General features: G+C 31.5%; 1 protein-coding gene across 2 annotated transcripts; it reads right to left on the reverse strand.

Moving 5' to 3' along the window:
• Window positions 1-2,604: 2,604 nt before the first annotated feature.
• Zc2hc1a (zinc finger C2HC-type containing 1A) lies at window positions 2,605-44,503 on the reverse strand. 2 transcript variants are annotated; one of them, XM_040293921.2, is made up of 10 exons: window positions 44,380-44,503; window positions 34,360-34,436; window positions 32,050-32,166; window positions 28,159-28,300; window positions 26,052-26,200; window positions 18,382-18,481; window positions 17,703-17,802; window positions 11,775-11,891; window positions 8,813-8,920; window positions 2,605-5,181 (listed from the first exon to the last, which is right to left on the reverse strand). In XM_040293921.2, the coding sequence occupies exons 1-10, from the start codon at window positions 44,492-44,494 to the stop codon at window positions 5,016-5,018; spliced, it is 1,191 nt and encodes a 396-aa protein (XP_040149855.1). In that variant the 5' UTR covers window positions 44,495-44,503; the 3' UTR covers window positions 2,605-5,015. The 2 variants fall into 2 exon arrangements, with proteins under 2 accessions (XP_040149855.1, XP_005338098.3); XM_005338041.5 differs by lacking the exon at window positions 11,775-11,891.
• Between the last annotated feature and the right edge of the window lie 27,586 nt (window positions 44,504-72,089).

Here is a 72,089-nt window from a genome sequence, read left to right on the forward strand (position 1 = left end):
CTATTCAGCCTCTCATAATGTAAGTGAATTAATAAATCCCATGAATGAGGAGAGTATATGTATGTATATGTATATATAAAAGGATATACATAAATATATAGATATATAAGGATATATATGAGGATATTCATATCCATATCAATATCTATATAGATATAATTATATAATATATCCACATCTATATAAAGATATATTTTACATATAAAATTAGCTGAACTAAGTTCCTAGGATATCAATATATAAAGATATAGAAGTGGATATACTATATTTGTTCAGTTGTCTCCAAGTCACACAGCTACTCTATCATTACAAAAAAGGATGCAAAACTAAACCCTTGCAGTAAGATTCAATATAGAAAATTCATCAAACTAACGATTGTCACAAAATGCTAGTCACAAACATAATACTCATTAAATTTAGAAAACTGAAAAGTATAAATAAAATATAACTTATCAAATATTCTTTGCATAGAAACAAGCACAATATATTGAATAGATTCAAGTCTTTAATCTATGGTAGTTTTTATGTAATTTGTACATATGCACTATTTAAAAATATTAAGTATCACCTTGTTATAGTCTTAAAATTATTTGGAAGTGCTTTAAGATGACTAATTTACTAAATTTTCTTTAACTACTAACCACATTTTGCATAAATTTTTCTATTCTTCAGATTATTTCCCTAAGAAAATTAGAAGTAAAATTACTAGTTTATAACATAGAGTCTTTTAAATCTAGTCAACTTTTAAAAAAGTATTATCAATTTATAGTTATGCTATCAGTGGATAATACCCCATAGTAGTTTTTAGTTTTATAATTTAAGACTGCTCATTTGATGAGTGAAAAATCAGCATTCCATTGTTGACTATACTCAACAGTACTATGCACTCCTGGGTACTCTTACCCCAGCCATATTGCTGTGAATTCAAAATAGGCATAGAAATAATTGTTTGTACAAGGAGAAAGAAGGAAATGAGAGGACTAAGTTATGTGAGAAGAAAGCAATCTTTCAGAGAGAATTATCAGTAACTTTCACTCAATGCGGCTTTTCCTGCATTCTCAGAAGGAGTTCATATTTTTCAGATCGAAGGGTCCCTACCACACACATCATGTTCATAGTCACTTGCCTTTTCCTTACTCAAAGGTAATGCAATTTTGCCTCATGTTGTATCAGGTTTCCTCCTAAGCATTCAAATAAAAGAAGGAAATAGGAAATAGCCAGCTGTATTAGCTTGTGGTGGTAAGAAGCTCCTTCTTCTGTAATACTTTGTTGGAACCTTCATGATAAAAGTTCCATGTAAAATTTTTTTTTCTTTTTGTCCTAAATTGTAATTTATGGGTTTACACATCAGCCTCTCCAATAATTTAAAGGCAGGGACTTAATCATATCTTATTTATTCTCTTGATCTCTAGGACTTTATAGAAGGATGAATACATAAAGCCTTTTCTAAAAGTTGTAAGTATAAAGCTCTAGCTTTGTGCACCTTAAATCAGTTAGTATAACCACTTATATATTGATCAAATACATGCTACTCTCATGTTAGACAATGTTAAGTTAGCCTAGATTACTGGAGGTGGGACAGGAAGAGGTCTCTCTCTATATATATATCCCCTACTAATTTGGTAGACAACTATCATGAAACATCAAAGATATATTTCAAATATTTGGTAATTTTCCTGAGTGATAACTTTGAGATGCTTAATTGGGCTAATAAAATATTTGGAAGTATAAACATTTAACATTTCTATTAGTTATTATCATCTATGCCCAAAATGAGCTGAACTAAGTTTCTAGGATATCAATATATAAATTGCTAAAAAAACTTCTCTTATGAATCTCTGTCATTTTATGTTGTCAAAAAAATCATAACTATACTGCTGAAAGGTCTTTAAAGTAATTGGAGGTTAGTGATATTAAATTATCCCAAAGCACCCTCTAGTGGCAAAAAAAGCAATTCATATATAAGCTAAGCAAAATTGTATATTTTAGTAGGCATTCTGAATACTACTTAAATTTTTCTAAATAAAAATGAATGTGGTTATCACAAACTTTGTTTTAATAATTCTTCACTGCTATATGCAACAATATAGTCAATTGGAAAAAACCCAGCCTACTTTAGTACTAAAATTTTGCCCACCATATAAAATATCATATAAAATATTTGCATTTATATTCAATGCAAATAAATTTCCAAAAGGTCTTCTGATTGCATCTATGCATTTCTCATACTATATTTTTACTCTCTAAGCTTCTACTCCTAAAGTATTCGCTTCTAGTCAAAGAAAAACTGAATACTAAGTAAATCAATCAATTCTAATCACATTTTCACAAGAAATAACTTTATAAAATATGGCCTGAATCCTTATTCACCACAAATAGATTTTTGCCATTGATGTTTAGTATTTAAATAGGAGTATCATATTTCCTACTAACTTTGATAACATTGTTTTCAATTTCTAAATTTTACAGGATATAAAAAATTATTCTATCCCTTAAAAAGTTTATAACCAAAACATTTAAAATACTTGAAGCCATAAAAACCTTTAATTCTATAAAAAGTAATTTAAAAGAAACTGATGACATTTAAAAAAAATGAAGAGGCACTTCTTCATTTAAACAAATTATTTTTTATTCCAAATATTTTATTTATATATCAGTGTGTTTCTATCTATCTATCCATACATGCATCTATCTATCTATCTATCTATCTATCTATTGATCTATCTATCTATGTTTGGCTAAAAGATAAGACATCAATAAATAACAACCAGCATTTTTATGCTTTGTGTTTTTATTGAATTGGTTCAAAATGAAGATATTTATAATAAAAAACAATGAACAAGAGATAACAGTAGTCACAGTAATCTTACTTTTTGAAGCTAATAACTTTCAGAATAATATAGAAGCAATTTTTATATTTTAAATTTAAGTTTACAATCATTTATCATTCTACCACATTGGCAAACACTTGTGCAAATAAATAAAAATAAATGATGCATAGGAAGATTGCTTAAAAACTATTGTACAACAAATTAATGTGAGAGTAAAATATGCAAGTAATATAAAATGCACTTAAATACATTTTCACAACATTTCTTAAGTCATAAGTTTATTTTACCTACTTCCTGTTTATAATAATTTTAGTACTGCAAAATTCAGTGAGAAATATGTGCCAATTTATTTAAACTCATTTATTTACTCCTCTGTGAGCAGAAAAAAAAAGATTAGGTTGTCTCAAAAATATACTTGAAAGAAAATAGTGTTCATTCCTAGATAAATAAGAATTGAAAGTTCTTCATATGATTTATAACAATTAGGACAGAAGTCATTGAAATGGAAAACTAATATGTACACTAGTCTTCTAAATTGATTATAACTTACTTGAGCAAGATTTTTTTAAATCAACATGGCTGAATAAAATAACTGAAATAAAATATCAGGAAAAGAAACTATAATGTATGTAAAATGACAATTCTTGTTACCTCTAAGGTCATACCCCTGCCCCAACTAAAACAAAACAAAAACTAAATAAATTTCAGGGAAATAAAATTTTAAAATATTTCTACATTGATCTTTATAGTTGATATGAATAATAAAAGCTAGAAAATACATAAAATATAAAAGATTTGCTTGTACCATTACAATAAAAGAAAGTTCACTTGGGTTTTAACTGGAATTACTATAGAATTACTAAATATAATTGCACAAGCCATCAAAGAAAGCTATTGCTAAATATTGTGTAACAGTGAGAGTGACAGTGATCAAAAGTTCTATGCTAGTCAAGTTAAAGAGAAAATACAGATTTTGTGTATGTTTAATTACATAATAAATCAACTATGCATCAAAACAATACATTTGCAGTGGTTTTTTTCATTGTGATATGAATGGTATCTCAACATTAAACAGTAAAGAAGAAAATATGAATAGAAAAAATTGGAGATACTCAACCTACTCATAACTACCTCTAAGTGTACTATACGAAACTGAAATCCAAATACTTTTTATCTGCATGCTCAACACTAATGAATAATTACACAATTATTATTTATTAGATAAGGTGGTTTACTTTAAAATCCATTACTTTCTTAAGAATTCAGAAACACAGAAATAAAATGAGTAAACATGTAAGATTTCAGAAAGAATGTTGGGTATCTTACATTAAAGAGTTACACTTTCAAATACTGCAAAAATATAGCAGTAAATTAAAACTCTTCTTCAGACAAACTATGAAAAATAAAATAAGTGAAATTTGGAACACTATTGGAAGTAGAAAGAATATGTGTTGAACTAATTCAGAAGTACAAAAATAACATTCAGTTATAAATAGAATAAAATGCATTTGTATTTTTAGTTTTGTGTTTCTGAAAAGGAAATTGCATAATTACATTTTCACAGAATGTGTAATCATATTTAAATTATATAATTAATTAATAAGTCACAAGTTAAGAGTGAAAATAGATCTTAGGTTTTTTTCTTTCTCTTATTTTTTAGGATTATTAGTTGTTGGAGAATTCAATACCAAAATGACCCACATCAACTAATAATAATGAAAAGTTTCTTCAATTACAAAATTCCAGTGTCCATCCTACTATGATATTATCTGCAGATAGCACCAATAATGTTTATTCTGATTTTTTGCTTGAAGTTGTGATTATTCTAAAGTTTGAAGGGTCAACCACCAGAGAAGGAGCATTTGTGAAGGTACACTGAATGTGCATTAACAACAACCGAAGGGTGACACCTAAGTTAATGATTCCATTGAAGTAATTTTCTGAGAGGTTAATGAGTATTTCCTTGAATGGCACAGCTTGGGGTATCAGGTATTTATTATATACAGTATATATACAAATATATACAAACACACATTATACAGCAAAAGAATTATGCTCCAAAACTTACTGGAAAAGGTATTTTGAATAGTTTTTGCACAAAATAACTAGAGGATATACTCTAGCTGTTCAAGCAGCAATGATCATAAAACTGTCAACCTGGCTCTCTTTCTTTTGGGATTCTGTTCATAGAATCATTCTTCGAATGCCACATTCACAGCAGAACTTTGCCCATTCTACAGGATACTTTGTCCCACACTCATGACAGAATTTTGGTAAGTGTCCAGATGAATTTCCTTCAATGCCTTTAATGTTTCCACCATTAAATGAAGATGCATAGTCTATATCTGGCCTGAAGCAGTAGAGAAAGAAAAAATAAATAAAAATAAAGGTTTACATCATTCAATAGTTATAACTTAGAACCTTTGAAAAATAGATCTAACTAAAAGTTTGCTTAATTTCGTTTTTAATATTCTTATAAAGTAAAAAAAGGATCTCTGCTGGTATATGTTTTAATTCCAAATGTTTGCTTTAACATTACAATTGTCACTGTTAGGAGAACTGATCATGACCAAATGGAGCCATACTTTCCATCTGTTCAATATGTAGCCATTGACCACAAAATGGGAAAAGGAAGATTTACAATGTCCTTTCTGCAAAACCATTTTTATAAGGAGAAAAACAGCAACCCAGACCTGAGGATGATATTAGATTCTAGGTCTCTCTATTTGGTCACTTATATTTTATTATTTATTTTGATTCTATTATTCAATTACATTAGATTATTATGATGCAATAAATCTTTAACAAATTTGTATACATGTACTAGCAGGGTAGGCTTTATTAACAAGACATAGTAATGAAGGCAAAATAGGTCCTAGGTTCAATCTATAAACCATATAACACATAAACACATACACACACAAAAAAAACCAACAACAGCAACAACAAAACAGTCATAAATTCACTAAAGGCCTAAATATGGAAAGGAAAGTTATTAAAATTTTAGAACAAGACACAAGGAGGTCTCATTATCATCTAAGTTAGGAAAGGATTTCTTGAATAATTTAGCAGAACTATACCCCAACAAAAATTTAGAGCAAAGTGCCTGAATTTAAAGGGTTTCATCACCGAAAAAAAGAGAAGAAAAAATTCAGATTCTATTGATCAAATGTTAGTTAATTGGAAAAACATTTGTTTTCTATATGGGCATCTTTACTTTCCTTCCTGACAGGTGTTTTTCTAAGAAAGGGGATTCTTAAATCACTGATTATAAGAATGACACTATAGAAAAATAATTTTTTTATACAGAATTACTGAAGAACTGTAGCATACTCCCCCTAATTTGGGTACTTTCTTTCATACAAACAGGTTAGGTTGATTAAAAAAAAAAATTACTGTAGTTTCAAGAAAAGCCACTATGGATCTAAAAATCAAAGAGAGAAAAATGAACACAATGTGAGCATTCTATGTGGTTGAATAATTCTTAGTCTTTCTTGATTATAGCCCCACTGGAAAAGGGTTATAGAATTATAGTCTTCTACACTAAAAACATATTCTCTTAAGAGAGTAAATTAATAGCATCAGCATAATTCCCTTAAACTGCAAAGAAAATACTAATGAATTCAAAGATGAAACACCAAACAAAGGAAAGTACCAAGGCAAAATAAAGCAGCCTTATTTTCAGTGAAATATATAAGAAATACTTCAAAATATAAAAGATCTTTTAAATACTATGATACATACATTTGAGGAAATGTTCATATATTAATACATATTTAACACAATATCAAAACTTCACCTTAAGTAGATACTGCCAAATTTCTCTACATACTGATCAGAAAATGTAAACTCCCACTTGTAGCATGAGGTTTCTCACTTTATGAGGTTTTATTAACAGTTTGTACTCTTAAAAGATTTTCATTTTTGCTAACCTGACAAGAGTGAAATGGTAGCCTACTATTGATTTAATATACATTTTTCTGACCTCTTTTGAAATTGAACATCTTTTTATATATTTCTTTGGCATTTGTATTTTTTTTTTCACTGTGAATTTCCTAGGTTCCCTGTCCTATCTCCATCAAAACCAGGTGTATTATTTATATGGGTTCACTATTTTATTTGTAGAAATTCCTAATATGTCCTGGGTTATAATTTGTTTACTTATGTATATGCTAAGTATCCTCTTCCAATCCATCATGCTATTTCACTTTATCCAGGAAGTCTTACAGCACTTTTTTTTTCCATTTCAGTATGATCAAACGTATCATCTCTTGCTGTACAATTAGTATTTGCTAAATTATTCAAGAAATCCTTTCCTAACTCAAATGATAATGATACTTCCTTGAGTCTTATTCTAAAATCCAAATAGCTTTCCTTTCCGTATTTAGGACTTTAATGCATTTATAAATTATTTGTGTGTGTGTGTGTGTGTGCGCGCGCATGTGCGCTGTTAAGGATTGAATCCAGGACCCTGCACATATTAGGCAAGTGCTGTACAAACCCAGCTCTGCAACTAATTTTTTTAAATACCTGAGATGATTTAGGTGTAAAAATTTTTTCCACATATACATGTCTATTATTCCCAGGATGCCCACTTCTGAAATCTGCTTTGCTACCTCTAAAATATGAATGATTTCTAGTCATTTGTGGAAATGTTTTTTTTTCTAACCACTCCACCCAGATTTTTTTTCTATTTGTCTTTCATTGAATTGATATCAAACTAACTATCTTAGTTACTATATCACTCACACTCATGCCTTATTATTTTTAACTTGTCTTGGCCAATTTTAGGATTTTGTTCTTCATATATATTGTGAAAACAATTTGTCAAGACTCATGAATTTTGTTTGCAAATTGCACTGAAGGTGGGGGGGGAGTACAGACAGCTTTATATGACAGATTTATGATATTAAACTTTCTATTTTATGAAAAATACATATTTATTTAGATTTTTAAGTTGTCTTTGAAATTTCTAAGTTTTTTTCAACCAAAATTAAAGTTCTTGCTTGGCTTTTAAACTGATTCCTATATATGTTAAATTTGAGTGTGTTTTTGTAGGGATCTTTCTAAACTGCATTTTCTGTTGCTGAGAAACAGACTGAAATCTACACAGATTAAAACAACATATTGAAATCACATTTCAGACTCCCAAGAAACATGCTCATTTCTTTGATATTTAGTATACATCAAAAACTTTAGAGAGACAATAAGTACTTATTAAAGAATCTAGCTGGAAAGACAGCAGTTCATCAATTCCTCTATGATTTTCATCTCTTAATTATGCATAAGATTTACTTTTAAAGCTTTTAATATGGCAAATGAGGATGCCCACTCTCCAAACCAAAGATATCAAAATCTCTGGGAGAGTGCTGGACATATTCAGTTTTAGAAGATTTTTTTTTTTTTAATATTGGATCTCACCATGGATTTATGTGCTTTGCCTTAAAGCTTTCCAGAAGAAGTTGGACTATCTATCTACTTACCTACCTACCTACCTATATACAATTGAGATGAGTTAATTATATGGTTAAAAAACAGTAAATGCCAAAGTTAAGTACATATTATGAGAAATTAGAAAGAGCAGTACATGGATAATCACCTAAGAGGTCAGTTTTAAATATTAAAATGTGCTGAAAATGATAATAGCAGTGGTCCACAGGTCTATTATTCTACTTCATGAGGTTAAAAAAAAAAACCCATGTTGTAGTTAAAATTGAAATACAAAAACCCAAATAAATCCAATAGAACTGAAAAAATTATCTCTGAGCATTAAAACAATAATTGAATCTACAAAGTCTACAAAAATGATGTTATTCCCAACCATTTATTTTGTGTATAACTTGAAAACTATAGTAAATCTTATAACAAAGAAAAAATCAGATTATCTATAAATATCCAGTTATCTATTTTTTACATGTTACTTTGAAAATTACAAACACTCAATTTTTATTTTGGTTTTAGGATGGGAAAGCTAAACATACCTGGCTATGGAGCTATCAGTATATGTTTTTCTTTTGTTTGTAAGTATACCTGAGGCAGAATTTCTTGCCAAACTAGGTGGTGTGGTATTTCGAGATTTGATGTTAGCTCTAGAAGAGACAGAAATGATATGATGAAAAAGTACTGAATATAGACATTTATTTTAAAAATTATCTATCTACATCATTAGAAAGATAATTAGATGCTACAGAAAAGCTCAAAAGATAAAAGTTCACGTAATTATTTTAAATCTGAAAACAAGATATAGTTAATATTAAGGATAAACCAAAGCATTTTCATTCAATAACACTGACCAGATAATAAAAGTCAATTAAAATATTTACATGCTTTACATGAAATTTAAAATTTGAAAGGTTTCTGAAAGTATAAAGTTCATGCCTCAAAACATATATGTATTCCTGTTAAATAACTAGGCATACTGTTAAATAATGCATTAAACAAGCAATTTATTATCATCCTAAGCATGAGATATGACTTAAAAGTATAAGAACTATTAGCTAATCACTTTACAGGATAATACTCAACTTATAAAAGGTCTTCAAAGGAACAACTAAAATAAATAGGTTAACATAATTTTCCCTTTAGAAATTTAACCATAAGAACTACACAGCTTGGACTATCTACTACCAGGGAGACTTGGATGAATCATCACTGAATTCCCATTTTGAAACCTCAGAAATCAAAGAAAGACTATAAAGTTGAATGATGATATAACATTACAAGACTTTCAGATAAAACTAGATTCAAAACCTGCTACTGACCAGCTTTGAGATATGATCAACCTCTTTTGAGTTCATTCACTGATAAAATGATCATTTATAGGAAAGTTATAAGACCTAAATATATATAAACATTTAGCATTTGTGATGATGATAATACTATTACTACCATTACTAATACTAATGTTAATACTATTGTCACTGATACAAGCTAATACTTATATAATAATGCTTACTACATACCAAACACATTTTTGGTTGTTTTTGCATACATATGCTTATTTAATCCTAATAATCCTATGAAACATATAAGGATTAATTTTATAGATGAGTTAAATAAGACAAAAAACCCTTGAGTAACTTACCCAAGGTGAACAGTTAATATGCTATAAAGCCAGGATTCAATATTCAATAAAGCATTAGTTCCTTTACCTTCTTTAAAGATATAGTCAAATTTTTTCATTTCACATATAACCAATGTTACATTATAAGAACAAGCAGAATATTTTTTAAAATCCCTTTAGATTAGAAATTATTAAGCTTTGACTGAAATTGTCCCTATTCTACTTGCATAATAAAGTTGAGAGAATCTCCTAAAATTTTAAATTAATTTTTTCCAAAATTCACATAGGTAATAACTGACTTTTTTTTTTTCAAACACCCATACATTATGTGTAATTCTATCTTCTACAAAGTGGTTGCTTTGGGTAGTTACTTTTTCAGAGTAAGTAAATAAACACCGTGGTGTGTGAATGGGATGCTCTAAACTTCCTCAAAAAGTCTTTCCAAGTTCATCGATGAGGTTCATTCTACTCTATTTCTACAGTCTATCTAGGGATGTTGTAGAATGACTGTAGTGCCTTTTAAGGAATTTAATCTCTTAAATCATTGCCAAAGAATGGTATTTGACTGGGAAGAATACTTCCTCCCCTTTTTAAAGCTCTAGAACATCTTATTAGAAATCCTATCACCTCTTATAATATGCGTGTGCCAAGATATACCATTGACACAAATACACCCATGAAAGTACATACATTTAAATATACATACATTTAAAATGTTTACATTTAGAGGGAAATACAAGATTATCAACATTAATAGCTGTAACATTAAATAACCTAACATTTGTTTTTAATAATGTACTCTAAGAGGTAGGTTCTGAATATTAATGTTTTTCTTCTAGATCACAATCTGAAGACTATTACCCAAAATCTATTATCTAGAATTTGCTTGCTCAAACATAATAAAAGTAAGTTTCATTGTAGAATTATACTTTAATCCATCTTACTGATAGGCAGGTTTTTGTCTTTGTTTTTTAGATATGATTCAGAGGGTATAGATAGTAACAGTAGCACAAAGACAAATGGCTTAGGACAAAGTCTTCCTTCTAGGCTCTATGACTAACTACTTAAAAATAACCCATGACTGATACTAGTATGATAAAGATTCCTCCCATCTTTATTCAACTGTATATCTAGTTAAATTTATTATTATACATCATACATATATAATAAGCAGAATGTGTAATACATATTGGTTTAAAATAAACTATTTAGTAACATATTTTGTAATTTTAATAAGTAAATTAATGTACTGGGCTCTAACTTCATCATTTCCAATGAGACTTGGTACTGAAGTCTAAAAGTCTAAATTAGTAAACCCTGTAGAATCTTGCTGTAGAGTTTCAAAAATAACTGTTTTTGCCACACTCTCTCTTATGTCAGAACACAAAGGAGTGAATCTGGCAGTGTAATATCATTTCCCTGTTTTATATGTAATTTACAACCATCTAATAACAAAAACAGTAAGAATCCTTTGATTATTTTCTAAGACCTTCACCCTACCCCCGGCTAACATCATTCTGCGTCTGATTAACAGATAATTTAGTAATATTACATGACATAATTTTCTCCTTTATTTTTCTTTTCAAAAGTATTATTTACTGCTAATACACTCTATAAAAACAACTGTTGAAGGTGACTTCTACTAAACCCTTTAAAAATAAATATTTAATGGAGTAAAATACATGCCTTAAAAACAGTGTTAGTTAGAATAGAAATATTGAACAACAATGAAGTGTTTAAGTCCTAGAAGATTATTTAGCACTTTTTGGCTTAAAATGATTAAGATTTCTTTTTAAGAAGGTAAGCGTTACAGTAATCTACTATATAAAGCCTTTTAAAAATCTGGAAAATACTAACCAAACTGAGTTACAAATACTTACTTGTAAATGGGTAATAACTCATGTCTTTTGATGGCACTGTCTGATTTTGTATCACTGTCATACAACCTTTGCACATGTCTTCCAGTTCGAAGTGGAGGGCCTAACTTGTCCATCTTACTATTAAAATATATAAAGGTGTACCCATAAGGAGATTGCTACTGTTTTGTTTCTTTATATAAAGAATTTCTTTCTTTTTTTTTTTTTTTAGAAAAAGACATTCTGATTCATCAGAAATCCACTACCATCCCTTAATTATCTGACTTCTAGAGTATAACAACTAATGTTAAAAAGAATTCTCAAGAGAGTTCACACAATATCCATGATTAGATCCCCAAATTCTGACTATCCAGTTCACCCTGACAGTTTTGATGCACGTAAGAACAACTGCCACATTCACATGTAACAGGGAAATGGAATCAATCAGGAAAGACAACAAATATTTCAATGAAAATTTTTAAAACTAGAAGTGAACTACGCTATTATTCACAAATTATTTAACCTTTTCTCTTTTCTTCTCTATTATTTTATTCTATGATTTCCCTGCATTTTATGATTCTAAATATAAGAATTAAATAGTTTTGTATCTGACTTTCTGATAATGGAATGAGTTTATTTCTGAACTTTATGTAGGAAACAGTAAAGTATTAACTATATGAAAAAAACATAGATGCACAATTTAAAAAATCATACATAATATGTTAAATAAGCATGCCATGTAAAACTATTTTTTTTTCTGCCAAAGGTATACAGGATCTCCATCTAGAGGATAAAATACAAACTGCAGGTTTATAGGTTATTTCCCTGCTTTAAATCAATCAAATAAATGAATCACATATACCATCACCAACAAATAAAATTAGGAAATTTTTAAAACTACCTTAAATGACTACTGAATAACACTGCTTAACTTCAAATTACATTCTATTTAAGAGATGTTTGTTCATTCATTTTTTTCCCATTCAATAAACCCTGAGCACTGACTATGTGTCAGATGTCAGACACTGTGCTAATTTCTGGGGCATAGTACTAAATAGAAACTATTAATGTCCAAAAAGAATCTATTCATTTTTCTAGATTATAAAGGTCTCTGAGGAAGAACACATAATATTCATTTTTATGTTTTCAGTAGCCTAAACATAGCAAATGTTTCTTTATAAAAGTTGGTATTAATATTCTACAGGTGGTGGTATTTAAATTTGGAATTAAAATTTAAAAATTGCCTTCTTTAAATATATACTAAACATAACTTATAAAATGTGTGATATTAAAATTTGGTTTCTTAATGAAAAAGATTATTAGTATTCGAATTAATTAGCTTTTTCTTTGAATTGTTAAACAATTATTAAAAAAATATTATTGTTCCAAATGTGGTTAGGTTTATCTTTAAAAGGGTACCAGTGGTTTATGAATAAGGTATAAAAAAATCTTTCTCAGGATAACAGATACTAAAATTAAAATTTGGAAAATTTTAGCCAAGCAAAAACAAGTTCTTGGGTTTTATCCTGAACACCAAAAAAAAAAAAAAAAAAATCAGATTTTCTAATATGGTGAGGAGAGTAAATCAACAAAATTCAATTTAAGAGAGGATATGTATAGACTCTAATAAAAATCTAAGGGTAATTATAAATATTTTCAGATTTTAAAAACCTAACTGAAAGGCAGGTTCCACTGATGATTTCTCCTACATACTTCTGTTATAAAATTCAACTTAGTGTATGTGAGTGTATATCACACATACACACATAAGCACACACACCTCAAATATTTCCTAGGTTCAATGTTAGTAATGTTATTTTTATATTAAAATGACTTAAACTTATGTTCTGCTATAATCTGCTATGGCTAGGTTATGTATCAAAGCCAAAATTTAGACACCTCAACAGTGATCAAAATTTTATACAATATTATTGCAGGCTTTCACAATATGCATATCCTCATGAACTTTTTTTCTTCTTTTTTCTAAGTATTGGAAATTGAAACTAATGCCTTCACTGAGCTATATCCCCAACACTTTTCTTTCTTCTTTTTTTTATGTTTATTTTTTAGTTGTAGTTGAACACAATACCTTTATTTTATTTATTTATTTTTATGTGGTACTGAGGATGGAACCCAGACCCTTGCACGTGCTAGGCAAGTGTTCTACTGCTGAGCCACAAACTCAGTCCCTATCCCCAACCCTTTTCTTAATTTTATTTTTGAGATAGAATCTTGCTAAGTTGGTCAGTCTGATATCAAACTTGTGATCCTCTGCTCTCAGCCTCCTGAGTAACTGGATTACAGGTATGTTACTTCATCCAACTCAATGGACATTTTAAGAAATATCTGACAATGCCATTAATCCATTTCTAATTTACTAAGAAAGGTCCCTATTTACTACTAAATCAATTAGGAAATAAATCACTCACTCTGATTTACCAAGTCTTTTCTAAGACTATACTAAGCATAGTAAATTGAGATGTAATAAAAAGAAAATTTCTGAATTCATATTTTACCAAGTAGCATTTAATATCTTTGTGGATTTCTATATTTATGATGCTTTGAGGTAGTCAAAGTTTTGAAATGTGTCAAATATCTACTTTTAATCTTAAATCCATCAAGCCTTAACAGACAAATCAGTACTCTGTTTCCATTGCAGAGTTATACAATAGCCTCATTTTTATCCACATAACAAACCAAGTTCTGCAATCTAGATCAGCAAGATAGAAAAGTTTATAAAAATCTAAATATTGTTCCACAATTCAATTCACACACATTGGAAAAATTAGCTTATGAAAAAAACATGCTTCCATTCATACAAAAACTATATTTGTTTCTTACAATTTAACATAAGAAAGTATGAGCAAATTCAACTTTTTTGTTAAAATATTTCTTATACGTATTTATAGTTTAATCTCATCTATTAATCTCCAAAGTAATCTTACATTTTTTAGTCTTACATTTTTCATAGTAACTGAACAGAAGTAAATCTCTTAAAGCTGATATTTCAGCTACTGGAAATTATTAGTAGAGATATACATTTAAACTGATATTTAAAAGAAACATAGTTCTCAATGCAAAACTGTACAACACTCAAATGTGTAAAGTTCAAATGTGGCTGTGGCAATATTTAAAACTTTAGTGCTTCCTTACACTTCTAAAATTTCCTAGGATTAAAGATAATTATCTTTTAAAATATGGAAAAATTTTTACATTGGAATGTTTTGCTTCTTAAAAAGTCTGTTGAAGTTGACCCATAGGATGTCTAGAATTTAATCACCAAACATGAGAATTTTTTCAAGTGCAAAGCTTAATTTTTCTGTTTCATCACTCTAAGACATGCTAACTATTATAGATCTCTAATTACCTAATTAAAATGAACCATACTAAAGAGTACATACACCAGACTTCAAGCAACTGCAAGCCATTGAAGTGATGTCATTTACTAATATGAATAGATACTCAATTTCTTGAATGTTATAGTTAACCAGACATATTAATTTCATCTTCACTCAAACTTCAATCAACTGATTAAATGGAAAAAAATGGTTGCCATAAAAATTTCAAGTAGTTCTTCCACTTCCACTAGGACCATAATGCTATGATGTATAAACAGGTGTACAGATGAGTGATTTAATTTATTAATTCATTTTCTAAACTTTTCACTAAAAGTATAATATATACCTACATGGCAAGCATGCTGCTAGCCTTTGTATGTATATCTTTCATGTGTCACAAGGTGGTCTCTGTCATTATGGAGCTTAAATTCTAGCAAGGGAAACAAATCATTCACCTCAATAGTTTTACAATAGGCATGGTATCTTCCACTAAACTGTTGTGAATGATTCTAACTTAATGTAATCATATAGAAATATTCTGGTTAATGTAGTGCATATATTGTCCAGAAACAGATACCCTTGCTCTCTTTCCAGTACTGGGAAACCCTCTTTTTAAAACATAAAACGGACAATGAGAATTTGAACAGATATGATTCACAGTTTAATGAGATATAAGACAACAACATTTTTAATCTTTATGGCATTATAAGAACAACACAAGTATTGTGTTCAAAATCTCTGCTTTATAGTAAAAACATTTTCCTTTAGGAAAATATTGGTCATGTATTCTAAGAAACGTCCTTAAGATCTAAGTAGACTCAGAATGTTGTCAAAGTTAAATGATATATTCGAAGACATCTACCTAATTAGTGGCATAGTAGAAAGCAAAAGCCTAGTTTTCTAAGATCAGCACTCCTTTTTTTTAATATTACCTAGCTTTACATGTCCTACTTAAGATCAGTGGTTAAGTATAAGTTAATATTGTCAAGTGATCAAATTACCAGTATGAAGTACTAGAAAATATTGCCTCTTAAAATTCATAACCACTATAAATGAAACCATAAGCAACATTACAAACATATATAACCTAACATAAAAGACAATTCTTTTTTGATATAATAAAAAGGCTTTGCAAAATTCATTGTGAATGTATACTTCATTTAACCAACCAACGAGTCAACTCAGTAGAGAAGGGAAAAAAATTTTTTTTAACCAATGGAAAATGAGATTCTTTTATTTTTCAGCTGTTAATCTGTTATTATTTTATTTTTCAACTATTCCTTCTACTATTACTGTGTATCTTTTTAAAAAGATAGTGTGCTTCTTCTCTTTGGAGGTATAACAAATAGTAAGAAAAATATTCAATTCATCAGCTCTAACAAGTTGAATTTTTTCTTTTCCTACAATAATAACTATATTAAACTCTTTTAGGTCTTATATTTTGCATATGGTATGAATTGGGAAATAACAGGTAGTTAATCTCACTTGATAAAAACCCTTATATATATTTCCTACAAGAAAATCAAAATGAATGTGAGCCACAGATAACTTATATTTGAAAATAATATGGCTATATTTTATATAAAAATAGGGCTATATTATTAGCCTAATTTTCTGATTTATTAAAATGAAAGGGAAAGTAAATTTATAACAGGTGACTTGATATTAAAATCTCTGGCATTACCAACAAATTTTCCATATTAAAATGGATTATTAAAAGTTGATTTAAGCTACTTCATTAATCCTTTTAAGTCCCAAATATTCAATTCTGTCAATGTAACAATTATTTCAAAATCCAAGAATGGCCTACTTGTTTTCAATTTTAAGTTTTTAGAGATGTTCCATAAATGGGATATGGGACAAAATGGGTTAAAAGCCATCTAGGTAACAATGTGTGAAAAATGCATAAAAAAAGGATTAAATAATAGGAAAAGAATTACCCATTTGATATTTCAGCATATATTGTCTATATTTCTACACATAATTTTCTCTGTGTATAGCAGAATTATCTTATTAAAAATTTATTTATATTTTTCTGGCTATAAAATATCCCTTTATAGATTTTCAAAGCATACTATTCAATCAAAGCTAGTGATTTTATTTCACTTTTTTACATTATAATGTGAACATAATAAAAACAAATAAATATATATTCAAATATTTAAAGTAGATCTCATCTTGTATCTTGTTTCTCTTAACAGCTTGTGGCTTTAAAAAAATGCTTCTGATTTTGTTAATCATGGTGTGGAGAGGTTTAATAAAAATACATGCAAAATGTCTAGCACAGTACCTGACACATAGTGCTTAGCAAGTTATAAGCATTAAATAAGACTTCAAAAAAATATTTTAAAATATTTCCTGAGAGTACATTCCCAGAAATAAAATTATTCAACCAAAAATATGATCATTTGAAGGCTCATGATAAATACCATCAGATTATTTTCTAAATACTAGTTTAGGTTCTGAACAAGGATGAGTATGCTCCTAATCAACAATACATTAAAAAAAAAAACTTAGAAAATTAAGTTTAATAAAAAGGCTGATTACCAAATAAAATAAAAGTTCAATGCCATTTAAAGACATACCATGAATAAATTATTGAATGTAAACTTACCCTGCCTGAGGAGTTGCTATAGCTTTATGAGAAGGAGATAAGGACTGAAGTTTGTTTCCCAAAGAGCTGCTAACTGAAGGCACTTTACCTGAAGGTGTACCTTATGACAAAAAAGGCAACAGTTAAAGAATTCTCTAAAAAATTAACATAGAATACAGTATCTGACAAGGAAAACAATTCTTTAGTAATGTTTTTTACAGCTATAGGTCAAGTTATTAATAAAAAAAATTCTTCTTAAAAGTGATATTTTAAAATGTTATTTCCAGGGAATAACATATTCATTTCTAATTTCTAGATTATAATATACATAAAAATAAAGGTACATTTCAGTGGCCAATATGTTCTTCAAGCCATTATTATTATTTTTTTAATCAGGAAAATTGTCAAATCAGAGAAGTCTGAGGAACCAAGGTAGAAATGAGAGGAAAATACTTGTGGTCAGTGAATCAAAAAAAGAACCTGGCCAGTTATTCTGAACATATATTAAATAAAAAAAAAAAAAACAATAAAATATCTAAAGTATAAGTTATTGAAAGGTGATTTACTTGTATCCATAAATAATTACTAATGCACATCTCTTAATTATAAAACTATTTTAAAAATCCAGAATAGAGCACAATCTTTACTTCCTTCTATAAACAGTTTTTAAAAATTAAGTGATGTTATGGGATCTCATTACCTACAACAGTTTTGCTAATGCCACTTGGCTGTGGTAATCGTGAAGATCCTGATGACATGGTTCCAGGAGAATTTGACTTTTTAAGTGCAGGTGGCTTATACTAAAATAATAAAAATAAAATATTCTATTAACATAATTTTCTGATTATGAATTATAAACTAGTAATTCAAAAGTTCATATTCTTCAAGTCTAAAATTTTAGCTTTACAAGAAAAAAAGCTATGGAGATGAATGGTGATGCTGCACAACATTATAAGTGTATTTAATCTCACTGACTATACACTCAATTGTTTATGGTGTAAGTAAAATATTCATATTTACAAAGATTTTTGCTGAAACCATAGAAAGTTTATTTCTCAAAAATGGTCTATTTGGACTAACCCTTTAATGAAAAACTAAAAACGAGCATGAAAGTATAACAACGTATGTACAAAGTAATTTAAAAAGCACTGAAAGTCAGATGGGAGGAAAACAAATTGCCAACCTAACTCCAATTTGAGATTTATAATACCTGCTTGGCTATCACATGTATTTGCTTTACAAATTAGACTAGTCAAGAAAATAACACTAATAATTTAATTTAAATATTTCCAGAGTCATAGTACTCCTAGATACCTGGAAGGAACAAACACAAATTTCTCTGTGAGAAAGCAGATATAAGAAGGCATAATAACCATCATAAATACTTTCTGAATGGTAACAAGTTGAAAATAGTCAATAATAACCAAGGAATAAGTATATGCCATGAATATGGGGGAGAAGACAGGAACACATTTAAGGCTGCCTGATACTACAATTATCAGACACATATTACAACAAAATAATTATGTGTATTATACTTAAATAAATGATGGATATGAGAATAGTTATGAGAAATTGGAAACAATAAAATGTAGGAAACTAAAAAAACTTCAAGAAATTAAAAATGTGGTAACAAATTACAATCTCAGTGTAAAGGGGTAAAGTAGCTGTATAACTCTCCTGTAGATAATAATTACAAGAGGATTTAAAAAAAAAAAAACAACATAAAAAACAAGACTGAGAGGACCCAAAACTGTGTCCTCTGGGTTTAACTGCCTAAGATATAAGATACTCTCCCACTCCTAAAAAGAGAATAACAATGAAAAATAACCAGTTTGGTATATTAACTACAATTAGTTTTCAGCAAAATATTTCTAGTAAATGAACAGGGAAATATGGTTTGTACTCGGGCTGGGGATGTGGCTCAAGCAGTAGCATGCTCACCTGGCATGCATGCGGCCAGGGATCGATCCTCAGCACCACATACAAACAAAGATGTTGTGTCCGCCGAAAACTGAAAAATAAATATTAAAAAAAAATTCTCTCTCAAAAAAAAAAAATAAAGAAAAAGAAATATGGCTCGTACTCAACAAAAAAATGACAGTGAACAGAAATCAATTCCACATGGGCAGAGGTGTCAAATTTAGCAATCAAAGACTTAAAAAATAATTATTATAGTTATGTTCAAAATGCTTCTGAAAATAAAATTAAGGGGGAACGTGATGAATAGGATAAGTAATAAATAAATAGGGTATCTCAATCGAGAAGGAAGGGAAAATATGATGTTTCAGATAACCAAAAATGGAGAATTCATTGCCAGTAGATCTGCAATACTGACTCAGAAACCTTTCCAGACTGATGGGAAATGAAAAAAAGATAGCAGCTTAGATTTGCAAGCAAGAATGATTATGTCTGGGGAAGATAAATACATGTGTAATATAAAACACAAAGTGTATGTATAAATTAAAACACAAAGTATATGTATAAACTAATATAGGTGTGTATTTATATTTGTATATACATATTCTGTACATATGTATATAATATTTATACATTTTCAATTACTTTACAAGCAGATGATTGGGCTTTGTTTTGTTTTTAGTATTGAGGATTGAACCAAAGGGCAATTTACCACTGAGATATGTCCCCAGTCCTTTTTATTTTTTATTTTGAGACAAGGTCTGCTAAGTTGCTGAGGCTAGTCTCTAACTTGCCTCCTTTTCCTTCAGCCTCCTAAGTCAATGGCATCACAGACAAGCACCAATATGCCTGGCTAAAAGCAGATGACTTTTAAAACAATGAGTCTAACATTTCATAACAACAACATCAAGAGTACTGACAGGCTTATCATGTCTATAAAGTCATTATTTTTTTCATATATTATATATATATACACATACATATCTATATATATGTGTATATGTATATATATATACACACTAGCACTAAAGATGGTAGGAGGTAAATGGAAAAATTCATACATAAGAAGAAGTTATGCTATTCCTATAGAAAATTTAAAAAAACAAAAAGCAGAGTTAGCCAACAAAAAAAAAGTGTTGCTTATTAAGACAAAAAAGACAGAGAAGTAAAAGAAGAATCAAAAATTGAAGAATGCAACATGGCAGACCTCAGCACAACCTATCAAGAATAATTACATTAAACAGAAATGTCTCAACACTTCAACCAACAGGTTATGGTTGCTAAGCTAAATTAAAAAAAAAGAAGAAGAATGAATTATAGGCTTGTCTACAGAGTATGCAAAGACATTTAAAGAAAAGAAAGAACAAAAAATAAATAATTAAGTAAATGGCTATATTCTTACCAGATGAAACACATTTGAACAAAAGGAATGCTGCCACAGAAAAGGGATACATCATATGGTAAAAGGGACATATATAACAAATTATAAATATTAAGAGAAATTCACTTATTTGTAAAACTCAAGAGCAGAGCACATATTTTTTTTTCCTGATGTCATGTAACATCCGCCAAAAAAGAATATGTGCATCAATAAAATAAATCTCAATAAGGTGGAAATTTTGCCTAATGTTTTACCAGACTACAACAGAATTAAACAAAACTAAAACACTGAGAAAAAGCCCCAACTATCCATAACTAAATGCTTCACTCTGAAATAAACTATGAGTAATAGAATTACATATTAGAAAATATTTTTAACTGAACAATAAGAAGCATATTGAGATTTGTACATATTGGAAAGCCTAGAAATGTATTCATATCTGGATAAATAAGATCTGCCAAAACTGAATCAAGGGGACATAGAAAACCGAAACAAACCTATAACTATAGCAATGAGCTAAAAGCAGTAATAAAAAGCCTTCCAACAAAGAAAAAACAAGATGGATTTTTAGTTGAATACTACCAAACCCTTAAAGTAATGCCAATACTCTTCAAATTATTCGATGAAATAGAAATGAATGGAATACTTCCTCCTATCAAGCCAATATTACACTCACACCAAAACAAGAACAGAACACATCAAGAAAACTACAGACTAATATCCCTGATGAACTTATATTAAAAAATACTTGAACAGTAGTAAATCATGTTCAGCAATATATGAAGAAGAGTGTACACCACAGTCAAGTTGGTTTTATTTCAGAGGCAAGGATGGCTTAATACATAAAATAAATATAATTCGTCACATAAAAAGAATTAAGAACAAAATTACTTGGTCATCTCAACATATGCAGTGAAGGCCTTTGACAAAATTTAATATCCATTCATGATAAAAACACCAAAGAATCTAGGGATAGAAGGAATCTACCTCAACATTATGAAGGCTATACATGAAAAAATCCAAATCCAATTTCATGGTAAATGGGGAAAAACTGAAAGCATTCCTTTAAAATCTGAAAGAAGACAAGACTGTTCACTCTCACTACTCCTGTTTTATACAGTGCTAGAAATTCAAGTCAGAGCAATTAGGCAAGAGAAGGAAATAAAAGGATAAACACAGAAAATGAAGAAATCAAACCATCACTGTTTACAGATGATATGATCCTATATCCAGAAGATCCAAAAAACTCCAACAAAAGACTTCTAGAGCTAATAAACAAATGTGGCAAAGTAGCAGTGAACAAAATCAACATACAAAGATCAGCTTTCATATGTACCAAAAATAAACGTGTTGTGAAAGAAACTAGGAAAATAATTCCATCTGTAATAGGCTCAAAAAACAGAAAACAAATAAAACAACAACAAAACACCTTTAGAATAAGTCAAGGATGTGAAAGACTTCTACAATGAAAATACTGAGAAAGAATTTAAAGAAGACCTCAGAAGATGGAAAGACTTCCCATGATCATATATGTACAGGAAAAATTAATATTGTTAAAATGGTCATACTACCAAGAGCAATATACAGATTCAATATGATCCCCATAAAAATACCAATGACATTCATCACAGAACTAGAAAAACAATCCTAAAATTCATTTGGAAGAATAAAAACCCAGAATATCCAAAGCAATTTTGAGGTTAATAAGCAATGCTGGAGACATTACAATACCTGACTTCAAACTATTCTACAGTTAGAGTAACAAAAACTGCATGGTAGTGGCATAAAAACAAACACAAAGACTAATGGTACAGAATATAAGATACAAAGATAAACCCACACATCTACAGTCATCTGATTCTTGATAAAGGTGCCAAAAACATACATTGGAGAAAAAGACAGCCTTTTTATCAAATGGTGCTGGGAAGACGGTTATCTATACGTAAAAGAGTGAGACTAGACCTTTATCTCTTACCCTGCACAAAAATCAACTTGAAATGGATCAAAGACATAGGAATTGGACCAGAAACTATGCAACACCTAGAAGAAAACACAGGACCAACACTTCAACTTTTAGGCACAGGCAACAACTTTCTTAATAGGACCCATGAAGCTCAGGAAATAATATCAAAAGAGTTGATTCACAATATAAATGGGATGGTATCAAATTCAAAAGCTTCTGAACAGCAAAGTAATCAATTAAAAGTGTGAAGAAAGAATCCACAGAATGGGAGAAAATGTATGCTAGTTAATCTTCTAACAGAGGATTAAAATCTAGAATATATAAAGAACTCAAAAAACTTTACACCAAAAAAATCAAATAACCCCGTTAATAAATGGACAAATGAATTAAACAGACACTTCTCCAAAGAAGAAATACAAATGGCCAACAAATATATGAAAAAATGTTCACCATCCTTAGTAATTAAGGAAAATGCAAATCAAAACTAGACTGAGATTTCATCTTACACCAGTCAGAATGGCTGACATTAAGAACACTAATAATGAATTCTAGAGAGGATGGGGAGAGAAAAAGAATACTTTTACACTATTGATAGGACTGCTATTTAGTACAACAATAGAGATCAGTATGGAGGTTCCGCAAAAGACTAGACATGGAACCACCATATAACTCAGCAATACCACTCCTCAATATTTATCCTGAAGAACTAAAGTCATCATACTACAGTGATTCATCATACCCGTGTTTGCAGCAGCTCAATTCACAGATTGTGAAAGCAGTCTAGGTGTCCACCAACAGACAAACGAATTTAAAAAAATGTGGTAACATACACACAATGGAGTTTTAATCAGCCATAAAGAAAAATGAAATGACGTCATTTGTAGAGAATGGATAGAACTAGAGACCATATGGTAAGTGAAATAAGTCAAATTAAGAAATTTAAGAGTTATATGTTTTTCTTCCATATGTATAAGCTAAAGAGGAAAAAGGAAAACAAAAGCAGAGGGCAGATCTCAAGAAAATTAAAGGGAGATCAGTAAAGGGAAAAGGCACCAGAGGAGGTTGGGAAGAAGCGAAAAAGTGTTAGGGAGTGAAACTGGTCAATTGTATTGTTATATTCTGTATTGTGATAAATCCCATCAGTATGTCCTACTATAATGCATCTATTAAAAAATGTGGAGAAAAAAAATTGTCAGATGCACTCGAACAATGCAATGAAAAAAAGTCTTTGTAAAGATGTAATAAAATTTCATAAGCCTCTTGCAAGGCTGGAAAAAGAGGTAAACAAAACAAAACTACTTGTTGGAGAGAAAAATGAAAATATAAAATATCAGTATCAGGAATGAAAAAGGGGAATAAAACACTATAAATATTGTAGGCATTAAAACGTTAATAATTTTATGTCAATAAATTCAACTACACATATAAAAGAGGTAAATTGCTTTTAAAAAACAAAATGCTAACTGAAAACCAAGAACTACCACATTAAACAATCTTACAATTAATAAAATAATTTATGTTATAATTTAAAATCTCAGAAAAAAGAAAACTGTATGCCTAGAAATCTTCATTGTTGAACTCCAGAAGAAAATGTAAGAAAAAAAAATAACAAAAACTTTTCCAGAAAATAAGAAATAACTGCAAACCTCTGATGAGGCAAGTATTACTCTCAATCAATACCAGCCAAATTATAGATCATTTCATCTATCCTTCCCCATAAGGATAGATGAAAAAATTTTTAACAAAATTTTAGTATATCAAATTAAAAAACATAAAAATAATAATTTTTGACTAAGCAGAATTTACTCACTGAATGCAAATTAAGTTTGACATTTGAAAATCTGTGTAATTTATCATAAGCATAACATAATACAGGAAAAACCACATTAGTCTTTGAATAGACAAACAGCATTATACAAAATTCAAATTACATTTGCAGTTAAGGAACAAAAACGAATACAAACAAATAAACCCTCATTAAATAGAGAACATTCTTAGCTTGACATTAGTCAGAGATGAAAACTCACAGCTAGCTAATAAAGTACTGCATAGTCAAAAATCAAATGTTTGCCAACCTAGCCTTGAATTTGCAATCCTCCTGCCTCAGTCTCCAGAGGACCAGGGGATTACAGGCATGTGCCATTGTGCTCAGCTTAACAAAAGGTGTTTTCCCCAAAATGACAATGATAATAATGATATGGTCTATTTTCAATAACATTTTAAGAACTCAGTACAAAGAATTCTCTCAAAGAAGTCCCTATTGTATTGGGGGTCTTTTAATCTAACATATTACTTGTAAGTAACAAGAGATATGGACTCAACCATTTGTTGTTTAGATTTACAACACTCACTAAAACCTGCTAGATCAGATATAGTGATACTCATCTGTAGTATCAGTTAATTGGGAGGTTGAGAAAGCAAAGATCTTTTGGCCACAGGAATTCAAGGTAAGACTGGGCAATACAGTGCAACCCCTTCTCAAAAGAGATAAAAATTTGTTCGTAAAAAAAAGCTATGTGAAACAGAAATACGCTCATAAGTCTAACATTATCAATATTTTGTGTAATAGTGTTTAAAGAAAAACAATAGTGTTATAAAAATTAATTTACTATAAAAACCTTATATATCAGTAGTTTACGTGCTTTCATATACATTGTTTCATTTGTTTTTCATAATCATCAGGTGGTTATCACTAATGGCATGTTATTTGTCTAGAAGTTCCAAAGAAACAATGTGAATCCAAGTTTCCCTTCCCTCATGTACATTTTTCAGTACATGATTTTCAAACTTTGACTTTTATTGCCATTAACTCAGTCTTCCAACCCTTTTATGTTTCCTCTGAATTTGGTAATCCTATGTTTAATTTATTTTATTACTTTATTACTCTTTAAATTGATACATCTTCAAGTCCCTACCAACTCAAGTACTTCTCAAATCAATTAATTTTAATAATTATTTTCAATTAAGCATTTTAATCCCTTAGACATTTATTTTATCAGTGATAAAATTATAGTATAATGTTCTATAAAGCATAAACATAAACTATGAATCTCAAAGTGTCATTTTCTCATTGATCGATAGAAATTATTAAAATTGAGAATTTCACCTGTGTCCGAGAAGTTGGTTTTCCTTTGGTGTCAGTAGAAAACTTGCTTTTGTTACTAATACGTGCTGCCTGTTCTTTACAGAAATTGATATGTCTATCAGCTGCATTTTCATTAAATCTCCTTTGACAATATGGACACTGAATATAATCTAAGACAGAAACAGATTAATAAGAAAATACCTGAAAGGGGATATTAAGAATCATTGGTTTTTAATGAACAATAATTAAAGATGCATAACATAGTTAATATCTGATAAGCAAAAACTCCCATTTCCATATAACATCCAGCCTGATAAACTTAGTAAAGACTATAAAGAAAAAGTCCAATGAATTCATTCTAATTTTTTTCTAACTTTGAATCAAATTTGAGGAGAACTGAAGAGAAAAAAAGAACAAAAGATAAATCTTCAGGACAAAAGAATGAATAAGTAGAAGAAAAGATATCATTTCTCCTTTACTTCTATAATACCGTATGCTTTCATTCTGTATATATACTGTATATGGTAGACTAGTTAAACCTAATATACCGTACTAATATACCACTTAAAATATAGATTTATCCATAGAATCTTATACATCCATTAGAGAAAACCATCGAAAAACAGTTTTATTCACTTCCAACAACTTCACATTTTTTAGAGGTTCTAACAGATGGAAGAAGTGATTTTAAAAAAACTTAAAATTAACATAATTAATTTAAATTTAAGAGACAATGAATATTTCTAAGACAAAATATTCTTCCAAAATGTAGTAACTGTAAATAAAATTTCTTTTAATACTGAATGTCAAAATTAACCCATAACCAAATTTTGAAGCATTTCAAAGGACCTCAACTGAATGAAAAACTGGAAATAAACAAAAAATTAGTGCCAAAAAAAAAATCTTCACATATTTCAACATGTTTACTTTTGGATAGGGAGTGTGATCTTTAAAGATTACACTAAAACCCCTAATAACAAAGAAGTAGTTTTTGTCAAGCCAAAGAGAATTTTCTAAATCCCATTACCATTCCAAAGAACTGGTACTCCCTCACTCACTAATGCAGACATGAAAAGAAAAAAAAAATGTATGCAATATCCAAATACCTCCAAAGTAGAGAACTCAACTTCATGGGGAAAATAAAGACAGAAGAGATTGATTTCCCAGTTGGAGCATCTCAGAAATAGTCAAAACAATTAAAAGTAATTACTAATACTCTATAGTAGTATTTGGCAAAGTATAGCCTATGGGCCAAATTCAGCCTGCCTGTTGCTTCTTTATGTAAATAATATTTCATTGGAACAACATAGCTATGCCTGTTCATTTATACATTATCTATGACTTATTGAAATAATGAAAGAGTTAAAGTTCCAACAGGTACCTTATAGCATACAAAGTCTAAAAAGTTTACTTTTCGGCTTTTTATAGAAATAGTTTGCAGACCTCTCCTCTACAATAAAATATTTTAAAAAAAGATCATGTCTAGATTTGCTGAACAGCATTCTCTTTCCTAAGAAATAAACTTCAATCTAGAATACTAACTCGATTTTAATGTGGCTAACTTGTTCATTAAAATAAACTTTAGGCTGTTCTAATAACCAATAGCTAATTGTCTATTAGGATCACAATGTGGGTTTTCCAAAATCTTGTTTTACATTTTGTTAACCCTGAACAATGCAACTTTTAGCTATTCAATGAAGAAAATAAAATTAAAAGCATAATTTAGGTAATCAGTCTATATCATAGTTTTCCTATGTGAAATATATACCTTACAAATATTGGCCTTTTTTTCTTCATAGATAAGAAGATACCAAAGAACCAGTCTACATAACTATCTGAATTCTACTCAATGACTGTATCTCAACCCACAATGAACATGATTAATTTATCTCCTAGAAAACTAACATTTAATTTGCCATACAATTTTTAAACATGCTATAATTTTTATGCTTAAATACAGGTACTGTGATAAAAGGATAATGTACTCCTACACTCCACACAGATTTATCTTTATAATCCTAGAGATTATGCTTTAGGTTCAAGTTTTGTTACAACTTAAAATGCACAAATATTCTATCATTATTTTCTGTCCATGTGAAAATTTATATCAACATTATTCCATATATACCAGGATCATAAGAAGGTGGAGGAGGAGGAGGAAGTTTGCCACCCTCTTTAAGTGCCTGATCAAGGCCTTTAGCTGCTCTTATGGTGGCAATGAATTCTTCATGTTTTCTTCTCCAATTTGAAGGTTTCTTTGGTGGTTCTGGCTATAAATAAAGAAAACCCAATATCAAAACTATTAATAAATATAAATAAAACTTGAGATAATGCCAAATCATTTAATATCATATTCTCTTAACAGGAATCCTTAAAGGATTCCTTCCCAAATTAACTTTTTATGCAGTTGCACTGTATGCAACTTTTAAAACATAATTCTAATTGACAGACATCCTTTATAGGTGTAACATGCATTTATGCTCCCAGTAATAGTGCATTTTTCTGTTTTCCTATAATCTCTCCAATGAAATTTAGCAAACTTTTGAGATTTCAACTGACTAAAAGGTGAAATATTGTCCTCTCTAATGTGGATTTAATTGGATTTTTCTTGAGATTGAACATTCTTTCACTTCACTAAACACATCTGTATCATATATCCTATGAACTTTTTATATTCCTTGTCCTGTTTATTGGTTGGGTTCTTGGGTCTATTTGTGACAATTTCTAGTAGTTCTTTAGCTATTATTCCCTCCAACAACTGGACTGTCTTTTGACTTTGCTATGGGTCCTTTAAAATGCAGAACTTTTTTTAAAGGTAGTTTAATTTACTAATCTTTTCTTTCATAGTCTGCAATCACAGTAAGTGCCTGGACCAAACACATACCAAGGCCAACATAGTAAGTTTGCCTGGGCCAAACACATACCAAGGCAAAATAAAATGTTCCCATGTTTCCTTCTGGAACATGCATGGTTTCCATTTTAAAAATTTAAATTTTAAAATTATATTCAGTTGTAATTATTCTGGTAAACGGTGAAATATATGAATTCAACTCATTATTTTCTTTTAACAAGACAATGCAGCTATCAAACCACCCTTAAACATTTTTCCCACAGAACTGTGAAAACATTAATCACAAACTAAACCCTTTTGAATCTGGGCATATTTCAAACTTTCTCTTCCATTCCATTTTTCTAACTATCATTAAGTTAGTACTAGTATTTTAAATATTGAGACTTTATAACATATATTGATATAACAGGGTAATCCTATTTTATTATCTTTTGCAATATTTTCCTGGTTATTCTTTTAACCAGCAATATTATACCTTCCAGTATACCGTATCTCCTAGTAACTCTTTTCCAATTTCTATACATCCAATTTCTTTTTCTTATCTAACAGTATCAGTTAGCACTTACTCTATTGGTTGCAGTTTAATCTCATCCCTAATTTTAATGGACTACCAATGTCTTTACACTAAATAGGATGCTGACTCATGTATCATGAAATAAAGATTTTATCATATTACTTAAATACCTAGAAAGCAACTTTCCAACTAGTTTATGAGAGCCACAAAACTTTGATATAAGGGAAAATTAAAGACCCACATCTTTTATGGATATACAAAAAAATCTTAAATAAAAACTTTCTTATTTTATAAGTAAATGTCTACTCATAAAATTCATCTGCTCCATAAAGAGTACTACTCATCTATTGGTAAGTTTGACTGCTCCACGGTATTTTTTCTTTTCATAGTATCTTTGTATCAAAGCAAACAGGTTTCTTATTACTCATCCTTGAATGCATCAGATTTTCCTGGCACAACTACTTGCAAGAGATTTTGGGGAAGAGAGGCCCAGGGTAGACTTCCAGGCTACATATCAGCAACCATTTTCTTTGTTAGACCAAATATAGACTACTTACTACAAATAATATCTCTCTGTTTTGTTTCCATATTACCCTAGGTTTAAGAGGTTGTACTGTTGGAATATCAGTTCCTTTAGCTCTTTGCTTGAATCAAAAGTCTTCCGTTTTTTAGAGGCAGTTTTCTGACTCTTCTACTTGTGTAAAAGAAAAACAGTATGTTTACAAAAGGCTACTGCTGCCAGCTCTTCTTCTCTCAGTTCCCACAACCACTTCTAAAAAGCACACAGACCTTTAAGTTGGGCCTCTCCACATAAGTTTCCGAGAACCTATGCTACTGGGCCTGCTCAATACTCTCTTCCTCATCCTTGGCTTTTGTCAAACTTCAGTCCTGCTCATTCTAGGGCCTGGCTATCCAATTTCCTACACTTTATCTTGGTTCCTGCCTTGGCTGCAGTTAACAAAGGGATATATTCTTTCTAACAAGGCCTCTCATCTCTGAAGAATCACCTTCAAGTTGAAGAGATCTTTCCCCTCTAAGGCATGAGATTCTCACTATCTGATCCATGGGACTTTCAGAAACTTCCAGGACTTTCTCTTTTCAGTACCTTAACCTGGATCTCAACTGCTTTGGGCAGCACTTGTATGTATTTGGTAGTCTGTGCCTTTAGTTTTACCAAAAATAGAGTTCATACAGTTGTTGTGCCCCTACTCTGCTTATCATTTTGTAGGATTTCCTTGATCTAGGTAAATAACATTGAGAACCATACTATAATGTTCAAATCTTCTAAAACACTGTCCTCAAAGTTGCATGGGTATATGATTTTGTTAATGGGTACAAGGATTTTGTTAAAAGTGAATTCTAATTCAGTATCTCTGTGTGGGACCAAAGATTCCATATTTCCAACAAGTTTTCAAATATGGCTGATATTACTGCTCTATGGACCACACTTTTGGGAGCAAGGCAATTAATTAATTAATACAAAAGAATGGTTTTTTACTTTGCTTTAAAAAAAACTATTAAATATAACTCCCTATGGAAAAATTATTTAATCTCCACAATAACCCCCAAAACAGATACTACTTCTATCACCATTGTATAGTAAATGGAAGCATACATAATTTGCCCAAAATAACATTGTATGTTACATAGCCAGAGTCAAATCCAGATATGTGGCTATACATATGAAGTAATGCTGCATCCAAAGATTGGGCTAGTTTATCTAATTAAACTAATATAATCATATTATCTGGGAGGTTACTAAGAAAAACTTCAAATACTGATTTTTGTACCTTATTCAAATTTCACCACTCTTACCATAAATATTCACAGACTATAAAATGAAGATAAATATTTGATTTTCCTATAATGAAATAATTTTATTCTTAGATTAATTTCTTTTAGGGAAGTGTTCCTCTTATACCCTGGAAGAAGTTATCAGCATTGAAAGCAGTGGGGTTTTTTGTTTCAAAAACCATTCAATATATATATCATTTCAATGAACTGACCATTTAAAACTATATGTGACAATGCATTTAAATGATTTATTCTTAGCTATGTAACATACGACTGATATTAAGAAGAGACTATCATGAGAGGTTCTTTGCTTTGGTTTCAAGAAAGAAAATAAGGTAACAGATATATGTGGGACAACTGAACAATTGATATATCTTATCCCCAGAAAGCATAATATAAATTATAAATACTGGCCGTAAACCAATTCATCAAAGTAATCAACTTCTATTATGCTAACATGTTTGTAAGAAAAGCTTTATTTTCCATATATGAACTTAAGAGGTTATACTAATGGTAAGAAAGAGTTCAAAACTTAAGTTATATCTTAAGTATCAACAATGACTTAAAAAGAATGTATGAACACATTTGTTTTAATTATTTCCCATTAATAGATAAGCAACTGGTTCTCCAATGAATGCTACAAATTTCGCACTATATTTGATGAAGTTTGAGATGACACTTTGATGTCCCATTTATAGTTAAAAATTTCAATTACAATGTAAGTTAATAAAAATTTTTAAGCTAAACACATACATAGAATTTTATTAATCATAGCATAACAGATAATTATAATTGTTAATAACAGATAATTATAATTGTTAATATACATAATAGTAAGATTAATTCTGTTAAAAAGTTACCCTAGGTTTAAGAGGTTTTACTGTTGGAATATCAGTTCCTTCAGCTCTTTGCCTGCTTGAATCAAAAGTCTTCCGTTTTTTAGTGGCAGTTTTCTGACAAATGGGTCCATGCTTTTTCTGTTAAGATGAAAACATGCAATATATTATTTTTTTCCCTACAGAAGAGAACATTATAAAACGTTAAGTTTAGATCAGTTTAAAAAATCTGAGCCTAATTAAAAAAATGAAGATCATATAATGATAATGTATGCTTTGTCTTAACTATAATTTTTTAAAATGTATATGTAAAATGCATAAGTTTTCTTTCTTATAGCAAGAAATTGTAGAAAAATACTTTTGTAAAATTTTATTAAGAGTTATATAATACCTTTCTGGTAAGGAAAAGAATATAAAATCAAATCTACTTGAATGAAAAGTAAAGGTCTTCACACCTAAACATGGGTACTAGAAAAAGAAATGCAAATGGAGAAGAATGCATTGATTTTAGGATTAACAAAAGCTAACATAATAGGAATAATGTAGATTAACAAAAGTAACATAATAGTTGTATGTTAATATAATGTTAACACAAAAATAAAGACAAAATGGTCTTTTATCTCTTTCTTCCCTTCTAGAATTTACACTTTCTACTTTTCTTCACTAAGATTTTTTTTAAGATATCTAGTGTTCTATTCCTATAGGGTTTTTAAAAAATAGTTACCAAATCATTCATTTTAAATACCAGTAAACTTCTCTTAATTGGCTTTTAATTAATCAATTAGATAAAACAAATTCTTCCTTCACTATACAAAGCACATTGACTGATGACATTATAATACAGGCATTTTTTTCATTTGTGTTCTAAGAAACTCTGAAGAAGCTGGAACAATTAAATTTTATCTGGAAAAAAAAAAGCAAATTTGAGAGCTGGCTTATTTGAAGTCAGGAGCCTGTTATGCTTTCAGTAGACAATTAGTAATCAACTGTTTCACAGATCTGTTTTCAATTTCAACAAATAAACACTATAATTATAGCTATTAGAATAAGAGTTCTTAAGTAATAATAAGAGGCTAGCGTGTGATTTTCTACTATACCCGTGTATGTCTAGTCTCACAAATTTAGTTGTTATTTGTCAAGTGCCTGTGGAGTTCATTTCCAAACCTGATTATACAAAGTGTAGTTATTATAACTATATCATTTAATTTAATATTAGATAAATAACTGAAGGAGAATTGGCATTTTTGTCTGTGAAAATTCAGCTGACTGCTTTGAAAATACTTTGAAAAACAGTGATTTGATGAGAAAAAAAAAAATCCCTACATGTGTGGGAAAGATATTTCTAAAGGATTACAAAAAAGCAAATTATTTAGGTGTCTACTGTCAAATGAACATTTTTTATCATTAATTCCTCATTTTACTTTAAAGAAATAAACTGGAAACTAGGATATGCACAGTACAATTTGCCAGCAGATCCCTAATTTTAACATATTATTTATCAAAATTTTAATATATAATTATGTTCAAAGTTAAAATATTTAAAGTATATAAGGCATAATTTTTATTTTTTCTTACTTAGCTAATTTTTATTAAGATCAATTAGAAGTATTTCTATTTGTATGAATTACAAAACCATTTTTGCAACTAAAACTATTTAAAAAATGAAAAATGCATTTTAGGTACACTAGTATATTGTAAAAAAAATATGTTTTTTTCTTTGCAATATTTCAAACACAGCAGAGTTAAGAGATTAGTATAATGAACTCCCATTTACTCTTCACTGCTTTGACAATTAATAGCATTTTAGCACTTTTGTTTTGTGTAGCCTTGCTTTTTTCCCCTGAAGTATTTTAAAGCAAATCCTAGACATTATATCATTTTGTATCTACAAATAGATTACTGTGTACATTAAGAGATGTTTGGTAGCCAGGCATGGTAGAACATGCCTGGAATCCCAGTGACTCGGGAGGCTGAGGCAGGAGGATCATAAGTTCTAGGCCAACCTGGGCAACTTAGCAAGACCCTATCTCAACATAAAAATGAAAAAAAAAAAAAGGGTGGGGGGTGATGGTACTAAAAAAAGGGGGGGGGTGTTTGTTCTGTTTGCTTCTGATAATATTAACACTTTAACAGAGAAGTCAGAAGACCAAACTCTGAAGAAAAGAGAGTATTCTGGAAGAATGACACAAATGGAACCCAAACATCTCAACAAGTTTTACAAAACTGCAAAACTCATTCTACATAAATTCTCCCCATGTGAGTTATTCTGAAGTACTGAACATTTACAGATCTATTAAACCCCAAAGGAAAAAGGTATAGATTCAGTCTACTCACTAATGCTACTGGAAAGAATGTTCTTCCACAAATTTTGCAAGGCAACAACTCTCCAACTTGGACAACACTTCCATTTTCTAAAACAGAAAGAATTTTATAAATAATTTCTGTGGCTCAAATTGTGAAACTTCAAATTTCAATGTTTTCTCTTAGTTCATAAGTAATTGTTAGTTCTTTTGAAAAATGCTTTGTTTCATTTCAAAATAAGCAAAATTACCTGTTAAAATGGCATAAGGCTTAGAATTATCAGTGATCAAAAATTTCATGGTAAATGAGAATGATTAAGAACAACCAAACTGATATTAGAAATATTTAGTTTTCTTGTTATTATTTAACCAAATTAATTTATCATCTCTTACTTATGATTTGATTTCATTGTAAATTAGTAACTTTAAAAATCAATATCGTTAATATTCAAGGCATGAAGAATTATCATTGTTTTTTCTGGTTAAGTGGCTTCCTGACATAAGATAGAGAAACTAGAATAAAAAGAATTTTCTTCTAATTACCTCCAGAAAACAAAAAGTATAAGGCTCCAAAGGTAAGATCACTTAGTTAGAATGCAAATTCCATTTATGAGGCAAATTTTTCATTTTTTACACATATAATACTTATTAAGATTCACTAGACCAATAAATTGAGGTTTTCTGACCTCATAAGGACAATTCATTAAATTATAAAGCAGCTACAATTTTCATTCAATTAAAATTAAACTAAAAAAAACTACATTATTTGCGATTCTACATAACTAAATCCACTTGTCATTTATTTTCTAGCCAATTTTCAAACCTAAATATATTTTCATACCACTAATTTTCTAAAAGTGATACTTTTACAAACCTGTAAAATTTTCCCAATATTTTCTGTTGAATATTTTATTGATTGTTAAAATTATTTTATCATATGAACAACAAAAACATTTTCTTCTAAAAGTAACATTAAAAAATCATGAAATGCCAATTTTGACTCCATTTAATATGTTCTACAGCATTTTGTTAGATTATATAAAACTAGTGAAATAAAGCACTGGTGAGAAAACACTCTAACATAGCAAAAGAAAAACTTCTTCGTTCTATCTTTCTAGTATTCTTCTACCTTATTCTAGTAGTAAAAAAGTGACTGTTACCTCAGAGGGACTCCATGTCTGTATAGCTGCAGTTCAGCAGTGAACATTACAAAAGTAATGTAAATTTCCAGAGTCATATAATTTGCCCAAATTGATTCAGGATGATATACACAACTTAAAAAGATCAATATTAGTGACAAAACAGCAGACACCATCAAAAGTTTACCAACCAAGAAAAGCCCAGGTCCAAAGGCATACACAGCAGAGTTCTACAAGACCTTTAAGGAAGAACTAATACCAATACTCTTCAATTTATTTCAGGAAACTGAAAAAGAGGCAGCACTTCAAACTCATTCTATGAGGCCAATATCACCCTGATTCCAAAACCAGGCAAAGAAACATCAAAAAAAGAAAACTTCAGACCAATATCTCCAATGAACATAGATGCAAAAATTTTCAAGAAAATTCTGGCAAATCGAATAGAAAAACATTATCAAAAAGATCCTACATCACGATCAAGTGGGATTCATCGCAGAGATACAAGGTTGGTTCAACATATGGAAATCAACAAATGTAATTCATCACATCAATAGACTTAAAGATAAGAATGACATGATCATCTCAATAGATGCAGAAAAAAGCTTTGACAAAATACAGCACCCCTTTATACTCCAAACACTAGAAAAACTAGAGATAACAGGAACATATCTCAATCTCATAAAGGCTATCTATGCTAAGCCCCAGGCCAACATCACTGTAAATGGAGAAAAATTGAAGGCATTCCCTGTAAAAACTGGAAGGAGACAGGGATGCCCTCTTTCATCACTTCTATTTAACATAGTTCACAGGCTAGGACAAGTAGACAGACAAAAGAAATTAAAGGGATACACACAGGAAAAGAAGAACTCAAATTGGCACTATTTGCTGATGATATAATTCTATACCTGGAAGACCCTAAAAATTCCACCAGAAAACTCCTAGAACTAGTAAATTAATTCAGAAAAGTAGCAGGATATAAAATTAACACCCATAAATCAAAGGCATTTCTGTATATCAGTAAAAAGTCCTCAGAAAGGGAAATGAGGAAAACTACCCCATTCTCAATAGCCTCAAAAAAAAAAAAAAAAAAAATAAAATAAAATACTTGGGAATCAACTTAACGCAAGAGGTGAAAGATCTATATAATCAAAATTATAGAACCCTAAAGAAAGAAATCAAAGAAGACCTAAGAAGATGGAAAGATCTACCTTGCTCTTGGATAGGCAGAATTAATATTATCAAAATGACCATACTTCCAAAAGCACTATACAGATATAATGCAATTCCAATCAAAATTCCAATGACATTCCTCATAGAAATAGAAAAAGCAATCATGAAGTTCATCTTGAAAAGTAAGAGACCCAGAATAGCTAAAGCAATCCTTACCAGGAAGAGTGAATCAGGTGGCATCACTATACTACAGAGCAATAGTAACAAAAACAGCTTGGTATTGGCACCAAAACAGACTGGTAGACCAATGGTACAGAATAGAGGACAGAGAGAGTAACCCACAAAACTACAATTATCTTATATTAGACAAAGGTACCAAGAACATGCACTGGAGAAAAGACAGCCTCTTCAACAAATGGTGCTGACAAAACTGGAAATCTATATGCAACAAAATGAAATTAAACTCCCATCTCTCACCATGCACAAAACTCAAATCAAAATGGATCAAGGACTTAGGAATAAAACCAGAGACCCTATGTCTAATAGAAGAAAAAGTAGGCCCTAATCTTCATCATGTGAGATTAGGCCCCAGCTTTCTTAATAAGACTCCTGTGGCATAAGAATTAAAATCAAGAATCAATAAATGGGATGGAATCAAACTAAAAAGTTTCTTCTCAGCAAAAGAAACAATTTGTGAGATGAATAGAGAGCCTATATCTTGGGAGCAAATCTTTACCCCTCACACATCAGATGGAGCACTAGTCAGTAGTATATATAAAGAACTCAAAAAGCTAAAGACACACACACACAAAAAATAACCCAATCAATAAATGGGCCATGGACATGAAGAGACACTTCTCAGAAGATGATGTACAATCAATCATCAAATACATGGAAAAATGTTCATCATCTCTAGCAGTCAGAATGGCAGCTATTATGCATACAAACAACAATAAGTGTTGGTGAAGATGCAGGGGAAAAGGTACACTCATATACTGCTGGTGGGACTGCAAATTGGTGCAGCCATATGGAAAACAGTATGGAAATTTCTTTGAAAACTGGGAATGGAACCACCATTTGACCCAGCTGTCCTCCTCAGTTTACACCCAAAGGACTTAAAAACAGCATACTACAGTCACATAGCCACTTCAATGTTTATAGCTACACAATTCACAATAGGTAAACTGTGGAAACAACCTAGATGTCCTTCAATAGATGAATGGATAAAACAAATGTGGCATATATACACAATGAAATATTACTCAAAAGAGAATAAAATAATGGCATTTGCAGAATAATGGATGGAGTTGGAGAAGATAATGCTAAGTGAAGTTAGCCAATCCCCAAAAACCAAATGCCGAATGTTTTCTCTGATTTATGGAGGCTGATTCATAATGGGATAGGGAGAGGGAGCATGGGAGAAATAGATGAACTCTAGGTAGAGCAGAGGGGTTGGAGGGGAAAGGAGAGGGCATGGGGCAATTAATGATGGTGGAATGTGATGATCATTATTATCCAAAGTACATGTATGAAGACACAAATTGGTGTGAATATACTTTGCATACAACCAGAGATATGAAAAATTGTGCTCTCTATATAAAATAAGAATTGTAATGCATTCTGCTGTCATATATAAATAAAAAAATATTAAAGGCTACTGATTTGCAGAATGGTAATAATAGTAAAAAAAAAAAAAAAAAGAAACAGTTCTGGACCTTGTAGTAGTATGTCTATTTGCTCACCAGCAATCAGACTTATATCCTATCATAGTGCATCTGAATCCAACCTTGAACATCCAACAAATCTCTCTTCTGAAGCATACATCATCTGTTATACCACTTTCTTCCAATGATTCTTTTCAAAATATGCCTGTTCTAGACCAATGATCTCCAAAATCTCAGAAGATTTTCATTCTTTACCTCATTTTAGGAGATAATCACACTAGAGTTACTCAAGTTACAACTTTTACCCTCCACTCCACATTAGTTACTTGCATTCTAGTTCAGTAAAAACAAACAAAAAAAAAAAAACAAAAAACTTTGCCAAAATGACTTAGAAAGGCCACTTCTGGACTCAAAAAATACTCAAGCTGTTTCATTTTTCTATAGTTTCATTTATCCACAGGCAGCCACAGGCCAAAAATATTAATATCTGTTTTAACTCTTTCAAAAGATGCCATTTACATAACTTTCATCAAAGAACATTGCTATAATTGTTCTATTTTATTAGTAGTTATTGTTAATCTCATACTATGCCTAATACATAAGTTAAAATTTATAACAGCTATGTATAGGAAAAAATATATAGTGTTTGATTCTGTCATGGTTTCAGGTATCCAGTGGTAATCTTGAAATGTATATCCACAGACACTCCTAAAAACCCATTTCTGGCTGCACTTCCCTTTCTACCTAGTCTGAATACAGTTAAAAAAAAAAAAAAAAAAGACTTAATAGGCAGGCTTAGAGGCAGGAGGATTGCAAACTTAAGATCAGCCAAGCAATTTAGCCAGACTGTGTGTCAAAATTGTCAAAATAAAATATAAAGGACTGAAGGTTTTAGCTCAGTGGTAGATCGATCCTTTGCCTAACTTATATGAGGCCCTAATTCAATCCCTAATACTATGGGGGCGGGAGGGTGGGAGTGGGGGTGGAGGGAAGAAAAAAGGAGACTGACTTAACCAGAATCCCTCCTCCTAAAAGAGATATTCAGGACTAATCCTAAGTAGCACAGTTTTTGAGACACTGACATTTTCTGTTTAGTCCTTGCCTACTTCTCATTCACTCCCTATCTATATTGCAGGCAGACTTTTAATCCTAACCATTATATTAAAACAGTTTCTTTCCTCCACTTAGTACATATTTGTTGAGCACTTGACACAAGACAAGAAGTGTTCTAAAATGTAGGAATCCAAGAATAAAGAAAACAAAGACTCCAATCTCATGGAGCTTCTACTATTTTAATGGGGGTTGGGGATGGGGAGTAAAAATAGATAAATATATAAAATGCCAGGTGGTGATAAACACAATGAAGGAAGAAGAGAATAAGGGAAAACAGGAGAGTCATAAAGCTATCTTTGGGAAAAAGGTAGGATAAGGGAAAGCTTCCTTAATGAGGATAATTAAAGAAACAGAGATAACCACTCACTATTAATTTACTAATTGTTAAATTTGAGTCCCGCTTTTGCATCCTTATCCTGTTTTTGCAGCATGAGGCACTGTTGATAAAAACCCTTCAACCTTTAAATTCCTTCCTCTCTTGGCTTCTGTTTCTTTCTCCTAAGCTCCAAATTTCCAGATGTTACAAACTAAGCAGGGTTTGGACTCCTTAGTATCCAGACTTCCTAGTAATATCAGGTTTTTCTAGAACACATTCACTACTCCATAAATATTAGTTTCTTCCCCATTTTCTTTTCATGACAATTTTTAAAAATTCTTTAAAGACTCTCCCACCCTAATTTCCTGACCTGCTCAGTTTTAAAGCATTAGTTTTTTTGCAAGTTTCTTCCCTCATTTTGGTAAATTATGGTTTGCTTGGGTTACTGCACCCGTTTGAGTCACATATGCCAATAACTACTAAATCAAAAGCTCCAAATAGATATTTCCAAGCAACTATGAGACTTTTCCACAGGATACCCCCAAGTACTGCACAAACACATCTCTAAAGCCAAACTCATTAGTTCATCCAACAAACTAGATCTTCCTCTTAAAGATATTACCCCTCTTCTACTTAAAGCTAGAAAGCTGCTTTATCTTTGATTTCTTTTCCCTTACACATATAGCAATGATATCTCAATTTTCTACCTAAGAAATATCTATCCTCCCTTTTAATTCGTTATACTAATTCCTCAGTTCCAAACCTCATCACATCTAAGAATTTCAGCCTCTATCTTTTTCAGTCTATCCAAATCTACCTCCAGTACTACCATAATTAACGAGGGAGATAGGTGACATATCATGTTTTACCTGCTATATTTCTCTACATAAGTGGCACCACTGCATAATCGATGTGCCCTATTTTTCAGTCCAAAAACAACAATTGTCTCATGGTATAATTCTGTTCATCACCTCACTTATAAGGTAAACAGAACAGTAATGTATCTACAGTAGCACATGGATGTGCATTTGTCTTCTCGTGCTGCCAAGAGAGCTTACAATTTTCAGTGTACATACATGGTCAGTATATTTTTGAAAGTCAATTTGTGGTGTGTTGAGAAGGCTGCAGCATTAAAGATAAGCAATCTTATATGAGTGGAGCTGAGGAGAGTGCTCAGATAACTGAACCAAGGATAGCTGTGCAAAATCTTCAGACACAAATTAAATTTTCTAAGTCCATATTTTGTAACCCTGGAGTAAATTTTGTCAAGTATATTAATTTGACTATATTGCAAAAATCAATAACAACTAATGTGTTAACTTTTTTTTCTCAGATTGGAAATATGTTTGCCAAACTGTCATGAAGAAATGATGTGTGCAGGTTTGAACGATTTGTATTTTCAGGAATATTTTGAATATCCTAATCTTGCACTAAGGACAGTTAATAATTAATGATTTTTAAGTAAAACCAGCATATTTTTTTAAAAGTTTCACATAATGGTTGTACTCCAATTTTTTTTTTAGTTATATGTGTTCTTTTTAGTTATACGTGATAGTAGAGTATATTGTATCCTAACTTTTTGCAAAAAAAAAAAAAGTCATAAAATCTGTGACAATTGGGTGGTGAAATACAGCATGGCAAGAAATACTAGACTATCCTTAAGCATCTAACACATCTCCTTTGATTTAATCCATCCAGTAAACTGTGCTGAAGAGCCTTCAGTCTAGACATAGCTAAATGCTTTAAGTATTTAATAATATGGTAGTCTAGTACTCAACAACTGTTTTTTACAGCTAAGGAAAATGAGGTTTTGATTAAATAAATGTCCAGATCATACAAATAAAAGGAAACAAAGCAAGGATTCAAATATAAGCCTCTACATTTGCCATTAAAGTATCTGGCATCCAACTCAGTCCCCAAAATACAATGAATGCTAAAAATTAATAGAGACAGAAGAATTATTCAATGACCTAGTATATATTTATTCTAAGGAAAAACAAAGCAGAAACTTTAATGGGACATAATGGCTACCTTCAACTAGAAAAAGGACAATACTATAGAACAACAATTTCATTTCTAACAAGTTTCAGAAGGCAATACTAAGATGTAATAATTTTGGCAACCTAAGAGGAATGGGTAGTCTGATCTCTGCCACAATTGTTATCATCACTAAGGAGGACATTATGAAGGCAATGACAATGAAATATAAAATCTGCTTAGATTTTATCTGCTCTTAATTTTACAGAAGATAACTTATAAGAGACTGTAAGTCTCCTAAATCTAAACCTATTTTTATTGTTCTTAGATACACCTCACAGCCTTAAGGTGAAAGAAAATAAAGACTTAGTTTTAACTGTTCAAACCTTCAGAAGTGCTCAGTTATCAATTATAGAAAATATGAGCATTAACTTAAATTTGGTTTCAAAATACAGCGTTGAGTGTAATAGCTCATCTCTTTGACATTTTTTTTAAAAAGCCCCAGAAGATAAAAAATAATATAAGTGGTATATGATTTACATGCAAATACCACTACAACACATTATGCAAACTTGAAGATTTTACACTAGATACTGCAATATAATGCAACAATTCAATATAATGTTTATCAGACACTGTCAAAGTAGTAGACTTAAATTTCCAATATAGGGAAAAGACAACTATCACTGTATCAATATTTATTAAATGAAGGCATAGGTGGATGAATTAATTAATGGCAAGCTTAAGATTTAAAGTTTCAGCAAATGTGATCTAATAAGAACTAATTTTTTTAAAGGAGGAGGGGTTAGGGGAATTAAGCAAGAAAGGCACTCTCCTCCCTTCAAAAGAAAACTCAAAAGAGCTTTATTAGGCTAAACCAGTACCCAAAATTCAACTGTTTTGCCAGACAAAAAGCAATTTTCATATATTTCAACCTAATTAATTACATTTAGATGCATTATAGTTTAGGACCTCATCCTATTTTGTTCTAAAAATATCAAGTACTTTTTAACATGATATATCATAAGCTAGGTCCATAAAACATGTCCATTCCATACTTCATTAGAATGTATTTCTCAACCCATGTAATTTAATATTATATTAGGCTCCATTATATCTTAAATGTAATAGTACTACCAGAACTGTAAAAATGTAAGTTCTACAAAATAGGCTAGACCTTGACTGTTTTTATTCTTTGGTACATTTTTCAGGGCAGAAGAGTGCTTAGAAAACGTAAGTAAAAAATTAGATGAAGATCATTGCTTTAATTGCAGATGTTGAATAAAATAATAATATGCAAATTAAAGCACTTCATGTGTATTATAATAATCTTATAAGAACTCCAGAACCCATGCTCCAAGCCACTTTGTCATAACATCACTACATATTTTAAGATAATTTAAAAATAGGCTGCCTCCAGAGAAGTCCACTATATAGATTATCCTTAAAGAAAAGAGTACTATCAGTACAATTTCTGATTTTATGGAAAATTCATAAAAGTCAATTCAGAAAAGAAACAAGATCTTCATAGGTCATAGCTATAGCTGCCCACAAATGGAGAACTGTCAGAATTCTTTATCTATTATCATAAAGGTGTTCAATAAGATTTTTAGACTAAAGGAAAAGCATGAAAAAACTCATACTCATGTTATTGCATTTGCTTTTAGATTACTAAGAAGTTACTAGTTATCACTTTTCACTTCATAACACAAGTATTTTCCTATAACACAACAATACAAAGGGTTCAGTGCCTTTGCTTATCCTTAATTTCACCTGAATCCATGCAAATTAGGAGAAAAAAGGACCTGAATCAAGACAACAGAATCTTTCAATCTGAAAGCCTTTTCTTCATCAGAAGGATTACCAATTAAAAAAAAATTTATTTTGAAACCGTTGTTGCCAATGCTGTTTTTTTTTCTTCCTTTGTTTTTAAGCGACTGCTGTCCTTACACAAGATAAAATGGGTAGAGAACACAGAAAAAGTGAAAGAACTGGGAACAAAGCAAAATCTGGAGTCATGGTTACAGCACAAGGATAAACCCAAAGATAAGGAACCAATACTGGTTCTACCTTACACAGCCCTTGTGAATAAACCATTAAATACTTCTTGTAATCTATTGTCCCGGCTCTAGAGCTGGCCAGAGACACTGCCTTAGGATAATGCTCTGGCACCTCTCTGATGGAAGATGCTGTAGAAATGGACAAACGGTTATCTGGGGAAACTGGCCAAGAAAGTGTCAGAAGCTGGCTGGAAGTGAAAGATAAATCCCGTGAGGCCAGCAAAGACTTGGCGGTGGAGAGGCCGTGGACATTTACCGAGACCAGTTTGCAAGGAAAACAAAATCTGGCCAGAGCCCCTGTGATTACAGCGATTACAGTAAACTCAGGAGTTCCGCAAGACCAGAAAACGGTAGGGGAGGACGTGCAGTCTTGAGCCCAGGCTAGCTCCCGCAGGGGTGGGGTAGTCCAGCTGACGACCGTCTGAGGCGGGGCAGCCTGGGAGTCCTATGTTCCAAGATGCCGGGGGCTGTCCAGCTCTACCCGCCCGGGCCTCCGCAGGCACGACGGGGATCCCCACTCCTAAACGGCCTTCGCCTTCCTGGGATTGGTGTCCAGGGCCCCCAAGTGCTCCGGATCCAAGTTCATTCCCGGCCCGCATCCCTTCACCTTCTCACCTTCCAGCCCCTCCATTGCGCCACCGCCTCCGACTCCCCGCAACTCTCTCAGCAGCATCCGCCGCCGCCCAGCTTTGGCTGTAGCAACCCGGCCTCGCCTCCCACCTGCTAACATCCCGGCCTGCCATTGGTCCGCGCAAGGGGGCGGGGCTCCAGAGGGGCGTGGACGCGGCGAGGAACGGCTGGGACGTGCCTACAGTGGTCTGAGCTCGCCACACTCAGGCTCACAGCTCTCACCGCCACCCTCTGGGGTAGCCAAAGCTGTATTCTGCGATTCAACAGCGCCTTTGTTCAAATCCAGCTTCGTTTGCCTTCTCACCTTAGTCTCCTTTTTTAGAGTATATCAGCGCCTCACGGGCTCCCCATCACCAATCGATGCAAGTATGTCCTGTCGCTTATCCCTGTGCGCGAACTCCATAAGCAAAAAGCAAATCGTACCAACGTCCTGGTGCTGTACACTTGTAAGCAGCACTCTCTCCATTTCCCCGTCGTAGGTCACACGACTTTACCACAGGGTGTCCCCTAGATTTTATGTTCACACACAGCTTTATGAATTAACACAACATTATCATTGAGAAATCACGTTTTCTCTCTGGGATTGTGGGACTGGGATTGCTCTAACTCCGTAAAAACAATTTCCTCAGCTTCATGAAAGCTTGGGCCAAAAATTAGAAGTGAAACCTAGCCCTCCCCCATCTTCCTCTACTCTTGGCCTACCCTGACCCCTATGCTTTTTCTTCCTTGAGCCAAAAAGTGTGCTGGCTTGCTAACTAATGAGATAACATCAAAACTATGCTTGATCAGGGAGTTTAAACTGGGGAGCTAGCTACCTAATTATGTAAATCATTCTAAAAGCCTTGCTTAACATTCTTAATGCATTTCACCAGAACTAAGTTTCTTTGGAAACTGGATTTAGTAGTGATAAGCAGTTTTGTTTGTTGACTCTAATATATATATATATATATACAGGCAAGTCATCAATATCCTGTATTGTAAATAACAAATCTTACATTATTTTTCTCTTTATTCTGTGTAATTGAAAAATCTTGACATCTTGTCTAGCTTTTGTCTACAATTAAAAGTATGCACCTTATATACCTTTTTGGAAGGAAGATTCTCAGTACTAACCACTTACATGAGGGTATTGTTTTAAAAAGTAAATTTGAGGCCTGAATGTCTCATTGGGAAGCTGCTCTAAGCCACTTGAAGGTTGTAGTCTATCTCTTATATGGAATCATGTAAGGAAAACTGCAACCATAGCTGGGCACAGTGGCACATGCTTGTAATCCCAGTGACTTGGGGACTGAGGCAAAACAATGGCAAGTTTGAGACCAGCCACAGCAACTTATCAAGACCTTGTCTCAAAATTAAAAAGAAAATAAAAAGGATTGATCATGCAGCTCAGTGGTAGAATGCCCCTGAGTTCAATCCCCATACCAGAAAAGAAAAAGAAAACTTCAACTATGCCTGAATTACCACTTGTCCTTCCCCTGGTACTGCCCAGTCTCTTCTGTTCTTCTGAGATCCTGGGCCTAGCTGGCCAGAGGGCAGCCACATAGGCAGGCAACCTAACTACTCCAGAATGAGTATTGAATGGTGCCTTTTCCTCCTTCAGTGGTGCTAGGCCAGATTTAGAAATTTTTTTATTTATTTGATTGGAAGTGTGACTTTTAAAGGACATGAAGGAGTAAAAAATACACATAGAAGACAATATAAAAATAAAGAAGTCACTTACTTTACAAGTTACAAATTAAAGTTTCTTAACAAATTACAAGTTCTTAAATTGCAGTCAAGACATATATACCTAAAAGTACTGATACACACCTAATTGACGTGAAAATCTACAGTAATGCCAATAATAATGGTAACGACAGAAATGTCAGGCATATTTTGGGTCCTTTTATATTCTTGTCAAAGAGACAATCCTACAAAGTAGATACTACAATCTTTATTTCTCAGAATTGAATTCTTCATTTTCTTGATGTCTCAGAGTTAATGGTAGAACCTTAATTTAAATTGCTCTAAATTTAAAGTCTATAATGCATTCATTGGGATACCAACTTCCTTCATTTCTTGTCTTATAGCTACCTCAAATGTGTAAATCAAAGTGTTTACATAGGTTGTTTAATCTATATTAAGTAGTTCATTGCTACTGTGCATCTTAATTCCTTAAACATGCTTACTGTTCTTTTTCCATTGGGCTTGCAACACTTTTATGCTACAACTACCTTGAGTCCTGCAGTTTTTCTCTAGTACTGACTCCTGAATCAAGAGGACATCTTCCTTTCTGCCTTTGTGAATTTCTTCCTCTGCTTCTTACATGCCTGGCCTGTGAGTCTCTTTCTTGTTCTTTTCTGAATAAACTCCCTCAATGTTGTATTCCATTTTTCTATTGAATTAATTCAGCAAGTATTTATGGATTACCTTCTATTCTTCAGGTACATTCATCACTGATCAATTGCTAGAATGTATGAAACTCAGTTTCGTATGTTCCTAACAGGCAGCTATTATATGTACATATTATTTTTAGCCACCAAGTGATCTTGTTAGTTGATATAAAAAAAAAAAAGATCTTCCCACATTCTTATCATACCAAAAGCAAAGTTTCAGAAATGTTTTCTTACTGACTTGGCTCAAACAACAAAATAGGAAGTAGTTGAAGTAGATATTGAATGCTTATCTTTTTATTACCTCATCTCCATGATGATTTCCACTTTGCATTGTGTTCCTTTTGACCACCATTCCAGCTTCAGGGAATGCTGGTCAAAAGGAACACATTTTTTCTTTACCTTCTAGAGGGCTGAGCAAGTGACACATATCTCCTTATTTGGAAGTTACAGTCTTTTGTTGGATTTTGCACAAAGTTCAAGTTCCCTTTCAAAGAGAACCTTTGATTCCCATTCAGATTATTTGTAGAGCACAGCTGAAAGAGATTTAGAATCTCAATGAGAACACTGCTCAGTTTATCAACTCTGCTGTGTAGACTATTTCTTCCTTCCATGGCAATGAAAGGAGTTACCACAATTTCATATACAAAAATTAATTCATATATTTAGTAATCATATTGTAATGATATTTTTCATCAAAAACAAAAAATATTTTTCCTTAAAAGTGGGAAAATGGGCTATACAACAGTTTTATAGATTAAGGGAGTACATTTTGAGTGGCCTTTTATTAGCTTTAGTTTTCAGATTAAAGTAAAAGAAAATTATTTACATATTCAGGGCAGAGGTAGTGTTATTTATCATTGCCTAGGACAATCAAAAAGCAAAGGTACATATCCTATCAGTGCTGGAGTGAAAGGTTTCCTAGACAAGAAAACACCAAGAAAAGGAAAGAAAACCTTGAAATAGCAAAGAATCTAAAGCAAACTTCATTTCCCTCCACCATTGGAGAGCTACTCTATTCATAGTGTGATAGGGATTATTCACTATTCTTCTCTAGTTCCCCCAAAGAACTATAGTTCCCAACAGAACCTCAGTTCTCTCATACTTTCAAAACTAATTTCCAGTTGCAAAACAATAAAGTTTTTCAGCGTTCCATTATGATCCCACGTATATATCCTTTGCTACCAACATTTCAAATAAATTTTCCATTGCAACTGAAAATCTATTAATTAAGGTATTTATTGAGGTCTTCCTGTGTGCACAACACTGTTTTAGACCTTACAGGAAGCTTCAAAGAAATTCATCTCTCGGATGTTAGCATCTAGCAAGAAAGTCCTGGAAAAGACATAACACAGCAATAGAGGGTGTATGTGTAGTTAAGTCTTAGATGTCATGAAGCAACTTATAATAACAGTTTCAAAAAGACATTTATGTGAATGAAACAATTCAAAAGGTTTTGTAGAGAAGCAGAGCATAAACTGTATCTTGAACATGTACTTGGATAGGTAGAGATCTCTAAGTATCCGGGGACAATGGCATAATCCTCCTTAAAATATTGCAAGCTTGGCATGTTCTAAGAAAAGCAAGGAGAGTATTTTTGTTCAGTATAACACTTTTTTTTTTTCCAGGCCAAGTTACAGAGGACAGACAAAATGGCTATATAATTTATATATTTTTAATATCAGGTACAGTTTATTGAACTAGCTATATATCCTAATACAAACTGTATACCTCAACTGTCTATGTACAATCAAATTTTAAGTCAAATTTTTAAAAAATTTGATTATTTTTCATTCATCCATTTTGACTGTATTTACCATCCCTCTTGCTATAAGCACCATTTTATTGCATTTACATTCCAAGTTCACAGAAAACTTTGAGTATATATGATTCCTTGAAACATATGATGCTGTTTTATATATGCATCTGGTTTTAATTTACATAAAGACATTTTTCTGTAGGCTTCACTCTGTTTTAATTGTTGTATTTTAATTAATTTTAATTTTTAAATTTAACTTTTAAATTTAATGTTATCTTTCTTACCATTCATTCAAAGATTGACCCATGCTGCTATATATGATACTAATTTATTGCTTCTGAGCAATGGATGATATCTTACTGTATACAGCATTTTACTTATTCATTTCTGTAGCAAAGTGGGCCCAGCTACCTCTAACTTGCTGCTACAATGAACATCTTTGTGCCTGTCCCTCTATGAACCTGTGCTCAAGTTCCTCTGGGATATCTCCCTGGAATAGATTACCGGATCATATTTATTTCCACTAAGTATGCCCAGATTGCTTTCTATGATGGCAGTACCAGTGTGTACTCCCAGTAGCATTGTGCATAGTATACATCTTCCTATATTTTGTTAATGGCTGGCTTACCTATAATATTTTCTGGTGAGTTAAGAGTCAAAGATTTTCTTCATTGACTTGCAAATTCATATTTGACTTTTAATAAATTGCTTAGTTTTATATATTCTCAAATTGTGCTTGTCATCTTTTTCTTGTGCATATGTAAATTCCTGTATAATCTAGATGGTAACCCCTTGTTAATTTCAATTACATGAAACATTTTCTTCCAGTTTGTCAAATACTTGATAATTTTCCTTGTGATGTCACTCTGTAATTTAATTCTGTCAAATCCATCAATACAGTAGTCCTCTTTATCCATGGCAGATACATTTCAAGATACTCAATGGATGCCTGAAAGTACATAAAGTACTTAGCCCTATATTAACTGTATTATTTTCCTATAAGTAGGTACCTATGATAAAGTTTGACTTATAAATTTGGCAGTGAGTGATTAACACAATAATAATAAAATAGATCAATTATGTAACAATACAGTGTAATAAAGTTGTCATCTTCATTACTCTTTCTCTTTGAGTCAAGACTAAAATAAAGGTTACTTAAGTGTAAATACTACGATACCATGGGAGTTGATCTCATAACCAATATGTCTTATTTTTGAAGGCTAAGGTAATTATATTTAAGAGATGGGAACCATATGCATCATGAATCTGCTGAACAAAGGGCAGATTCACATCCCAGACAGGACAGAGCAGGATAGAATGAAATTTTATCATGCCATATAATACAGCACACAATTTAAAATTATACTTTGTTTATTTCTAGAATATTTCATTTAATATTTTCAGAACTTAGTTGACCACAGGTAACTGGAACTATGGGTGTAAAACCATGAACAAAATGGGAATATAGTATATTTTTCTTGTGGATTATTTATTGTTTGGGAGGGACATAATGAGTTTTATTATTATTATTTTTAGTTATACATGACAGTAGGATGTATTTTGACATATCATATATACATGGAGTCTAACTTCCCATTTTTGTGGTTATACATGATGTGGAGTTACATGATATGGTTGTGTATTCATATATGAACACAGGAAAGTTGTCTGATTCATTTTTGTTTTTATTAAATTTCTCTTCCCCTGTGGCTTATGAGGGAATTTCCCTATACTCTTTTTCTGCTTTATACTTTCTATTCTTCCTAATCAGTTTTCTTATTCTGTCAGGAGGTCATATTTACATGTGATATGTATTAGGAATACAATCTTAGTTTTCTCTTTATACTAATTCAGTTTTTCAAAACATTCTCTAAAAAGAGGAAATGAATTCAGATACATTGGATTTAAAAATAAGATGATATTATGAATAGCTTTGTTCTTATAAACGTAAAAACATGGAGAAATGTATTTAACTGGATATAATAAAAAATTGAGATAAAAGAAACTCCAGTAGAATGAAAAGTGTTAATGAAATTGAAATGTTATATTTTTCTTTGCTTTAATGCCCAAACGAGGAAGGATATACAGCTAAGTTTTACAAACTTTTGAAGGCTAAAGTAATTTTATTTATATACAGATTATTTATAAAATTACAAAAGAGGAAGAGCTCAAAATAATATTCTAAGACCAATAAAAGCAATATTGTTCAAGCAATATAAAGGTAATATGTGAAAAATATAGGATCATCTCTCTTCTAATAATATATGCAAAAGTCCCAAATAGGATTGACTAAGTTCAATCACATTACTTTTTTTATTTGTTTTAACTAGTTATACATGACAGTAGAATGTATTTATGCACTTTGATATATCATACATATATGGGATATAATTTCTCATTTTTCTGAGTGTACATGTTGCAGAATCATACTGGTCATATAGTCTCATATGTACATATAGTAATAATGTCTTGTTCATTCTACTATCTTTCCTGTCCCCAGATCACCTCCCCTTCCCTACTATCACTTCCCTCTACCTAATCTAAGGTAACGCTATTCTTCTCTAGTGCCCCCCACCTATTGTGAATTAGCGTCTGTGTATGAGAGAAAACATTCCGCCTTTGGTTTTATGGGATTGGCTTATTTTGCTTAGTATGATATTCTCCAACTCCAACCATTTACTGGCAAATGCCATAATTTTACTCTTCTTTAAAGCTGAGTAACATTCCATTGGGGGGGGAATATATATATCACATTTTCTTTATCCATTCCATCTATTGAGAAACACCTAGGTTGGTTCCATAGTCTAGCTATTGTGAATTGAGCTGCTATAAACATTGGTTTGGCTGTGTCACTATAGTATGCTGATTTTAAGTCCTTTGGCTATAAACCAAGGTCATTCCTTGGTTAGTTGAGTCAAATGGTAGTTCCATTCCCAGTTTTCTGAGGAATCTCCATACAACTTTTCATAGTGGTTACACTAATTTGCAGTCCCACCAGCAATGTATAAGTGTACCTTTTTTACCATATCCTCACCAACATTTATTGTTGTTTGTATTCTTGATTGCCATTTTGATAGGAGTGAGATGAAATCTTAGATTAGTTTTAATTTGCATTTCTCCAATTGCTAGAGGTGTTGAACACATTTTCATATGTTTGTTGATCAATTGTATTTTTTCTTCTATGAAGTGTCTGTTCAGTTCCATAGCCCATTTATTGACTCAGTTATTTAGATTTCTTTTGGTGTTGAAGTGTCTGTTCAGTTCCATAGCCCATTTATTGACTCAGTTATTTAGATTTCTTTTGGTGTTGATTTTTTTGAGTTATTTATATATCCTAGAGATTAATGCTTTATCAGAGATGCATGTGATGAATATTTTCTCCCAATCTGTAGGCTCTCTCCTCACTTTATTGTTTCCTTTGCTGGGAAAAAAAGCTTTTTAATTTGAATTCATCCTATTTATTAATGCTTGATTTTACTTCTTGTGCTTTATTAGTCTTGTGAAGGAAGTCAGATCCTAGGCCGACATGGTGAAGATTTGAGCCTGTTTTTTCTTCTATTAGGCTCAGGGTCTCTGTTCTAGTGACTAAGTCTTTGATCTACTTTGAGTTGATTTTTGTACAGAGTGAGAGAGAGAGAGGTTTAATTTTATTTTGCTACACATGGATTTCCAGTTTTGCCAGCACCATTTGTTGAATAGGCTATCTTTTCTCCAGTGAATGTTTTTGGCACTTTTGTCTAGTATGACATAACCATACTTATGTGGGTTTGTCTCTGTGTCTGCTATTCTGTACCATTGGTCTACAGTCTGTTTTGGTGCCAATATCATGCTGTTTTTCTTACTGTAACCCTGTAGTATAGTTTAAGGTCTGGTATTGTGACACCTTTTCTTGCTAAGGATTGCATTAGCTATTCTGGGTCTCTTATTTTTCCAAATAAATTTCATGATTGTTTTTTCTATTTCTATGAAGAATGTCATTGGGATTTTAATAGGAATTGCATTAAATATGTATAATGGTATATATTGTGTTCATTGGGTGCTGCTGATATTGGTCTTACCAGTAAAGATGAAGTGCTGGAAGCTTTCAGGGACACTATAGATCTACAGGGTAGAAATTATCCTGCCTTAGATCCATACTTTAGATGGAAAAACACACTAACAATATGAAAAAACAAGGGAATAAAGCACCCCAAACAAACCAAGATACTTCAACAATAGAAGCCACTGATAACACAGTAGAAGAAATGTCCAAGTAGGAGTTCAGATTGTATATAGTTAAATTGATATGTGAATAAAAGGATAGTATAAGGAGTAAAATCAGAGAAAAAATACAGGAAGTGAAAGACCACTTCAATAAAGAGTTAGAGATCCTGAAACAAACAAGCAGAAATCCTCAAAATGAAGGAATCAGTAAGCCAAATTATAAATTCAATAGACAGCATCACCAACAGATTAGACCACTTGGAAGACAGAACTGCAGACAATAAAGACAAAATATATAACCTTGAAAGTAGAGTTGAACATGTGTAGAAGAATGTAAGAAACTGGACAGAACATCCAAGAATTATGGGATAACATGAAAACACCAAATATAAGAATTATCAGAATAGATGAAGGAACATAGATACAAATCAAAGGAATGCACAATCTTTTCAATGACATAATAGCAGAAAATTTCCCAAACCTGAAGAGCAGTATGGAAAATCAAATACAAGAGACTTATACGACCCCAAATGTACCAAATTATAGCAGACTCACACCAAGACACATTATAATGAGAATGACTGACACAGAGAATAAAGATAAAATCTTAAAGGCTGTGAGAGAAAAAAATCAAATTACCAGTAGGCGAAAACCAATTTGGATCTCAACTTATTTCTCAGCCCAGATAGGAGGCCCTGGAATAATATATTTTAAGCTCTGAAAGAAAATGGATGCCAACAAAGAATTTTATATCCAACAAAATTAAGTTTCAGATTTGAAGATGAAATTAAAACATTCCTTGACAAACAAAAATTAAAATAATTTGCAACTAGAAAGCCTTCACTAGAGAGCATTCTCAACAAAATATTCCATGAGGATGAAGTGAAAAAAAAAAGTGAACAGCATCAAAGTTAAGACAAAAAACTAGAAATAAATCAAAATGACAGGAAATACAAATCATATTCAATAATAACCTTGAATGTTAAGGGACTAAACTCATCAATCAAATGACATAGACTGGAAGATTGGATTAAAAAGCAAGACCCAACAATATTCTGACTTCAAGAGACTCACCTCATGGGCAAAGACATCCACAGGCTGAAGGTGAAAGTATGGGAAAAAACTTATCACTCATATGGATTGCATAAATAAGCAGGGGTTTCCATTCTCATTTCAGATAAAGTAGACTTCAAACCAAAGTTAATAAGAACAGACAAAGAAGGACATTTCATACTTCTTAAGGGAAGTATATATAAGCAAGATAACAATTATAAATATTTATGCCCCAAACTATGGAGCATCTATGTACATAAATCAAAATCTTCTCAATTTCAAGAGTCAAATAGACCATAATACAATAATCCTGGGTAATTTTAACACACCTTTCTCACTACTGAACAGAACTTTCAAACAAAAATAAATAAGGAAACTATAGAACTAAATAATACAATCAATAATTTAGACTTAACAGACATGTATATAATATTTCATCCATCAATGAGTAAATATACTTTCTTTTCATCAACACATGGTTCCTTCTCTAAAATAGACCATATCTTATGCCACAAAGCAACTCTTAGTAAATACAAAAAAAAAAAGATAATATCCTGTATTCTATCAAAACACAGTGGAATGACATTAGAAATCAACAATAAAGGGCTGGGGATGCGGCTCAAGCCGTAGAGCGCTCGCCTGGCATACGTGCGGCCTGGGTTCGATCCTCAGCATCACATACAAATAAAGATGTTGTGTCCACTGAAAACTAAAAAACTAAATATTAACATTCTCTCTCTCTCTCTTTAAAAAAAAGAGAAAAGAAAAAAGAAATCAACAATAGAATAAAAAATAGAAGCTACTGTAACAAGTGGAGACTAACTAATACACAATTGAATGATGAATGGATACTAGAAGAAATCAAGGATGAAATAAAATAATTCTTAAAGGTAAACGAAAACACTGATATAACATATGAAAATCTCTGGGACACTATGAAGACAGTACTAAGAGGAAAGTTTATTGCATTGAGTGCAGTCATTAAAAGAATAAAAAGTCAACAAATAAATGACCTTACACTACATCTCAATGCCCTAGAGAAAGTAGAACAAATCAACACCAAAAGCAGAAGACAGGAAATAATTAAAATCAGAGCTGAAATCAATGAAATTGAAACAAAAGAAACAATTGAAAAGATTGACAAAACAAAAAGTTGGTTCTTTGAAAATATAAATAAATAAATAAACCTCTGGCCATGTTAACAAAGATAAGAAGAGAGAAAACTCAAATTACTAAAATACAAGCTGAAGAAGGAAATATCACAATGGACACATCAAAAATACAGAAGATAATTAGAAACTATTTTGAAAATTTATACTCTAATAAAATAGAAAATATCGAAGACACTGACAAATTTCTAGAGACATGTGACCTACCCAAACTGAATGAGGAGGTCCTACATGGTTTAAATAGATCAATTTGAAGTAATGAAATAGAAAATGCCATCAAAAGCCTACCAACCAAGAAAACCCAGGACCAGATGGATTCTAAGCCAAGTTCTATGAGACTTTTGAAGAAGAATTAACACCAATACTCTTCAAAGTATTCCATGAAATAGAAAATGAGGGAACCCTTCCAAACTTATTCTGTGAGACTAATATCACCCTGATACCAAAACCAAAGACACATCAAGGTAAGAAAACTTCAAAACAATATCCCTGATGAACATAGATGCAAATATTCTCAATCAAATTCTGGCAAATCGCATACAAAAACATATTAAAAAGATAGTGCACCATGATCAAGTGGGATTCATCCCAGGGATGCAGGATTGGTTCAACATATAGAAATCAATAAATGTAATTCATCATATTAATAGACTTAAAAACAAGAACCATATGGTCATCTCAATGGATGCAGCAAAAGCATTTGATAAAATTCACCTTCATGTTCAAAATATTAGAAAAACTAGCAATAGTAGGAATATATCTCAACATTATAAAAGTTATGTATGCAAAACCCAAGGCCAGCATTATACTAAATGGAGAAAAATTGAAAGCATTTCTGCTAAAAATTGGAACAAGACAAGGATGTCCTCTTTTACCACTTCTATTCAACATCATCCTTGAAACTCTAGCCAGAGCAATTAGACAAAAGAAAGAAATTAGAGGGATACAAATAGATGAAGAAGAACTGAAATTATTACTATTTGCTGATGATATGATTCTAAATCTAGAAGATCCAAAAACATTCACCAGAAAACTTCTAGAACTAATAAATGAATTCAGCAACTATAAATCAAACGCTTTCCTATACAGCAGTGATGAATCCACTGAAAGACAAATTAGGAAAACTACTCTGTTCAAAATAGCCTCAAAAAACAAACAAACAAAAAGCCTTGGGAATTAATCTAGCAAAAGAGGTGAATGGCCTCTACAATGAAAACTACAGAACACTAAAGAAAAAAAATTGAAGAGAACCTCAGAAGATGAAAGGTCTCTCATGCTCCTGGATAGGCAGAATTAATATTTTCAAAATGGCCATACCACCAAAATCATTATACGGAGTGAATGCAATTCCTATTTAAATCCCAATGAAATTCTTCATAGAAATAGAAAAAGCAATCATTATTTTTAAATAAGGTTTATTTATTTTAGGAATGCAAGTATAGTTTAGCAATAGAAAATAAAGCATGAATTTTATGCTTCTGTTTTTTTAACCCATCATAAGCATTGACAGTAAATTAATTCAGCTTCAGCATTTGAAATCTTTAAGATACATTCCTGTGCCAATTTTTGTTATTCTTTGCATTGCTGAATCCACCAAAGATGTATATGTATGATTAATGATGGTTGGTGGAAGAAGGATGATGTTGAAGAGGGTATGTAATGGTAGTTTATTATTTTATTGTTCTCTGTTTGGAAAACTAACCAGTTGGAATAGGGAGTGGGTTGGAAAAAGATAAAATTTGTTTCTGGTTTTAAAGACCAAATTCTCATGTTTAGGATTTTGTACCTTGATTTGAAGCACATTTATCCAATAACTAGATTTGTGGTGCAACCCATGTCTGCAACAGAATCAGCTCTTTTGTTTGGAATCAGGTTGGAGGAAGGGTTGTAGAGAGGTTTGTGTGGGAGAAGAATGGCTTAGTCTTAGATTACCAGAATGTAACATGAGACCATGGGAGGCCTGAACTGTTGGGGACACAGAAACATACAGATATGGGAGGTTGTGCAGAAACTGCTCACTGTTCTGTGATAGCCTTCTGCTATTATTTTCATAATAGTATCACTGATATTTTTGCTGAGCATATTGATAAACAATAAGGAGTATGTTCTCTAACCTTTCTTGCAGCTGGGTAGTCCAACTGTCATGGCAAATTCTATTTGGGTAATTTTTAATTGTATTTTTTAAAAAAACAGAGTATACCATTCTTCCCATTCTTCTTCCTTTGGTTCTTTCCTGCTGGCTAGGATTTGTACATGATAGCTGGAGCTGAAATGGCTGCTGTCTTGAATCATAAAGGAGACTTTAGGAATAGAGCGCAATCGTAGGAGAGCTAAAAGCCAGAGGAAGACCAGATCTTTGCATCTGGACCATGGTCTTTAGATTTATACAGAGAAAAATTATTTTGCATTTTTTGAGAGGAGGGAGGTGTTAAGGGGGATTGGTTTTCATTTGCAGCTAAATCCAATCCTCAGAAAAGACAGATTTAGAAGGAGAAGGAATCTGACAGCAACCACAAAAAATATCCTAGTATCTTGTGTGTTACTGGATAACTCAACAATTTGAATAGGTACAAATGCCTAGAACTGATTTGGAGAAGTTAAGAATTTCATCTTTATCCAGTTTTGCCTGTTATCTTCAAGAAAGCCAAGTTTTTACAGATGCTCCTTTTCCTATGAGGACAAAGGGAAATGGAGGAAAAAAGAAGAAAATATCAAGAGTCTTTCCTTTTTAGTTTTACTAATCATACAACTTCCTGGAGTCCTTAATGCTTGCTTTGAAATGCTGTAAAGTATCATAAATAAGTAATGTTAATGATGTTGATATCATGGTATTTATACAAAGGCAAAGAGGAAAATTCTATTATAAATTGCTAATGAATATCCTGGCACTTCTTCATACTTTTAAAAGGCTTATATTTCTTTTTCTTAGAGCAACTATAGTTGTTCCTAGTATAATTTATATTGCTGTGTAACTCAGCAATTTGAATAGGTACTAGGGCCCAGAATTGATCTGGAGAAGTTGTGAACTTAAGCTTTATCTGGATTTACCTATTTTCTTCAGGAAAACAAATAATTTTCCAAAAGTATCTTTGAGTGGAAATTTCTTTATGAGAATTTACCCTTTAAGTATTTGTTAACTGCTAATATAATTAATTACATGGTTTTTGCCTTAAGAACAAAAAAGTAAAAGTAAAAACATAAAGCTCTAACTTTTATTGTGGATGCATATGTTAAGTATCTACCATTTGCTATTTATATAAATGCATACATTTGCAAACATGTTATAAAAAGTTCGCATTATTTACAATGAAAATATATTGTTGTATTTACTCATGACTTAGAATACATACCAAAAGTATGCATCTGATTTTAATAGCATGAATTCAATTGTTTTCTTGCTGTTTCTAAGAGATAGTTTCTTAAGCCTACCTGCATGTACATTTCTTTTTTTTTAAAGATGAGAGAGAGAGAGAGAGAGAGAAAGAGAGAGAGAGAGAGAGAGAGAGAGAGAGAGAGAGAGAGAGAGAGAGAATATTTTAATATTTATTTTTCAGTTTTCGGTGGACACAACATCTTTATTTTATTTTTATGTGGTGCTGAGGATTGAACTCAGTGCCCCTCGCATGCCAGGCGAGCGGGTTACCGCTTGAGCCATATCCCCAGCCTGCATGTACATTTCTTAACACTTCACAGATAGCCAACAGAACAGAAATGACTTTCCTCTCTGTTTTCAAACCATAATAAGGTTTATGTCTTCATAAGACAGAAATTATAGGCAATAAAATATTAGTATTCATAGAAACTAAATTCACAAAACTTAAATTACCTATAACTTAAGAAACATTAATTTTCAAGGAAAATCTGAATACTATAAAAAAAACTATAGTGGATGTCAGGCTGTTTTTTCTTTGAAAAGTCTTTGAAATTTCTCTGGAAGTAGGACAGGTCTTATATTTCTGCACTGCCTCTGTTACTATTATGAACATTAGTGGCTCAGTGTAGGCTGTTGCCTTTGGAAGGTGCATCTATCAATGTAGTCTAATGATACATAACTTATTCCTTCTCCAAAGAATTGCCCTCCTTTAAAAGGGCACTATTTTCAGAGTTGGTGAGAACTATATAGACTATTAACTATCCTTTCCATACTTTTGATAATTATTCTCTACATTTTTCAAAGGACATTATTATTTTTTAAATGCTTATAGATTCAATGAATGATATTTAATAATATCATTTACTAAATGATTAAATGTGAATAAATTGTGTGTGTTCTTCAAAATAGGTTTTTTTTTTTAGGAGAGATTTTTGTCTTATTTTGCTTTATTTGTTTATTTGGTACTGGGGATTGAACCCAGGGATACTTTACCACTGAATTATATTGCCAGTCCTTTCTATTTTTTATTTTGACATAGTCTTACTAAGTTGGTCAAGGCCTTACTCAGTTGCTGAGACTAGCATAGAACTTGTGATCTTCCTGCCTCAGCCTCCTGAGTTGCTGGGATTATAGGCAAGTACCACCATGCCTGGCTAGGAAAGATTTTATTTTTAAAAGAGAGATTTTATTTAACACACAATGATTAGGGTTCATATATTATGCATACCATTTCCCATGAAATATCATGCAATCATTATAGTGTACCTATGAGGCAGGTATTATTCTTCCTATTTCTGTGTTGAAAAATCTGAGGTTCAATAAGACCAAGTAATTTTTTCAGAGTTAAAGTTAGTGAGTGGCAGAGTTTGATTATGAAAATTATTTTTTAACCTTGAGAGCCTATATGCTTTACCATAACTGCTTTTTATAGCTGAGAAATCTTAGTCTATTGAGAATGACTAAAGAGAAGAAACTCAAGTTTCACACTTTTTTTTTTTTTAGTTTTTTTCATTGTTTTTTTGTTTTTGTTTTTGTTTTTTAATATTTATTTTCTTTTAGTTCTCGGCGGACACAACATCTTTGTTGGTATGTGGTGCTGAGGATCGAACCCGGGCCGCACGCATGCCAGGCGAGCGCGCTACCGCTTGAGCCACATCCCCAGCCCAAGTTTTTTTCATTGTTGATGGACTTTTATTTTATTTATTTTTATATGGTGCTGAGGATTGAAACCAGTGCCTCACACATGCTAGGCAAGTGCTCTACCACTGTGCTACAAACCCAGCCCAAGTTTCACACTTTCTTAAGTTTCAGATAATGGAGAAATATCTGATGAAGTGTTTGTGTTAGTAAACTTTGCATTGCTGCCACCAAAATGCTCTGACAAGAACAACTTGGAGAAGGAAAAGTTTATTTTTGCTCACAGTTCCAGAGGTTTAGTTCATGGTTGCCTACTTCACTCAGTCTGACCCTGATGTGCAGTAGAGCATTATGGACAAAGGGCCAGCAGAGGAAAGCTACTTAGTTCATGGTGGTGAGGAAGCATAGAGAGAGGGGAAGGGTCAGCAGGAAAAATGAGCCTTTTCAGGGAACACCCCCAGTGATCCACATCCCCCAGCCACACTCTAGCTCCCTACAGTTACCGCCCAGGTACTCCATTTCAAACTAGGATCAACTGATTAGTTCACAACTCTCATAATCTAATCATTGTAGCTCCAAACATTCCTGTGTTAACATAGGAACTCTGGGGATACATCATATCCAAACTATAACAATGTTCAAGGAATGAAGTAACAGCAAGCCATTTGAATTACCCTTAATTTCCTTCAATAACAAATCTATGTGTAACAGTTAATTTTGTGTGTCAAATTTGGCAGGACCATGTGTCTAGATATTTTGGTCAAATGTTGTTTAGGTTACTTATTTTTAAAAATTATTTTAAAATTTTTGATGGAACTTTATTTTATTTATGTGTGGCACTGAGAATTGAACCTGGTGCCTCACACATGCTAGGCAAGTGCTCTATCACTGAGCTACAACCCAAGCCCCAGTTTTCTTTTGTTTTTTTTGAGTGTTTTTTTGGAAGATATTAATATTTAAATTGGTATTCTGTGAATAAAGCTGATTACCCTCTGTACTATACCTGGGCTTCATCCAATCTTTTCAAGGCCTTAATAGAACAAGGACTCTTCTCCCCCAAGCAAGAAGGAATTCTGTCAGCAGACTTCCTTTCAACTCAAACAGAACTCTTCCCTAGGTCTCCAGCCTGACGGCCTAACTCTGCAGATTTTGGGCTTTACAACCCTTCAAATTCACAAGAGCCGTTTTCTTAAAGTTAACTTTTTACTCTCTGTTTATATAAACATACTAATGGTTCTTTTTTAAAAATAATAATCTATGCTAACCTAGGTAGGTAGATAACCAATGCCTGGAAAGCACAAAGCACAACCAAGAATATTCTCTGAGAGAACTTGTCGTTTTTATGTGATCTCTGTCCTTTCCCAAGTACCATTGGCTTCTTATTTTTAAAGTAGATATTTCATTTCTTAGAATGTCCATTTGAACATTGCATCAAGAAGCAAATTCATGACCCAATTTCAATCAATAAATACACAGGATCTTAACAATCTTCTACCAAACTTTACTCTAGAAAGATTTATTAAAATGCCACTCAACATGAGTGATTGGTTGGCTAACCCACATATTAGAATTCAGGATTTTTAACTTCTGGTCCTTTATTCTAAGACTATACCTTTGTGTCTTTTTGTATAGAAATTGTTTATGTAATTCAGTTCTGTGCATTGTAAGAATGAAAGAATGTCATCTCAAGGAACTTCAGATGTAGTTAACTGAGCAAGAACATGTGAAGAATATAATAATTACAACAACAACAATAACACGTGACAAATAAGCAGCACAGTGTATATAATTAAAGGTCAAATGAAAACTACAGAATATAAAAAGTAAATATTAAAGTTAGATGATTTGGTCTAAGTTACCAAGGAAGAATTAATGAACAAAATGAGAAAGTGAGAGTGGAAATTCTAGAGAAATTTAAAGTCTAGATAGGGTAATAAGATATGAAAAATACTAGTAATACATGCTATTGTACTTAATACATACAATGCTAGAATGAAAAGTTCATGTCAAAAGAGGCAGAATATTTTTAGGGATAAACATCCATATGGTTTGGAATTGGGATAGTTTCTTTTAGGAGATGGATTTTATATTTTGTTCTTGCAGAATGTGTAGGATTATGACAGGTACTTTGATTAGATCATAAGAGGAACAAAGGCAAAAAAGCAAGCGTGATAATGAAAATGCAAAGAATAGTAAAGCATGTTGAAGATGAAAAATTAATTACGGAGTTATTTACTGAGCACATATTTATGTGAGAAATTTTATTTAAACACAATATACAGAAAGTCATGAGCGGTAGGTCTCCAGATTAAAATTGATTGCATGATGAAGTGTCTTTGCCTTGGTGATTTTTGAACACAGTAAAATATTTTTTAAGAAATATGATTTCAGACAATGGTATCTAGTAGAGACAGGGAGCATGTTTAAAAGAACACTAAAAGGACTCAAGCCTGCCACGATGATATGTCCTTTTGCTGGTAACAGAGTTGGTAGGTCCAGGAGTATGGTTTTATAATAATTGATATTATCATTTTCCTGGACACAAATATTCCTTTGTCAATTGCTCCAACTAACAGTGGGTTACCTGAAGTAGTTTATACAGGAGAAACAGTAGCCAAAAATTTGAAACAGACTGAAATAAATTATTATTTATTTGGCTAATGATCAATATTATATTGCATAAGTATAATAAAGCTTGGTTGAACTCATAGCATTATATTATCAGCTTGAGCTACCATAACAAAATGCCATAGTCTGGGTGACTTAAACAATAGAAATTTATTTTCTCACATTCTAGAAGCTGGAAGTACAGGGTAAGTGTGTAAGTATGGTCAATGTCTGAAGAGGTCTTTATTGCTAGATTATAGAAGGCCACCTTTTCACTGTACATGGCAGAGAGTGTGTGAGAGAGATTTTCTTCTTTTTTATAAGGCCACCAAACCAAGTAGATTAGGACTCACCTCTATGACTTCATTTAACCTTAATTACCTCCTAAAACAGCCAGTTACCAAATAGAATCCCATTAGTGTTTAGGGCTTCAATATATGAAGTTGGAGTGAGGGTGGCCACAATTCAGTTTGTAGCAGCATTTATTTAGACATATTATTGGAGAATTCAAAAGTGACATATAATAGGCATGGCATTGTAATTTACAATTACTTCTCTTACTATCCAGTGTCACCCCCAAACAATGTGTATGCAAAAGACTGAGATAGAGTGTACCCTTTTTTAAGATAGTTAAGAAACAAAAAGGTGCACAGTATATCTTTTAAAGAAATGATTCATAAGATGTGTTAGTGGGTCAGATGCAGTTTTTCATGTTGTCTTTATGCAATTATCTACTTGCAGAAGTATTTTAGTCAACTCTTAATGACATCATTAAAATATAATTTAATTACTAAAACTTCAGATATAGAGTAAAATTATAATAAAACTCTTTAATCAATCATATATAATGCATGCTTAATAAATATTTTTTGAATAATGTTTATCTGCCTGTTTTATCAAATTAAGGACAAAAGTCTGTAATAATGGAGAATTTATCACAACTGCATGCTTTCTAGTAGTTAAGGTTGTCCCAAATGAGGAAAAAATACAGTGAATCACAGTTCTTTATCAGATACTTAGAAGTATTCTGACTCTTCAGGTTATTTGCTCCTTAAACTAAATTGTACATGAAATTTATGGGGAAGCATGAGGAGTGGATTGAAAACAAGTTAGAAAAGTAAGGTAACTTAATATTTTCTAGTTTGAATGATCAAAAGAAGGCAATTCTACTAAGATAAACAAAAAATGACAGAAAATTTGAAACAAAAACATATATTTCATAATTTACAATCATGAGAAATATTAGAAGATGAAAAATAAGCTAAATATCACATATTTAATAGTATATGAGATATCTTTAACAAAGAAAAACTAAGATTTATGTTGTTTTTTTAGAAATGAATTGTTAAAGTCGTGTGTTTTATAGATATTTATGTCATAAGATATGAAGAACTAAGTTCTTAATGCTTTCTGCAAAAAATATTCTATATGGGAAATTACAGAATAAAGATAATGATGCTGAGTTAATTCTTACAAGATTGGTAGGTAAACTTTGTCACATTTTACAACATAAAATTCAATTTTAAGTGAAGGCTTCCAAAAGTACCTACCCATAGCATATTTATTGCCTCAAAGTTACAAGTGAAAACTGATTAGAACTCTAAAAAATATTTTTCACAATCTTCTGAAGGCACTTTAACTTTCTCACAGGAGATAAACATATAAACATTATATTTTGTGATAAAAAGATACAGAATAAAGTAGATATAACCTAAATTTTTCATTTTAGTCTGTAGTTATTCAGTAAACTTCCTTATCTGTCTTGCAAATAAAAATATTAGCTTGAAGTTCTGTTTTTTTCAAAAACTTCTACGACAATTGCCTCTCATTCTTTCAAGATTTGTCACTGAATTCCTAAATGAGGATTTCAGATTCTGGCTTTAGAAATATTTTTGCAATAAATGTTGAAATAATCAGTCTAGTTTTTACATTTGCTATTACCAGATATTAAAAAAAGTAAATATGATTGGATCTGGATTTGGGAACATAGAATAGACATTAAGGTCTAAATAGTAGGAGTTTTAAACACTCCTTTTATTATTTTTATTTATAAAGACATTCTAGCAGTTCCAATGTAGCCAAGAAATTTAGATTAAAATTTATTTGCAGATTTAAAATAAAGTTTAAATGATTTATCTTATACAAATGAACATTAGAAAAGCAAAACTGGAAAGGAATATTCTAGGCTTCTGTTAGAATTTTTGCTTGTTTACTTCATACAGAATGAAACATATTCATAACAACCACTTATGTTGTTCCTTAGAAGCAACAACAGAAAGAAATTACAAAATTATTTTGGAGTTCCAACTGAATAAGAAGCACTTTGGCCTATAATTCTGTGAAGTCTGGCTGAAAATTGTAGCATCATCAGTTTTTACATAATTCTAGTACAAAACAGACCCATCTGAGGTCATTTTGTCTTTTGGGACTTTATTTAAATTGACCACTCTCATCTGGAGAAAGTCTAATATTTTTGCCCCTTACAGATTTAATATTATATTGAGCATCTCTAACTCCAAAGACATCATCCTGCAGAATCATCACCTTTACTCCTTGTGTTTAGTCTCTTCCTCATGCTCCATGATGATCCCTATGTGGCAATCCTTACCATGAATGCCAATCCCATGAGCATTTGCATGTATAATAGGTTTGTGAATACTTACTGTCAAACCAGTAAAAGATCAAGAGTGCTACAATGAGTAGTGCTATAGTATATTGCATATGGTTGTAATCTCAAGGCCTCCTTGAATTGCTTGAGTGAGGAAAAGTAACTCTCTTCTCCTCCCCTTCCTTCCCATCTTTTCTCTCACCTCCCTTCTCCCTTTTTTCCTCTCCTTTTCCCTTTCTCTTCTTTCCTTTCAATTGATTATTCAATCTCACTCTACTTTCACCTTGAGGATAGATACCATTGTTTTTATATTTTATTTAAATCCCTCATTGAATCGGGCAGAGTGCCATGCCATAAGCATTGCTTTGGAATCATTGTAATTATTATTTATGGTTCCACAAATATTTTTTGAATTAAATTAAACAATCAGAATTCTTGAAGTGATATAATCTGAGTAACCTGTGAGAGACAATTTGAAAGTTAACAGTAGAGGGAGTGCTATATACTGGTAGAACTAATCTACCTGTGAGACAGTGGTAGAATATTATGAAGACAATCCGTTTTGTCCAACCCACTCATCAAGATGCAGGCTCTTCCTGTAATAATAGTTCTACATTCATTGAGGAGAAGCTTTTGGTCAGGTATGCTACATAGTAACTATACCATACATAGTAACTCTCCTAATCCACTGAGCAATCTATAGAGTTCGAAACTATGAATTCTCCCAGATTACTGTGACTTAGGTACATTAGTTTTCTCAAGGTCAAGTGATTAGCAAGTGATAAAGCTCAGATACAAAACTCTTGTAGCTTGACTGCAGAAGAAGCACATGTGTCTGAAAAAAATAAGGAAATAAGGAGATACTGACTTGCTTCTAAAGTAGCCTGTTTCACAATCCAAAAGCTGGGTGAATTGACAAGTTAGTTTTTAAAAATTATTCCTGTTTCTTTTGTCATTAGTTTCAAAACTAAAATTAATTCCATTTTTAAAAATAAAATCTTTCTCTATAATATACTTGTCATTGTTTTAGAAATGTTAGTTGATAATTTAATTTGTAGTTTCCCAAATTTCTTAATAAGCCTTAGACCTTTGAGAGTTAAAAATACTTCCTTTAAAATCCTTATTATAATTACACTATAATATTACACTACTATAATGTTTAGTTGTGATTATTAAGATTTATCATATAAACTTCAGGAAAAAAGAGTAACACAAAAATTTCCTGAATGCTAATCAATTTTCTCAAAATAGACCTCTTGCTTATTATAGTTACTTTTTAAATTATCACATAATATTCAAATGCCAAATGATAACTCATTGTTTTCAGAAATTCTGTATTTTTAAAAATGTGATTAATTTCTATAATACATAATGCCACAGGGAATGAAAGTTAATTTCTTGTGGTTAATTTTGTGTTAAATTGAGTATGCCAAGGGGTGCCAGATTAAGCATTATTTCTGGCATGTATGTGAAAGTGTTTCCAAGTGAGGTTCTTACTGCCATTTAAGTAGGTGGACACAGTAGATTGCCCTCTCCAATGTTAGTGAGCATCATCCAGCACATTGAAGGCCTGAGTAGAATTAAAAATGAAATAATAAAATTTAAAAGCAAAGGAAGAACGAAAAGGAGGAATTCTTCACTCTTCCCTTCTTGCCTGACTACATGAGCTGGGACATCCGTGTTCTGAATTCTGCACTGGTGCCCCTAGTTCTTGAGCCTTTGGATTTGAATTATACTACTGATGCTCCTGGGTCTCCAGTTTGCAGAGGGCAGAGTGCAGAATTTTAAGTCTGCATAACTACACGCTTCCAAAATACATCTTCTTTTGGTTCTGTTTCTATGGAGAGTGCTGATGGATACACTTCTAGTGGAGTAAACAATTTACAATTCACATTTGACATTTATTCAAATTTAAAAAGGATTGAAGATGTTTAATTAAATGCTTTTTAAAAGCTAAATAAGAAGGGGATTTAGGAATACTTCTGTGATTAATTTGTATTGAATTCAATTTTGCTAAAATGATTCTAGTAATGGAAACTTTTAAAGAATACCATTGAATTAATTTATATTAAAATATACGCACAATGTTAATATAATCTTCATAATATTAGTAACCAAAACAAGAACAGGAAATGATGCTTGATCACCCCCTAGTGGTTCTTCATAAAGAATTAAGTGTAGAAACAGTATGAGAATCACACAAAAGATAACCTATATGAAAAACTTTGTTAGTAATTGTTAGTAATTACACTTAAGTCTGTATCTCATTATAAGGTGTAACTAAGTCACAGTAAATAGATATTAAGAGTTAAAAAAGAGGTTTTTCAGAAATTAATTTAAAATTGCCTTTAAATAAAGGAGATAAAATTTAATACCTACTCATGAAAAAAGTAATAATCTCATTCTAAATTTATGATTGTGAAAATATGTTCATTTTATTTCATTTTTCTTATTAACAACGTATTTAGGAATTATCTTTATATTCTAACAATGTAATCAGAGTTGGTATTTTCTAGATTTGTCCATTTCTTGTGTTTTTTATGAATGAATTAATTTTCAGTGTCATTTTATATATATATATTTAAATGTCTTAAATTTTTCATGATTCTGATAAAGATATCAAACATGGTTGAAATAACTGTTTAGGATTTGGAAATGAAGTAAAAATCTGGTTTTGAAATCCTGTTTGGGCTGCTCACTAATGTGATTTGAGGCAAATAATAGTAATAATATATCTCTCTCTGTTTATGTCCTCATATGTAAGATAAAAAAAGTGTATCTCCTGAGGAGCAAATATAATAAATATTTATCCATGTGTTCAAAGGATAATATTTGCATTTATATTTTTCAGAATGCATTTATTTTCATATTATTATGAACATAGTTTTGTTTTAAACAATTTGTTCTGTTCCTTAAAATTTTTTAATTTTTATCTTGATTTTTTAACCCTGTACTATTTAATCTATGACTAAAATGAGTTATAAAAGATAGGTAAAAAGTAGGTAATTTTGGTTCTCTTTGCCATCATTTAGAATTTTCATGGTTAGTAAAAATATTTTTTTCTAAAATATGGGAACTTTCAGAGATTTGTTTTTAAAGGTGTTTGAAGGAAGAGTAGAATATTGGGGACATCTAGGAGAGCTTGTTGGAAATAGTGTGTGATTTTGCTAATAACTGTAATTTTTAAAAAGGATAGGAAAGTTTTGTAGATATTAAGTACAGCATTGAGCTCGTCAGTATTGTTTTACTATTAATTTACAGTAAGAACACTGGAACCTGGGATTAATAAAAATTTACATTGATCCTAAAAGTACATTTCTGTACATTATTCTTAGTGTAGAAATCCACTTTTGATAATTTATGGTACCAGAGGCTTTTAAGAAGCGTAATCTTTAAAGTTTTCACAGTGACACATGCCCAGTTCTCAGGATTATTAGTGTAATCGTAAAGCCAGCATAGCTGCTGAGTTAACAGAATTCTAGGCATCCTCATTTTTGGTGAACCGTAGTATATACAAAATTAAATGCATCACATTTTCCACAGTCTCTCTTCTGAGACTCCCCAGTTTCTTGTCTGTGATTAGTACAGCTCTTCAAGGCTGGAAACAAAAAACCACTTAAATCTGCTTTTTTTCTTCCTTGTGGTTAGATTACTTTGAAAATCCAATTTTTTGAATCTGTTAAGGGATTTTATTTTGTATTTTTAAATTCAAAATTTAAATTCCCTCTCGACAAACAAATTTATAACAAGAAGGTCATTTGATTTAGAAAAAGTGTTATAGTTAATTCTATGTATGAGGTGACTTTTAGGAAACTCAAGTTTTTAAGACAAGTCAATTTGAATTATTAAGAACCATTGTAGGGGTTGGGGTTGTGGCTCAGTGATAGAGCACTTGCCTGGACCCTGTGGGACACTAGGTTGATCCTCAGCACCACATAAAGCATAAATAAAACGAGGGCATTGTGTCCATCTACAACTACAAAACAATAAAAAAAGAGAAATACTGTAACTAAAAGTAATATAGTGGGAGAAGAAAGCTGATTATCGAAATGGATAGCTAATTTTCAATATGAACTGAAAAAAAGAAAGAAAGAAAATGCATTCAAACTGGAAAGGAGGAAGTCAAATTGTCACTATTTATGATATTATAAATGTATAAACCTCCAAAGAGTGCCAGAAAATTTATAGAAAAAATAAACAAATTCAACAAAGTGCTGGATACAAAATCAGTGTACAAGCATCAATAACCAGTATGCCAGTAATGAATTATCTGAAATAAAAACAGTCTTATTTATTGTGATGATGATGATGATGATGATGATGATAAAGATGATGATTTTAAAATGTCTAGGAAAAATCTTAGCCAAAGAAATGAAAGTTCTCTATAATAAAAAATATAAAATACTAATGAAAGAAATTTAAGGGGACATACACATATACACACACACACAAATGGAAAGATGTCCTTTGTTCATGGATTGAAAGAATCAACATTGTTAAGTGTCCATATTTTCCATTTGTAACACATTTATTCTCTTAATATTATCACAGATGTTTTATTTTAGTCTAACTTTATGCTGGGCAAATGTAAACCATAGTTATTTCAGCAAAACTCAGTGGATGGCTCTTCTTATTCTCAAATTTTATAGTTCATAAAACTTGAAAAACATTTGGTCTATAACAGTTTCAGAATATTTGACAGGTTACATTGAACAAGAATTGAAACCAAAATAGTTGCCCAAGAGCTTCAATATTGTTTTATCCCTATCCTCTGGGTTTTCATAAAAAAGACACATAGACCTATAGAACAGAATAGAGAGCCTAGAAATGCATTCACACATCTATATCCAATTGATATTGGACAAAGGTGGTAAAGACACATATTGAGGAATGGACAGTCTGTTCAATAACCGGTACAGAGAAAGTTGGATACTTACAGGCAGAAGAATGAAAGTGAACTACTGTCTCTCAGCATGTTTAAAAATCAACTCAAAAATGGATTAAAGACCTAAATAAATGACATGAAAAATGAAACTTCTAGAAGAAAACAGAGCAAATGCTTCAGGATGGAATGGGCAATTTTTTTATATTACTCCAAAAGTACAGTACAAACATTCACAAATGGAAGGGCATCAGACTAAAATACTTTTGTACAGTGAAGGAAACAATCAACAGAGTAAAGTGACAATCTACAGAATGAGAGAAAGTATTTGCAAATTATACATCTGATAAAAGGGGTTGATATCCAGGATATATAAGAAATTTAAATAGTTAAGTAATTTAAAAATCAAACTAACAAAGATTGGCATTAGACCTATAAGAAGACACATAAAGGGCTAATGAAAAATGGCATATAAAAAATGCTAAGCCTGGGCTGAGATTGTGGCTCAGCAGTAGAGCACTTGCCTAGCAAGGGCGGGGTCCAGGTTCGATCCTCAGCACCACATTAAAAAAATAAAGATATTGTGTTGTGTCCATCTACACCTAAAAAATAAAAATAAAAAATAAAAAAGTGCTTAGCATCACTAATCAACATGGAAATGTACATTCAAACCACAATGACATATCACTTCATTCCAGTTAGAATGACTAGTATATATATTAAAAAACAAAACATTACCAAGGGCTTGCTAGAATAGAGAAAAGGGACCCTTATAAATGATTAATGGGACTATAAACTTTTAGACTGTTAGGAAAAACTCTTGGAGTTCCTTAAAAAAGTTAAAAATAGAGCTACTATATGATCCAGCAGTCCTACTACAGGGTGTATATACAAATAAAATGAAATCATTATGTTGAAGAGACATCTTTTGATGTACTATTCAAAACATCCAAGATATGGAAACAACCTAAATGTCCATCAATAAATACGCACACTTACATACACATAATACATACCAAGCAATATGTTAAAAGAGATTGATTTCCTAGCAAAATATACACAAAATTAGACATTACATTTATTTCCTTCAAAGAAACTTGAAATTTGGAAGATAGATGTTTACACAGATGTACAAAGAAATAAACACACAGGCTGACGGTGGGAAGCAGAAAGCTCCTAAAATGCTTCAGACTGTCAAAATCTGAATACTTGAATGAGAAATAGGTCATAAATTAAATATAGTAATCTCTGTTGGCAAAATTATTGAGGTTGTGTTAGAACATGTTTAGAGGTCCTTCTTAGATCCTTTGTTATGAAGCCAAGTCTGTTGTGGAGGCACAGTGGTGGAATTGAGTAGAAGAATTTGTGGTAACAGTTGCTACTGAATATCTATGATCTCATTCTTACATATAACTATTTAACACAACAGAAGGGGAACAGTTTAATTACTTTCTTTTGAGCAGGTTAAAAATATTTCTGCAAGAATAGGCTGAAAATACAATAGGCTTTTCATGGTTGATAGCATCGGAAGAATGAACTAATTTCTTTCATATTTACCTCCTCCTATATGAAAGGGATAAGAAACTCTACACTCAAGGCTGCTATAAGACCAGATGCAGAGAAGACTAACATATATTGACTCTTTCCCTGTTCCTGATTTTCTAAATTTTTGACTAGTAATACACTTATTTTCTTTAAGTTATCACTAATATTTCATTTTAGCCTAATTTTATCTCTACAGTTTTAGGGGCTAAATAGGAGAACATAAACCATAGTTCTTCCAGCAAAACTCAGGGGATGGCTATTCTTGTATTCAAATTTTAGTCCATAAAACATAAAATATTTAGTCTATGACAGTTTCAGAACATTTGACAGGGTACCACAACTGAAGCCAAATTAATTTCCAGAGAACTCTAATATTATTTTATCCTCTATCCTCTGGAACCTTTTAAGGCAACCATAGACAATAGTTTATTTCCTAGGGGAAATGTCCTCTATACCATTTATAACAAAAGTTTCATTACTAAACCC

Source organism: Ictidomys tridecemlineatus, chromosome 7 (assembly GCF_052094955.1).
Source record: "Ictidomys tridecemlineatus isolate mIctTri1 chromosome 7, mIctTri1.hap1, whole genome shotgun sequence".
NCBI lineage: Eukaryota > Metazoa > Chordata > Mammalia > Rodentia > Sciuridae > Ictidomys > Ictidomys tridecemlineatus.

What these genes read in the sequence shown, in the direction of transcription:
- Zc2hc1a (XM_040293921.2), bottom strand. Translation starts at nt 44,494, where the DNA reads ATGTTAGCAGGTGGGAGGCGAGGCCGGGTTGCTACAGCCAAAGCTGGG. An exon ending in TAAAACCTCTTAAACCTAGG is followed by an intron (nt 28,301 to 32,049) that starts GTAACTTTTTAA and finishes CTTTATTTATAG; the next exon opens with CCAGAACCACCAAAGAAACC. An exon ending in TCCACCTTCTTATGATCCTG is followed by an intron (nt 26,201 to 28,158) that starts GTATATATGGAA and finishes TTTCTGTCTTAG; the next exon opens with ATTATATTCAGTGTCCATAT.